The sequence below is a fragment of the Larus michahellis genome, chromosome 6 (genome assembly GCF_964199755.1).
Source record: "Larus michahellis chromosome 6, bLarMic1.1, whole genome shotgun sequence".
Classification (NCBI taxonomy): domain Eukaryota; kingdom Metazoa; phylum Chordata; class Aves; order Charadriiformes; family Laridae; genus Larus; species Larus michahellis.
Window position 1 is genome coordinate 29,748,122 of NC_133901.1, and position 69,670 is coordinate 29,817,791.

General features: G+C 51.3%; 2 protein-coding genes across 4 annotated transcripts; both read left to right on the top strand.

Annotated features, from left to right (window-relative positions):
• Positions 1-5,141: 5,141 nt before the first annotated feature.
• Positions 5,142-23,691, top strand: BCL6 (BCL6 transcription repressor). Of its 3 annotated transcripts, none has more exons than XM_074591543.1 (10): positions 5,142-5,238; positions 14,346-14,384; positions 15,440-15,607; positions 16,697-16,918; positions 17,056-18,039; positions 18,648-18,829; positions 19,933-20,100; positions 21,552-21,682; positions 22,102-22,239; positions 23,245-23,691. In XM_074591543.1, exons 3-10 carry the CDS (start codon positions 15,447-15,449, stop codon positions 23,386-23,388), a joined length of 2,130 nt encoding a protein of 709 aa, XP_074447644.1. In that variant the 5' UTR covers positions 5,142-5,238; positions 14,346-14,384; positions 15,440-15,446; the 3' UTR covers positions 23,389-23,691. The 3 variants fall into 3 exon arrangements, with proteins under 3 accessions (XP_074447644.1, XP_074447645.1, XP_074447646.1); XM_074591544.1 differs by lacking the exon at positions 5,142-5,238 and adding an exon at positions 11,618-11,652; XM_074591545.1 differs by lacking the exon at positions 5,142-5,238 and adding an exon at positions 12,120-12,313.
• A 9,402-nt stretch (positions 23,692-33,093) lies between these two features.
• On the top strand, positions 33,094-34,844 carry SST (somatostatin). The gene is made up of 2 exons (XM_074591547.1): positions 33,094-33,305; positions 34,325-34,844. The coding sequence occupies exons 1-2, from the start codon at positions 33,168-33,170 to the stop codon at positions 34,535-34,537; spliced, it is 351 nt and encodes a 116-aa protein (XP_074447648.1). The 5' UTR covers positions 33,094-33,167; the 3' UTR covers positions 34,538-34,844.
• The last annotated feature ends 34,826 nt before the right edge of the window (positions 34,845-69,670 follow it).

The window sequence follows — 69,670 nt, forward strand, 5'->3', positions numbered from 1 at the left end:
AAAGAAAAAGAAAAAGAAAAAGAAAAAGAAAAAGAAAAAGAAAAAGAAAAAGAAAAAGAAAAAGAAAAAGAAAAAGAAAAAGAAAAAGAAAAAGAAAAAGAAAAAGAAAAAGAAAACAAGAAAAAAGAGCCCCGATGAGCATCGCAGCACTCCACTCCCTGCCACTTCCATACGCCCGGCTGCTGCTCCCTCTCCTCCTCCCAGCTGGAGCCCATGCCTCTTCCCATACCCAGGAAAACATTTTGTTCTGCGTTAAAGGCTAAAGCTAACACATGACCAGTGAGAGGCAGCAGTTTGTTTAGCTCTTGGAGTTTATTTTAATTGCGGCCTTGTTTTGTAATGAGGCCGGCCGCGGCAGGGGGAGCCTTCTGGGATCCGGGGGGCTGTTCCGGGGGAGTTTCCTTATCAATAAAAACAAGTCTCGTCTACTTAAATTAACAAGAACCGGATGGGATGCATGCTCAGCTCCTTTGTTTTCTTGGAAGTTAAACCGTACACATTTGCTTATTAAGGATCTCAGTGGCTGCCTGGGATCACGGGTCCCCTCCTAGTGCTACCCTTAACATCCCCAGCCTCCATCGGGGAAGGAAGGGGAGAGAGACGGGCCCTGCGTTCACGCCGACGGGCAAAAACCAGCCTGGTGAACCTGAGTAGTTTGTTATGATGATGCATGAAAAAAAAAAAAAAAAGGAAAAAAAAAAGAGAAAAAAAAAGAGGAAAAAAAGAACAATCATGTGATTTTTATGCAAATCAGGTGAATTGGACGGTTAAAAAAACCCTAAATGTCAGGTAGATAAGATCACATACACCTAGAGCACTGTCATGATATTCTCTGCATGTTACATTCATACTGGAAACCAAAGCGTGTTACAGAAATCAGACACCCACAAAAAGCTCTGAGATTGCACTGAGAACAGGTTCCTGCAAAGCACCAACCTCTGACAAAAAGAGGAAAAAAAAAAAAAAAAGAAAAGAAACAAAAAGAAAAAGAAAAAAAGAAAAAAAGTAGGTTAGATTAGAAAACAAGATAGTTCAATTCAGGCAGGGAATAGGCTGTCCCCGCGCAGCGTGCAGCCTGGCCTCGGTGCACGCGCATTAATATGCACAAAACTCCTTTTAAGTAAGGTTGGTGCAGTGGCACCCGGCTCTGAAACGGGCAGGATGCTCCCGCAACCCATCCTCGGCTGCCACGGGGAAAGGGGAGAGAGATTTACGGGCTCTCTTCTGTCAGGCTAAACTTTCCTCTCCCAGACGCATTTTTTTTTTTTTTTTTTTTTCTTCCTTTAAAAATCCTGGCAGCTATTTTGTGTGGGGATGGGTAAGCCTCATGGCCTGAAGGAGTTAATTTCAAAAGAAAAAAATTATAGTGGGGCACTGTTTATTTAAGCAGTATTTTGTAAAAGATGAGGCACTTCTTTCCAGAGGTGCGGTTCACCTGGGAAAAATACACACTGGCCTCGGCGCCGCTTAAAGACGCGCTCCGTGTCCCCTGGAGGGGGGATGACCCAAGCCGCGGGGGCTCCCATACCCACCAAGCAGCTCCTCCAGCTTTGAGGGCCTTCAACATCATGCCGCAGCTCTCAGGGGAGGGTTAAATAATTTCGCACCGCTTTGCGCCCCGCACGCCAACACACAGGCAGAGGGGTTGCTTTTCATCTGGGGAGCTCTTCCCAGGGGGGGAAAATGGGGAGGCAGGAGTGGGACACCCCTCGGGGGGCTGCAAGGCACCCATAGCGATGCCCACCCCTGCTCCTGCCTCCAGTCCCGCTCCTCGGAGCTGCTCCAGTGTGCCCAGAAGCACCCCTGCCAATGCCGAGGGGATTGTTTTCCAGCAGCATCGCCCCCGTCTCGGCATCGCCATCGCTTTGCAGGGCGGCACAGGGGGGTTCAAACCCCTGCCCTGGGTGAGGAGCTCTTGAGAGGGGGGTGCATGAGGCTGGCTACACACAGCGGGGCGACCGCAGCTTCCCACCAGCGGAGCCGAGCTGCTGCCCCTCCACATGCCACACAGGCACCTCGTGGGGCCGAGGTCGGTGGGGACCGTCCTGCAGCCAACATGAGGGCTGCTGGTGGCTTCCCACCCTCCCGGCAATCCTCCCCGCCATGAGGCCACCTTCCCCCCAAAAAAGCGGAGCCGCTTGCTGTCGGCCAGTGGAGGCGAGGAGGTCGCCCCGCCGGGGCATCGTCGCCCTGCCCGCCTGGCAGCCACCACCACCCCACCGGCTGCCAAGCTGGTCCCCAGAGCTGGGACCCAGATGGGACAGGCAAGGGAAGAGGGTGACAAGGCCTCACTCGGCACTCAGCCCTGTGGCCGATGCGGAGAAAGGGGTCCCGGGGAAATGACCCCATCCCCAGCACCCTGAAGCCCCCAGAGAAGGCACTGCTGCTGCTTTTGAGGGGCAGAAGGAAGCGGTGGGAGGTGGGGACAGGCAGAAGGAGCCACCGAGGAGCTGCAGCCAGGCCCCGAGTGACAGAGAGGGGGGAAGAGAAGGTACAAAACCAGAGGAGAAAGGCTAAAAACCCTGCGAAGGCACCCAGGCCGCCCAGTTCCCAGCCCGAAGGGGATGCTGGTGGCTGCTCTCTATGTCCCCGTAACGAGGGGGGGGTTAGAATGGAAACTCTGATGCGAGCCCAGCTTGGCAGTGGCCAGCGAGAAATCTCCCCCCCCGCTCCGGTAAAAGTGCTACTTGAACAGAAGCCGGGCTCGACCCTGGGTCTCCACCAAAAAAAAAAAAATCCACCCCAAAAGCCAAGCCCTTGCGGCAGCACTCCGGCTGCTCCCCATCGTCCCGCCGGCGCTGGGCTCTGCCGGGCACACGCTCCGGCTGAAGCGAAAGCGTCACAGGCTGCAGAGAAATGACAAACAGAAAAGATCTGTGTCGTCCCCCCGCCACACACACACACCAACAACCACCCCCTTCCTTTTCTGTAAAAAAATTAAAAAAAAAAAATAAAAAAAGAAAGATATCAAGATGCCAGAGCAGGGTTTATATTATTGGGTCCGTTCCTCCCCTGGCCGCTTGCGGAGCCCCGGGGACCCCCCTCCCTGCCCGGGGCCGGGATCGGAGTCGCACAACTCAAGCTGCTTGCACTCCTTGGGAATTCCATATCGCTTTTTAACTACAGGAAAGCCGCCTCTCCAGCATATCTGTACCATCCCCGGTGTCTCGGGAGCACCATCCCTGCCTTGCCACCGGGCTATTTTTAATGATAAGATGAGTCGGATTAGCAGAAGGGCTTTCTTCCTGATTTTTCCACCCCCCTCTCCTGGCTTTAAAGCATTTTGGTTCGAGTTGAGAAACCAAAAATACGAGCGGCACCCGGGGACTTTGCGTCCCGGGGCTCGGCGGTGGCTAAATCGGTAGCTCTGAGCCATCGCATCAGTTGGACCGAAGGACAGTGACCTGCGGTGCTTCAGTCTCGTCAACACATTTCTATTAATTGGAAGGGCCCCGGGAATGCCATCGCAGCCCCGCAGCGTGCCGTCCCCCTTGCTCCGAGCGACAGCGGCACCTCGCAGCCCACCCCCTCACCCCCCCCCCAAAAAAAAAAAAAAACAAAAACCAAACGACGGGGAAAGAAAAAAATTGAGTTTTGCTGCTCATCCCCCCACACACCGGAGACAAACCCTCGCAGCGGGCCCTCGCGGAATAAATACGCGAGGCTGGGGTGGTGGTGTGTGTGTGGTGGTGGTGGGGGGTTAGAGAGGCAGAAATCTCGACGGATTTACATACAGGGCGATAAATTTCCATAGGGGAAGGCCGGGACCCTCCCTCCGCACACCACCCCCCCCCCCGACCCGTCCCAGAGAGGGACCGCAAAGGCTTTGCCTTATCCCCCCACACACATACACACACACCCCGGCCGCCCAGCAAAGGCCTTCGCCCGGCAAAAGTGCCGAAATAACCAAGACACCCCCCCCCGCCTCCTTCCCCCCTTCAAGAAAAGCCACCGCGGTTTTGCATCCCCCCGGCACCGTCCGACGGTTCCGCACGAGCAGAATATTGACAGACTTACAGGTTATTTTGCAACAATAACAACAACAGCTACAAAGAATTAACCCACCACTCCAGAGTCCTGGAAAGGCAAAGAGAAAAACGCATCGGAAAAATAAATTTAAAAAAAAAAAAAATAATAAAAAAATTAAAAAAAAGGAATCCTATTTTTTCTTTTTTTTTGTTTTTGTTTGGAGAGTCCTGGCAAAGAAATAAAAAAAAAAAAATGGAAATAAAAGTTGAAAATAAAAAGGAACAAGGGAAGGGGAGCGTGTGTGTGGGGGGGGAGGTTGTCTTTAAGGAAAAAGCTTCTTTCCCCCAAAGTAAATCCCGTCGGAGGCCGTGAGCCGAGTGTGGCTGTTTGCAAAAATTGTTAAAAAAAAAAAAAAAAGAAAAGAAAAAAAAGCTGATTGAGGGAAAAATAATAATAATAAAAGTAAAAATCCAGTGCAATGCAGCAGGATCCCGGCTTTGCTCGCTGGCTTGGCTCTCTCTCTTTTTTTTTTTTTTTTTTTTTTTTTTTTAGGGGGGAGGGTTGCTTTTTAAACGCGCAAAGTGACTCCCCTCCCAAAAATCAAAGAGAAAAATAAAGAACTTTTTCTAAAAAAAATTAAAATTTAAAGGCGCAAATTTTTTTTTTGGGGGGGGTTCTTTTTTTTCTTTGCCCCCCCCCCCCCGCTTTAGTTCTCCTCTTCTTCTCCCTCTTTCGCAGAGGGACGGGGAAAAGTGGGAAATGTGCGGGGTGGGGGGTTTTTTTGGGGGGGGGGGGGGACGGACCCCCCTCGTTCAATCCTCCCGCCGCCGCCGCCGTTCCTTCCGCGCAGCGCGCGCTCCTCCGCGGCCGCGCGCCGCCACCCCGCCGCGCCCCCACGTCACAACAGCACCCGCCGCCACGTGACCCGCCGCCCGGGAGCGACCACTGGGGGCGGGGGGGGGTTGAAGAAAGCGGGGGGGGGGCCACTCGGTGGGACCCCCGCCGCCGCCGTCGCCCTCCCGGGTCCCTCGCCCCCCCCCCCCCGCGACGCCCCCCCCGGGGGCGTCGCGGGGGGGGGGGGGGCGAGGGACCCGGGAGGGCGACGGCGGCGGCGACGGAGCGGCGGGGGGAGGTCCGCGTCCCTCCCCGTGCTCGGCGCGATGGTAGAGTCCGCAGCTCAAATTCCGAGAATTGGGCTCTGTTGATTCTTAGAACTGGGGTTCTTAGAAGTGGTGATGCAAGGAGTTTCTAGGAAAGCCCGGAGACCAGGTGATTGCTGCTTCTATTGCCGCGGCCGATTTTACCCTTTAATTCTCTCTCTCTCTCTCTCTCGCTCTCTTTTTTTTTTTTCTCTCCTTTTTTTTTTTTTTTTTTTTTTTTTCTCCCTCCTCTTTCCCTCCCTGCCCCGCTCCGACGCCTGGCGCGGAGCCGCCTCTATATATTTCTACCCATTTCATTTTTTTATTATTTTTTTTTTTTACCCCCTCCCTCTCTTCTTTTCCCCGCGGCAGGTGCCCCGCCAGCCCTTTAATGTATTATTTTTATTACCTCCTAAATTTAAAATATCTTTTTCTGCTTTATTTATTTAACAACATGCCTCCCCACACACACCCCTCTTTCCTTGCCCGCTGTCAGCCGAGAAAAATAGGGGTGCCTGCATGTCTTAACGCTGTAGAAGGGGAGACGGGTGAAGGAGGGGGGGAGGGGGTATCTCTCCCCTCGCCGTCCTCTCCCGGGGATTATCGGTTATCTGGGATTATTGGCTTTCCCGCACGCGTGACAGCCGGGTGGGGACAGGGAGGACGGCGGCGGCGGCTCCGCTCTGCACCTGCAGCCGCCCCGCGGGCGCAGGACAGCGGCGAGCGCGGCCGCCGGGCTTGTGGCGTTTTGCGTGACTCGGGGTCGGTTCCCAATGGCTGGATCCCTCGGTCGGCTTGTGTTGTTTTTCTTTTCCCCCTTTTTTTCTTTTTACAACCCCCCCTTTCTTCTTCTTCTTCTTTTTTTAATTTTATTTTTATTTTTTAATTTATTTTGTCCCCTCCCGCCTGTGCGCGTTAGTGTCGCTGTCGGCGTTTCGCCGCCGCGCAAAGCCGCCGCGGAGCGGGAGCTCGGCGGCAGCGGGCACCGCCGCTCCGGCCTTTGCGCACCGCTTTCCTTGCTTTCCTTCCCCTCTCTCTCTTTCTCTTTTTGTTATTATATTAATACATCATCGTTATTGTTATTCCGGTCGTCCGTGTCCCCCCGCCCCCCACCCCCTTCGTGCAACTGCGAAACGGCTGGTGCGTTTTGCAACCTGTGGCGGGGCTGCGCCGTGATCTGTCAAGCCCCGGGCTAAGAGCGGGCGGTGATGGAGAAGACTTGCGGCATTTCTCTGACCGGGAAAGAGGGGGGGGAGCCCGCGGGGAGGTTCGACCGTCGCCGGTTACCGGCCCCGGAGCACCGCGGAGCGGCGGCGGCCCGAGGCGGCGGGGACGGGACCGGCGTTCGCCTCGACGTTGTGTGCCGGGGCGGCCGCGACGGGCTTTTGCCGGGCTGGAAAATAAAACGCGATGCAAAGCTCGGGAAGGGGGGAAAAAGCGTGTGGAGCAACTCTGATATCACCCTGAAAATAATAATAATAATAATAACGACAACAGCACCACCGGCAGGGAGGAGGTGGGGGGGGTCCTCCGCCGGGAGGAGGGCGGCCGGCGGGGGAAGCGGGATGCAGCTGTGCAAGGGATGGGGGTCCCGGGCGCTGTTGCGGGGGGAGCCCCCACACCCGGTGCCCCCATCGCAGCCCTTCCCCTCTGTTTACTACCGCGGCGGACTTGGCGCGGCGACAGGCGCTCGTAAATCTGCCGCCGGCGGCCGCGGGGCTGGCCCCCGGCCACACGCTATTCCTGGAGCGAGCGGAGCGGCCGGCCGCGGAGAGCCGCGCAACTCCCGCGCAGCGCGCCCGGCCCGCGCCGCTGCGCCCCCCCAGCCTCCCTCCGGCTCCCCCCCAAAAAAACCCACCCAAAAGCGAAGGGGGGGAGAAGGCTTTTTTTTTTTTGGCTAGGTGTGTGTTTTTGTGTGTATGTGTATATATATATATATTTTTTTTTTTTTTACGCACACACCCCCCCCTCAAAAAAAAAAAGGCAAAACAAAACCGAAAAAGCCCAACTTTGTTATGAAAACTTTCGTGGTCGGGCGGCAGCGACCTCTCCCGGCCGCCTCCCCCCCCCCCCCCCCCCGGGCCCTCTGCCTCGCCATCCTCCCCCCCACCCCCCCCTTTAGTTTGCAAAGTCACAGTATGAAATGTTATGAAATCGCCTCTTGGGAAGGAGGGAAACAGAAAGCAAGGCGTTTGTTTAGAAAAATCTGCGGCGGCCTCTCAGATGTGCCTAAAAAGCTGCCTTTGACCCCCCTGTTGCATTTCCAGGGAAGAGGCAAATCTGGGCTTAAAATCATGAGTCAAAACCAACAAAAACAAACCCGGCCCGGGTTAGTTTTTTCCACTGACTTCAGTAGGTGCAGGATTGGTGTGAAGGGAGGCTGGGACCAGAGGGATGAGGCTCAGCGAGAAGCGCTGCGTTGGTCCAACAGCTCCGTTTGGGGCCAAATTCGTACCTGTGCCAGTGGAAGTGTCAGCAGGGCTGGGTATGGGATCAGGCCCTCGTTCGATCTGGGGATGCTTATTGATTCCTCTCCTGAGGTTTTAAAATGCTTTAAAAAATTATTATTTGCCGTATTGTTTGAAAGGTTTAAAGGATAAGTGCTTTAAGAGCAAATATAGGCTTCTTCCTGCAGTCCTTGGGGGGGGGGGGAGATTACAGTTCAAAAATGGCTTTAAAAATATTTTAGGGGAAGCCTCTCTTTATAAATACATGGAGAGGCAGAACCTGAGGTTTGGTTATTTTCTCCTAACGATAGGATCGCAGGTTTAAAAACTTACATTATATATGGCAATTTTTGCCCTCTGAAACAAATCATCAAGCCATTAAAATATTCAAAGGGTGTCTAGCAATTTTCCAGAAGAATGGATTATTACATTGTTCCAGTAAGAAAAGACTTCATCTCTGAGCATTCAATTTTGACTGGCAAAACAGATCAAAGATCTCTTGGGATGCATTTCAATTCCAATTTCCAATCCCCCTCAGTTCTGACTGTCTGAGTCAATATTGGGAGAGGAAGTGGAGGTTAACTGGTTAGTTATTATTGCGAAGGAAGAAGTCGGAATGAGAAGTGATTCTTACAAATCCCACCCCAAAAAAAAAAAAAAAAGAGGAAAAAAAAATCAGTCAAAAGTCTTCATGATACTTTTTAGACATCTCTGTTTGCAGCACTGGGAGGACTTCAGCCTGCTGTCTGATGAGACAAAAATAAACCTAGCAGAAACATTAAGTTTTTCAAAACAAGGCTGGAAAAGCTCGTAAAAATAATGTTGCTCAGACGCGTTTTAAGAGAAACAGAATTACATCGACAAAATTATATGTTTTCCAGGTTTGGTTGGGGTGTTTTATTTTCCAAGGGGAAAAATTGCTCCTGCAGCAAAGCTAACTGGTGCCATCTAGTGTCAGGTCTTCTCCAGGGCTCCTCCCGGCCAGGGCCGGCGCTGCCGGAGCCGGGAGCCTCGGGAGAGTGGGAACATGTTTATTAACCGCTCGTTAAAAAAAAAAAAAAATAATAAAAAAAAAAATATCCTTGCCAGCTCGGAGGAAGGTGGCAGAGGAAACTCTGGATGCCACTGAACTTACTTAAGGAGCCTAATTGGAAACAACCGAGCGCTTATTAAAGTCACTGACATTTCCATATGGAGTTCTCTTCGGGTCTGGTCATGAAATCACATGTGAAAATCTTTTTGAGTTGTGGTGTTAATCTGCCCTTGAATTTCTGCCTAATTTAGGATGTATTGTAAAGCTATGCGCTTCCCCCCACCCCCCCCCTTTTTTTTTTTTTCTTTTTTGGGGATGGTGTTTTTCTTTTTTTTGTTTGGTGGTTGTTTTTGGTTTTGGTTTTTTTTTTTTTTTTTTTGGAGGGATGGAAGATTTCAGCCCCTGACGGCAGCAGCCTAATACTAATTTGGAGAAATGGTGTGGGGTGGTTGTTTTTAGGTTTTTGTTGTTGTTTGGTTTTTTGGGTTTTTTTGTGTTTGATTTTTTTTTTTTAGTGAACAGTAATGTTGTCCTAAAAAAACCCATTACAAATACAGATTGTAAAACTTAGTGAGGCAATCCTGTCTTGTAGGAGCAGGGCTGGGTGTCCTCTTATTTTATTTGAATACTCCATTAAAAAGACAATATTGCTACAAAATCTGTAGGTGAGTAAAATGAACCTCTGAGCAGTAGGTGCATTTCTCAGTGTGCAGCTTATGTACCTTCACGTATTTATGTTGCTGAGGTTGAAGAACTGTTTCATGCCTGTTTTAGTCCATGTGCTGTAATGTTTGCACTCCAAACTCCAGACGAAGAGCTTTTACTGGTTCACTTGGAGCCTGAAATGTTGTTTTCAGGTTTCTGAGAAGTTTGTAAAATCTAAATTTGGTGAAAAGTTGCCTGTGCGCTCGTAACCTCTGGTTCCATTTTATAGTAGCATGGGAGTCTATAAACAGGAGTCCTGTATGCCGAGTGCCTGTATTCTTTTCTTAATCTATTTTTAAACCATTCTTCTGTTTGGCAAAAAGTGACACTTGGTTTCCATGTTTACAGCAGGCATTGGCAAACCTCAGGAGTTCACAGTTTGCAGTTTGGTTAGATGAGTATCCAAAAGTCAGCATCTGACCAGTAAACTCCTTCAGACTGCAAATTTAGACTGCAAACGTAGTCCTCCCCGCAATTTTTTTTTTTTTTTTTTTTTTTAAAATCCATGCTGGGTCTTGCGTGTTCCCATTGCTGCAGGACGCTGGCAGCCAAAAGACACACACCCCTAAATGAGAGCAAGCGTCTCTTTCGTCTTCAGGACTGCTTTAAAACCCCATCAATCTCGGTGGAGCTTCACCTCTAAAACACAGGGAGAGCAAAGGGCAGTGGGAGAGGGGAGAAATTTTGGAGCTATATTGTTTTCCTCCCCCTTTTTCTCCTGGTCAGCGTGCTGCCTTTGGGCTGTATGCCAGGTACTCACAAGGAATGCGGGATCCCTGCTTAGGGAGGGGAGAGCTTGGGACAAGCACACTGTAGGACAGTGGGTCCTAAAGAATATGTCCTGTAGGACCAGGCACCGTCTGAAATGGATCTCCTTAAATCTGTTTGACTAAATAAACATAGTGGTGAGGGGGTGCCTCTCACCTGGCCAAGGGACCCCAAGTCGCATGCATGTCTCATCCCATCCAGGCGGGATGCAGTTCCTTGCTGCCGAGATGAGCTGTGCCACCCTCAGCCCCAGGAGGAGAGAGACAGGGAGAGAAGGGTCGGTGCCGGCTGGAGATTTACCACCCTGGTGCAGGGTGGGGATGATGGGACACCTCCTCTGAGCCCAGCTGTGCCAAGGACTGGACTCAGCTGGTTCTGGCTGCACCCTGCTGTCGGGTCGGCACCTGGGTGCAGGGCTCGGTGTTGGCAGGGCACCGTGTGGATCCCTTGCTCTCTGGAGTAGCTCCCTTGACTTCAGCCGGGATGCGGTTCCTGCCTTCCCTTGAAAAATTAATGTGCCAAATTGCTTGGGGTCGTTGGAAATGCTGAAGAAGGCTTGACTCCTCACTTCCCAAGGGCATGTGCTGCCTCTGCCTCGCAGTCAGAGCTTGGCTCCGTGGAAGGCAGGGGAATCCTCTTTAGTGGAAAACATTGGAGGCAGTTCTAGCATGCTTCCCCCCTCCTCTGCGTTTTCTTCTGCAAAGACCAAAACAATGTGGAGACTTGATCCAGGCCAGCTTTCAAGGGCAATCCTTTTAAACCCTCTTTTGAAGTACAAACTATAAAGTTCCCTGCAGCGCTTGAGAAAATATGCAGTTTTCCTGGTTCCAAATGCTGATAATAAACCCGTCGAGATAATGTATTGCATTTCCTAGAAACATTTGTTTGCTGGCAGGAAATTGGATCAGATTGAAAGTTAGCAGAGACCGCTCGATAGAGCGAGTGCAATCCGCTCACGGAAGGGTACGATGGAAAAAACGACAGGGCTTGCACAGTGATGCTGCTTTTGATCTGTGCTGACACTGTGCGCTAGGACTTCTCTCAGTCTCTTCTTGGGTTATTATTAACCCAGCCACGTTTTGGCTTAGACGCCAACCAGAAGCTACTAAATTAATAAAACTGTGCTGTGACAGCTAAAGGACGCTTAGTGCCCCCTGATTGCATGACACCGGGAAAGCTGAGCCGGGCTCTTGCACACCCCCAGCCAAGAGCATCCTCTTCACTATGGCTTGTAGCACCCATGACTGTTCCCAGAGGGAGGAAGGGGGGAGGGGGGGCACACCACCCCCCTTCCTTGATTGTCCCTCTAGTCCCTGTTCTGGAGAAACTAGGCATCCCTTGGTGTGGTGGGGGGGGCAGCTGGCGGTGTGCTCTGGCAGGCTGGGGGGGGGAGGGGGGGATGTGCTCCCAGGGGGCTGGGACCCTGCAGGCTGCTGGGACAGGGGAAGAAGAGGTGGGGGGGCAGGATGGAGCTTCCCCTGGGCGGGCAGTTTCGGAGCACTGTGTGGGAAGAGGCTGTGGGGAAGGGAGAGTTCACCCAGCCACCCCTCCGGAGTGATGAGAGGGAGTCGGCGCTACAGGCTCTGGAGGGGTAGGAGATGGGGGGGTGTGCGTGAGGGGTGGGGGGGTGTGTGTGTGAGGGGTGGGGGGGTGTGTGTGTGATCAGTGTCCTCCCCTAGACTATGCATTTGGGGGTGGGAGAGGGGCAAAGACGAGGGGGTATCCCCCATGCAAAGAGGGGTAGGGGAGTAAGGAGCCTCCCCTGTGCACAGGGTGGGAGGAGGATGGAGGAAAAGGGCTTGCCTATAAGTGGGAGAGTGGATGGATGGAGGGGTTTCCCTGTGCATGGCAGAAAGATGGATGGGGGGGGGAAGGGTAAAGTCCCTGGTTCTCCCCCCTGCCATGGGTTAGGGGAGCTGTGAGGGTCTCCCCCTTGCATGGGGTGGAGCTGAGAGGGGTTCCCCCACACATGCAGGCGCTCCCTCCCCATGATCACTGAGCCGGGCACAGGGAAGGCAGAGCCAGCCCTGGGCTCCCTTCCAAGAATGGGTTTTCTCGGGGAGGTGCCGGCAGGGAAGGGCCGTTCCCTGAACCGCTGGGGCAGACCCATTGCCTTCCTGGAAGGCAGCAGCAGTGGCAGTCCCATGCGGCCACCCCCGACATGGGCCCTGTGCCTGGCCCAGACCTTCCTCTCCGGGCACAGCGAGCCCCGGCGTGCAGCCCCGAGCGCTGCTGGAGCCCACACCTGCAAGGTACTGGGCAGGAAAACTGGAGCGGGGGGGCTTGGGGTGATGCTCTGGCCCCAGCTGAGCCTGCGGGAGCCTCATGGGCTTTGAGGGGGGCAGGATGGAGAAGGTCATGCTTGGCTGTGGTGGTTTTCTGTGCTCCTCGTCACTGTCCCCCTCTCTGCTGGTCTCTGGCAGGAGCATCCTCCCACGCTGGGGTGCAGAGCTGGTGCTGTGCAGAGGCCGGGAGGGGCAGGGTTAACCTGGCTCCGCAGAGCGAGGGAAAGGAAGGTCCCTTTCCCTTTTGCGTGCCCACATCCTGCAGACGGGAGCCGCTTGGGATGCACCTGCGGCTCCCAGGGCGGTTGCAGCAGCCCTGTGTCGGGGAGGGATAATTTGGGAGGGTGGGGAGGGGGCTGTGCCGGGATCCAGCTCTGGGAGAGGACCTGGGTGTCTCCGTGGCCGGGCAGTGCTGTGGGTAAGGGAATTTGGTGACAGCAGCAGCTTCTCACGTGACGCTCACAGGCACAGAGTTCATCTCGCAGTTTGTAACTTTGTTCGTTTATGGATGGGTCACTTCCCCGTGTCTGTGACACCAGGATGAGTCCCTGGGAGCGCGTCTGCTGGCGCGGCAGAGGCTGGGATGTCAGCCGGCTGCACCAAATGCCTACGTCCGCTCGTGTGGACACACAGATGCATGCTGGGCTCCTTGCAGAGCGCCGTGAGTCCCTTGGCTTGCGATTGTCGGTAGCGAGCGGCTGGCAGCGAGCGTGTACAGAAAGGTCAGAGTCTGCAGTATTTGGGAAATGAGTCACTTTTTGTGTGTGTGTGCGTGTAAAGTTCTAAGCTAGCCAGGCTCAGAGCGGCTCTGCAGATTTGCATTAGATGGCTGGCTCGGGGCTGTAAGACACCCCTCTGGGTTTTGCGTGTGATACCTTGCCTTGAAGCTCACCTCTTCATCCCACCTCGCTGTCTCCAGAGATGTGAGGGGAGGCTGGGATCCAGATCTGTGCAGCTCCCGCATGGGAGAGGGAAGGGGACACTTGTCCTCACAGGGCTGGATGGGCTATCTGCAAGTGCTGGCAGCCTTACTGTGTCCATCTGGGTTTTGGGGGTCAGTCCTCAAAATAGTGCGGTGGAGGTCCTGGGGTTTGTTGGTTCACTTATTTATTGCAATTCTCCTTGCTGGGGCGGCTGCCTGAGAACCTTCCTCCTGTGTTAGTGCCAGGTTAATTGTCTTTCTTGGTCTTAAGTAAATTTGGGAGTGATAGAGTGAGTTCTGGAAGGCAGTTAACTCCTGGGTTTCCTTGCCCCAGCCGCGTTGCCCATGAGGCCAGTGGCTGGAGATAAAGCTTGCGGTTTAGGGGAAGGTTTTTCCAGCAGCCAGAGGAAGGCATTTGTTCTGGGTCCTCATCCGTCTCCGCCACTGACTTCCTCTGTGATCCTGGCCAAGTCACTTCAGTACTTGACGCCCGTATCCTCCCAAGTCTGTTCATCAGTCCCGTCCCAGGGCGTTTTCACTGGTGGCTGGGGCACGTGGGTATTCTGAGAAGGGGAGTAGCTGTTTTGAGGACTGGATTCAGGCTCCTTCCAGGTTTCTGAGCAGAGTGGCAGCAGGTGTTTGTGTGTAAGTCATACCTGTTAACATGGTGCTGGGAGTACAGCATTGGTCTTGGATGTGGCACTGGCCAGGAATTTGATGTTGGCAAGGGAAGAGTTATCTCCGAAAGAAGTGGTGAGAAAATTCTCGCTTGACTTCCCTTCCCCACCTGCCTTTAAGTTCCTGAGTCATGGAAATGAAAATCTCCTTGGCATACGCCCATGGTTTGGGCTAGAGGGTGTGGAAGAAGCTATGATTGGATTCTCAAAGCCTGTGGTTGTGATAAGAACGTACTGTACCGGAAGAAACAAATCTTAACCTTACTGGAGAGTAGAAGGTTTGTTATCTCTAGCTTTTATCCAACTGATACTCAAGCGAAACAGCAGGCTTGTGTCCTGCCACGGCCAATTCATAATTACCAGCTAATATGGCGTTTGTTTTCTTGTGCTTTATTTGTAGGTTTGAAAGAAACTTTTGGACTGTGAATTGAGGCATTGGGTATGTAAATTAAATTTTGTGCTTCCCCTCCTAACCTCCCCCCTCCCCTCCCCTTTACCATGTTGAATGAAATGTTTCATTAGACCCAGCTGGAGTTTGTTTTCAGGAGAGCAGCTGCTCTGTAGAAAATACTGTACGTTCATATGCGGCTGGGGAAGGAGAAGGAGAGTTCGGGCTGTGGGAGAGGGTTGATCATGGAGGAATTTGATGCTGAAGATGCAAGTTCCAGCCCAAACTTCAGGCACAGGGAAATGTGGGCTCTCCTGGGTGCTGGTTCGGAGGACAGCTCTGAGATGGGTCAACAGAGGTTGTGCTGGGGGAAGGCTTCGTGTTCCTCGACTAACCCAAGCCTTGCACGCTGGGAGAGACTGGGTTGTGGTATGGGTAGCAGCCCAGCAGGTTAGATGAGTTCTGTTCCTCACTGCCACCACAAATTCATTGGGAAGCTGTGGAGAGGTCTTCTCCAGAGTGGCCACCACTTGGGAGCAGGAAAGTAGTTTGCTGGTGAGTGAGGGTTGGTGCTCCACTGTGGTCTGGATTTTCCAGGTGTTGAAATCCTTCAGCTTAAGTTGGGACCTTCAAGGCTTGTTTTGATTCCCGTGGCTGGATTTGCAGCCAGCCAGCAGACAGATGAGGGGGATGGCTTCTGAGGAAGATCTGGAGACTGGGAAGCTGTGTTGGGAGCTTCATGGAGATGAACCCGAGTGGTGGTGGGAGGAGTGGGCTGGGGTGGAGCCGCCATGGGTGAGGCAGGGAGAAAGAGGAGCTGGTTAGCTAATCCTCAGGAGGGTCTGGTCGCCTTCGCCTGCCAGCTTGCTGGGTGGGACTGAAACATGCCAGGTCTCGCTGCTGGCCGAGAGACCTCACTGGGCAGCCTGGCAGGCACTTGGCGTGGTGCAGGGCTGTTTGGGGACTGAGGAGCTGGTGCTGTCCCTACCAGCAGCAGCTGGCCATCTGAGCACATCCCAGAGTAGCAGCTGTCTCTTCACTGGGTTTAGGGTACTGGCGTGTCCGCTTCTCCATTCCCATCCTCCTCCCGCTTCTGTTTTGAGCAGACTCAAGATGGCCTCACCAGCAGACAGCTGCATCCAGTTCACCCGCCACGCAAGCGATGTCCTCCTCAATCTCAACCGCCTTAGAAGCCGGGATATCCTGACCGATGTCGTCATCATTGTGAACCGGGAGCAGTTCAGAGCCCACAAAACAGTCCTGATGGCCTGCAGGTGAGAGCAGGGTCCCCTCCCTGCCTCCCTTCCCTGCTCCCTCTGCCTTTGGCCACCAGCAACACTGCTGCAGCCCTGTGGAGACTCGTGGGATTTACAGAGAGGGAAACAGAGGCAGAGAAGCAGAACTGAAAGGGGCTGCCAAGAAATTTGTACCTGTAATAGGATTACAGCTGGGACGTTTCGCCTCAGGCGCGCTGCCCACACCTCTCTCTTCGTTGCGTGCCCACATCTGCCCACACGCAGCCAATGGAGACAAACAGGAGCACAGCAGATGTGAGGCACAGCCTTGAAGTCAAAGCATGAATCCTCTGCAGGGACAGGACAGGAGAGAGGAGGGAGGGCTGGATGCTCGCTGGGGTGAGCGAGTCCTCTGTGACCGCAGTGTCCCCTGCTGCTGCTATTTTTAGAGCTATTCCTCCCTGGCTCACAGGCTGCTGGCTGCACCCACCTTTGTTGTTTTTTTTCCCAAGCCTGGTGGGGTCTGAAATCCCTTTCCAGCTCCTAGGATTGCTGGAATTGCTTCCTAGTGAACGTTAATTAACATCCCACCATTGCCCAGTTGAATTACGGCAGATGCTTTCCAGGGTCTCCTGCTGACAAGGTATAAAGATGTGAAAAAGCCAAAGTTTGACTATTAAGACATCTGAAAAATATTTTGCCGACATTTCCTCCTTCTTTTTTTTTTTTTTTTTTTTTTTCTGCTTAAAGAGTGAGTGTGGATGCCCCAAGAGGCTTCTGAAAGAAATGAGTCACAGTGGGAAGGGGGTGGTGGTAAGAACAACAACCGAAAAAAAAAAAAAAAAAAAAAAAAAAAGGGGGAATTTCTAAATAGAGGCAGTGGGGAGTTGTTGAGCAGGTGAGATCTAAAAGCAGGCTGTTCCAGTTGGGAAAAGTGCAGTGCAGAAGACGCTTACTAAGCTGAGAAACCAGGCTTGATAATAAGGGGGAAGCTCAGGAAATTCTGTAATTGCCTCCTCCTCCCTTCCCGTTCACGAACCCCTCTGTGCTAAGGGATTTCAGACAAATTCTCCTTTCTTTCTCTGAATTGTCATAACACTTGTCTTCTCTGCTGTCTCCTTTCTGCAGCGGCCTCTTCTACAGCATCTTCACTGACCAGCTCAAGTGCAACTTGAATGTCATCAACCTGGACCCCGAAATTAACCCTGAGGGGTTTTGCATCCTCTTGGACTTCATGTATACATCCCGCCTGAACTTGAGAGAGAACAATATCATGGCCGTGATGGCCACAGCACTGTACCTGCAGATGGAGCACGTGGTTGATACCTGCCGAAGGTTTGTCAAGTCTAGGTGAGCACCGTGAGTGAACTTTGGAGAGCCTGGGATGGTGTGTTTGGGTGGGAGGGGGGAAAACTGCCGAAGTATCTGCAAACATATTCTTACGGGCTGAAAATGACTGCATCTCCCTCCTTTTTGCCTGGTTCCAGTGAAGCAGAGATGGTATCTGCTGTGAAGACCCCAAGGGAAGAGTTTTTGGCTGGACGGATGCTGAGCCACCCAGAGGTGATGGCTTATCGGAGCAGAGATGTCTCAGAGAATGGCATGCCTCTCCAGAATGGGTCCCTCTGCAATGGAAGGGCCTTCGCACCTGGCTTGATCAATAGTTTGTCTGGATCCCCCATTTCCTACCATGGATACAGCCCTCTCCCTCTAAATAGCTTCCTTGTGGATGATGAGTTGCGGGAGATGAGGATGCCTCTCTCCGAACTCTCGAGGGCAGGTGCCTTCCCTAAGGAGAGGATCCTGCCATGTGACAGCTCCAGGACAATCCCCACCGAGTACATGAGAACCATCACCGACATCTCGGCCAACATGTGCCACGCTACCATCTATGCTCCAAAAGAAGGTGCTGCTGAAGAAGCCAGGAGCGACATGCACTACAGCGTAGCCTCTGGCCCCAAACCTGTCGTCCCTTCGATCCGGAACAATCCCTATTTCTCTTGCGACAAAGTGGCCAAAGAGGAGGAGCGGACCTCTTCAGAGGACGAGATCAGCCAGCACTTTGAGCCCACCAACACCTCCCTGGACCGCAAGGGACTCATCAGCCCCCAGAGTCCCCAGAAGTCGGACTGTCAGCCCAACTCACCAACCGAGTCCAGCAGCAGCAAGAACGCCCGTATCAGTCAGAGCTCCACCTCCCTCTTCACCAAGAGCCCCACAGACCCCAAAGCCTGCAACTGGAAGAAGTACAAGTTCATTGTCCTCAACTCTCTCAATCAGAGCACTAAGCAAGACAGTGCTGACCAGAATGAGATGGGAACCCTCTCTCCTCGCACCTACATGCCCATGTCCACTTGCCAGCAGTCCATGGAGCCGGAGCATCTCAACGTGCAATCCCCCACCAAGATGAGCGTGAGTGGAGAAGACTCTACTATCCCACAAGCGAGCAGACTCAACAATATTGTTAACAGGTGAGAAGATTTCCCCCCACCCCCCAGGAGAGAGAGGACACCCTGTGGTGTTGGTGATGGTTTGGAAGTGTGTGAAATAGCTGTAGCATTGGACTGGGGAGTCTGGCCATGAGCCAGTGGAAACCTTTGCGTTTAGTGGAGCACTGCCAGTGACATCGGCTGGGTGCCAGCTGTCCCCACCGTAGTGGTGCCAGCCTGGCCTGGTGGTGGAATTGGGAACATTGGGTCAGGAATCTCTGGCTCACTTTGGCAGCTCTGGCCCGTTTCTGGAGCCTAGATTTGCCCAACCTGGTTTTCACCCCACTCCCTGTGCCTCGAGCTGTTGATTGGCTGGTAAGCGTTGGAATGGCTAAACTACCAAGGGACAGTACGCTATCCTCTGGACCCGGATGTTCCTAGAGAGCTTTGAGGTGGTTTGGTGATGGGCATCTGAAGGATTGAAGCTCAGGGGCCTATTGTTGAGCAGGGCTATGCTGTGCATCTCACCATAAAAGTGTCCCCATAAAACATGGTTGTCCCTCATGTCTGAAAAGGTGCAAACAAGGGCCCAGTAGCTCAAGCACAGCACAAGCCTTCTCACGGCTGTGTGCATTGCTGTCCTTCCACAGGTCCCGGGATGGATCCCCTCGGAGCAGCGAAGGGCAGTCCCCGCTGTACATGCATTCGTCGAAGTGCAGCTCCTGTGGCTGCCAGTCCCCACAACACGCTGAGATGTGCCTTCATACCCCTGGCTCAAACTTTGGAGAGGAGATGGGGGAAACCCAGTCTGAATACTCTGACTCCAGCTGCGGTGAGTCTTATATCCCTGGTCCCTTTTTTCCACCGGCAGGCAGGGGGGCTGTGCAGTCTGGGGACCCGTCCAGACGGCGCCCTGTGTCCAAATGGGCGGGACCCGTCCCTGATGCTGGTGGATCCCAAGGTGCTTTACAGTCCCCTCTTAACTGGCTGACCAGCTGTGCGTGCGCATGTGAGGGACACACACACATGGGAATTGCTTCCTTCCTTCCCTTCCCCAGCACCATCCAGATACCTTGTGTGGGGACTTAGTCACCTGCTGCAAACTTGGCAACTAAGGACAGGAAACAAAGTGGACCCCACCCCACCAGAACCATAGGAGAACAAGCTTGGCAGATGTAATGACCCTAATGGGGATTGGGCAAGATGGTGTGTCTCATGCATCCGTCATGATATCCTCATTATCAGGGAGCCCAGTGCGCACATCTGGAGAAATGCAGATAATGAGGCTTGCAATCTTGTTGCAAAACTCCACAAGCCCGGAGATAAGTATCTGTGCACCCATCTGCCTATAGCTCAGGGAGGGGGAATGCAGAATTGTCACCTGTGGTGAGGGCAGAGAGCCACAGCGGGAACCCCGCTGTGGCGGTGCTCAAAGCTACGTACAGCATTTAAGAGTTAGACACCCTCCTGCTGGGGTGACCCGCCTTGTGCTTCAGATAAAGACGGTTTTCCCATGCTCAAGGAAGACATTTGTACATGTAAAGGTTTAAGACCTCCAAAGGTGCTGGAGTTGCTCCAGAGCTGAGCATCCATCCTTCGGAGGATGCCTGATAATTTGCATGCCTTTGTGGACCTCTCTGAAAGATGTCCAGGCGAGATGCTGGCTTCCTGGAAGCAGCTTGTGTTGCCCTGAAGGAGAGATGGCTCATGATGACTTTGCTCTCCTGAGCCATACATGTTGTTGCTGTGTGCACAAGGAGGTCAGGAGGTAATGGCACAGTGCAGGCACCGTTGACCACAAATGTCTGGGCTTGTCTTCTCCTTCTATCACTTGCTCTGGCTTCCCCTCTCCACCACTCCAACCCCATCTTGTGGCCCATCGAGGAGCTGGCCCATGCCTTGCCCATCTCATTGCTCTCCTCTCTGCCCTCCCAGAGAACGGAGCCTTCTTCTGCAACGAGTGCGACTGCCGGTTCTCCGAGGAGGCCTCTCTCAAGAGACACTCTCTGCAAGTCCACAGTGACAAGCCCTACAAGTGTGACCGTTGCCAGGCCTCCTTCCGCTACAAGGGGAACCTCGCCAGCCACAAAACCGTCCACACAGGTACGGTGTCAGCCATGGGGACAACTTACTGGGGAGGCTGTGGGTTGCTGGGCATCTGTTTATGGCTGAATTTGTCCCAGTCGTGGTGTTCCCAGCTCTGTGTCACCTGCTGTCCCTGATGGGAAGAGCAAGGTGCTTTTCTCGATGCTGTGAGGGAGCCCTTGGGCAGAGCATCAAACCTGGGAACAGGGGAGATGCTGCCTGGATTCGCAGCAGGGATGGAGCTTGAGCTTCTTTACTGTAAGTCACTGGGCACTGCCATTTCCAAAGGCAGCTTGCACAATGCATGGCTGGGAGCAGATGTGTGGCCTTCGGGGTACTTTATGGTGGACTTAACAAAAATAAACAAATAAATACAATCAAAAGAACATTTAGGGAGAAGTCTGGGATTTATTTTTTTTTTTCCCCCCTACATCCTAGAAATCCAGATCGTATCTAGCCTGGCAGAAACTCTGCTGATGGGAAAAATCTGTGAACAGATGGACGCTGTGAATCAGCACAATGAAAGCTGAGAAAGGAAGGGGATATTAAGGGTTTAGTCATTTGCTGACAAACCTGGGGATTTATTATTATTTTTTTTCGTGCTTTTATTAATGCTTAACATGTCAACAACCTGTTCAGTGGCTGGGAAGGGAAGTCTGTGTGACGTCTTGCTGCCGCTGCGCTGTATTAGGCAGAAAGTCCGGTAACCCCAGCTGAGCTCCAGGAGGGCTGCGCCGGTGAATGGGACAACACAAGTGCCAGAACAGGGCTTGAGGGCCCGTGGGGTCGAAGCCTGGAAACAAAAGAAAAAGGCAGGAAGGGGTAGATGATGGCTGTTTCCCGCTCCCCTTTGAGCCCATCCTTGAGCATCCTAGAGAAACTAGTTAAAACCTTTTTGCAGCTCCCCCCATCACCATGAGAAAGTTAGCAAAGGCCGGCAGCAGTGATTGTAGCTGAAAAATTACTTGGGAGCCGGGTCTGAGCGTGCCTTGGCCTTCCGCTCTATCAGCTCTTCTCACTCCTCTAAAGAGGTGACGAACGGCCAGGGCAGGATGTGCTGGGGACCACGAGGAGCCCGAAGGTAGCCAGGTGGCCCTGCATGCCTTATCACGGCTGCAGGGAGACGCAGGCGCCAGCCGCTGTCACGGGGCCAGGAGGAGCGATGCTGTTAATCCTCCCTGGCAGAGCTGCCCGACTTTCTCTCTTGCCCTGAAGGCTGTAGCTCCTAACCTGAAAAAAAAAAGGTACCCATGGTGCCTGGGTACCTCCTGAGCTTTGGGGACTTCCCGAGCTGTCCTGACTGATGCTGGTTGTCTGCAGCCATCTCCAAAAGGGACAGGAGTCAGGGCTAGTGCTTCATGCCACGGGGTCTGGCACCTAAAAGGGACTTAACTTTGGGGAGCACTGTGGATCGTGGGGGCTGAGCACGCCGGTACTTAATCCCTCGCCCTTTCTTTTGGGCTCTGCAGGAGAAAAGCCGTACCGCTGCAACATCTGCGGAGCGCAGTTCAACCGGCCGGCCAACCTGAAAACCCACACGCGCATCCACTCCGGAGAGAAACCCTACAAGTGCGAGACCTGCGGGGCCAGATTTGTCCAGGTGAGTGTGGCCTCTGGGACCTGCACTGCCTGGGGAGGTGGGACATGGCCGGACCTCCTGCCCAAGACTGGTAACGCTTCATGGCAGGGAGGAGGCTGATGGGCCACGCTCGCTGCCTTGGGCAGCTCTTCCCGTGATGTTGTGGGATAAATAGGGGCCTCAAGGTTCATGTTGGGCCAGTTTGGTTTAGTAGGAAGCCTGGTTGCTGGTTTTAGCTCCTCTCCTCCATTTGCTGTTAAGGATTGGAGATACCAATCCTCAGACACGTGTGGCCCAGCTAGAACCCCATAGACCAAAAAAAGATGGCTGGGCAGAACTTCGCCCCTGGTGGGATGCCTTCACTCCTGGTGGGATGCCCTCTCTCCCAGTGGGATGCCCTCATCCCTGGGGCCATCCTCACCCAGAGCTGCTCTCTCTAGGTGGCCCACCTCCGTGCTCACGTGCTCATTCACACCGGGGAGAAGCCGTACCCCTGCGAGATCTGCGGCACACGCTTCCGGCACCTGCAGACCCTCAAAAGTCACCTTCGAATCCACACGGGAGAGAAACCCTACCATGTGAGTGACCTTGCTTCATTTTTGGGGGGAGGGCTCTCAGCAGGGGCTGGGGAAGGATGCTGCCAAACTCGGGGGAGCTGAGAAGACACTGAGCTGTTTGCGTGGGCTGGTTGCAGCACCCCGACGCCCTTTGCTAGCCTCACAAGTCCCCGTGCCAAGGTCACGTCTCTGTTCCTTGTGCCCCGTCCCCCTCGCCTGCATTATCTGATGCCGATATGGTATTTTGTCGTGAGTGGCTGCGTTGGAAACGCTGACGTGCTGCCTGGGCTGGGTACATCTTAGCTGCTCTTCTTTTCTTCCACCCCATCTGGAAGAAGGTCACACTTCTCCAAATAGCTGTGGCTTAAATTACAGCTGCCTGCGGTGCGCGGGGATGGAGGAAAGGGGCCGGCAGCCTGGCCTGGGGTCTCCTGTGCCGGTGGCACCCATGCCGAGCGAGCAACCTGCTCGGCCTTGCTGCAGTCCTGGGGGCTCCCAGCTCTTTGACGAGACTTTTCTGGCTCTCCCCATCTGCTGGAGAGGGAATTGCAGCAGGGATTATCACCCGAACATCCCTCTGGAGCCATCCCGCTTAACAGGGGTCAAAAGCAGCTCCCGAAATAGCCCTGTAGCTGGTTTGAGCATCTAGATAAGGAGCTTGGTGCTACATCCATCAGAGCCGAGGTCCCCTTCTAAGGGACCTTGGCCTTTGTGCATCCCATAAACCGAAATTTGCTGCTGAAAGCCTGGGATGGGGTTCCTGACCCCGGGAGAGGTGCCCACGTTGTGGAGACAGAACGACAGGACACAGGGCAAGGTTTAGGGACCCAAAGAAAGGCAGCTCAGGGTGCTGCTTCAGCTTCCCCACTGCTGCTCCCCCTGCATCCTCACTATCCATCACCCACCGGTGTAATGGGTGCAGCATCCTGGGGTCAGGGGATGTGGGACCCCTGCCCTGAAGGGCAGGACATGTCCCCTCACCACCCTCGTGTTTCACACCTTCCGCCTTCGCCTCTCGCCCCACAGTGTGAGAAGTGCAACCTGCATTTCCGCCACAAAAGCCAGCTGCGGCTTCACCTCCGGCAGAAGCACGGGGCCATCACCAACACCAAGGTGCAGTACCGCATCTCGGCGAGCGAGGTGCCTCCGGAGCTCCCCAAAGCCTGCTGAAGGCAGAGGATTTCCCAGGAGGAGGTCGTCTTGGGGAAGGGGGTGGGTGGGAGAGAAGTTGTCCAAAGGATACTTGCCAACACTTTAAAAGAAAAAGGAGAAAAAAAAAAAAGGAGAAAGAAAAAAAAAATATTAATATTTCATCACATGATGGAGTGCCTCTAAACCCATAGTGCAGATAGGTGGAAAAACATTAGAAATTAAAAAAAAAAAATAATTACAAATACACGGGTTTTATTTTTCCCAGTTATGTGAAACAAAAAGACAAATAAAATTATTCAGATCTTACTGTATATAAAACGTAAAAAAAAAAAATAGTCATTTTAAATGTCTGTGCAGTGGAGTGTTGATAAACTCTGGAGTCTAACCTTCACAGCCTTTGCCGTTTGAAGATGAGGAATGTAATGTTGATTTATGGGAACAGATTTTTTCTTTTGTATGCAAAATGTGTGTTCTTTTAAAGAGAAAGTATGCTATTAAAGAGAGGGCTTTAACTTTTTTAACCAAAGGTGAAGGAATCTATGGCAGAGTTGTAAATATATATAGATATAAATATATAAATATATATATAAAATAAATATATATAGACCTTTAAAAAAAGCTATATTAAAAATATATAAAATGCATTAAAGGCTCAGTTGGACTCTGCAGGCAGAAGCCACTCTGAGAATCTTTATTATGATAGAGCACTTAACAAGATATTTTAAAGTATTGCATCTGTACAAGTAAGAAAATATTTTGTCTAAATGCATCAGTGTATTTGTATTTTTTTGCAAGTGAAGGTTTACAATTTACAAAAAAGTGTGTATTAAACCAACAAAGCTGCAGAAGGAATTTAAAATAATAATAAAGTGTAATTTTTTTGTTCTAGTTCTCAGTCTGTATATATGTAAAATGTGGTTTCGCACGGTGCCTTTCTTTTCAATGGAAGTTTTCAATGTATGGACTATATTGAGCTCAGTTTCTTCAAGGTACAGCCTGATGTTGCAAAAGGAGTTTTGGTGGAACTCTCTATCGGGAATGTTTTTTTTGTTTGTTTGTTTTTGGGGTTTTTTTTTGGTCATATTTTACATGCTTGTGTTATAAACAATCTCGGGAGACAGGGTTTGGGCTGTGTCTAAACTGCATTAATGCGTTCTGTAAAATATAGCTGTACAAATAAAAGAATAAAATGAAGAAAAGTGAAGTATGATGGAGTGAGGGGTCTCTTCTTGCTTGTCCTTCTCCTTACGCCCCTTGAAAGCCAGTCGGTGCCCTGGGAAGGGGCTGAGCATCCCGAGCCCCGGCACAAGCTCTGGGCTTCGTGGATGGAAGGCAGGGCTGGCTGAAGCAGCCTTTTCCAGGGTGGAGTGAGGATGGTCCCTGAGGAAGACGCAGGCTGGCTGCTCTGCATCCTCGTGGGGACTGTCCCCCTATGCCACCTCCTTGCTACATTCCGCATTGGCAGGGAGTAGCCAGCAGAAATAGGGCAGAGCCTGGGAGAGACCTTTTGCTGACCAGCCCAGGGCTGGTTCCAGATGGCCAGGGCAGTCACTCATATTTCCTGGAAACCGATGCAATTGCCAGAATTGCTCAGGGAAGAAGGCTGCCCACTCCTCCTCCAGTGCCTGGTGGGGGTGGGGGCTGCTGGTTCATCTGCCCTTGTGCAATGGTTGGGTGGAACAGGGTCTGTAACCCCCTCCAGAAACCCACTGGCCGATAGCATCTCTGGGCTTCCAGCCATTGCACGATGGCTGCGGGCCAGAGCTGAGAAAGCCCAGCTTGAGGGAGTTCCCCTGCTCTCCCCCAGGAGGGAGAGGAGGTGTTTTGGTCCGTTTGGGTAGCTGTGGCAGAGCTTGGGGTGAAGCCGCAGGGTGACCAGCCCCTTGGGAAGCAGGGGTGCCCGGGATGCATGGAAGTGCTTTGTGCTCTGTGCTCTGCAAGCAACTCGGCAGCTCTTTGGTTTTCTGCAACTGGTGAGCCCTCACCAGCAAAGAGCGTCGTCCAAAAAGCTTCTCTGAATTACACAGGCAGGACCGGCTGCAACCAGCGCTGGTGTGGAGCAAAGCCACTGCTCAGCATGGCCTGGGGTGGGGTCTGAGCCACACAGGGCTTGTTTCATTTTTAGTTTAGTTTATTCATGGATAATTTTGGTGCAGAGCTTGGGGGGTGTGTGTGTGTGATTCACAGTGGGGGGACTTGGAAATGCCAGCTGGAAGGGGAGGGTTTGGCTGTTTGCGAGGTCAGGAGGGGCTGCATAAGGAGGAGCTGGAGGGGAAGAGGAGGATGGGCTTTTCGACACACAGCGGTGTGCGGTTCGACAGGACAGTGGTGGACATGAGCACTGCTTTGCAGGACCACCAGCTCCTCTGGCTTCTCTCCCAGCGGACCAGATCTGCTGGCACATGAAGAAACCCCCAGAAAACCGAGGGCTGAGCTGGAGCCAGCCTCTCCCTCCTCCTGCTGTGTGATTTGGCTGGGCAGGGCGGCTGCCCGGCAGCCTGCAGCAGGTGCCCGCCTGCTGCAGGGCAGGCTTTTTGTGGGCTGACGTCCCCTTGGCCGCAAAAATGTCTCTTCACGTGCATCCTCCCGGGGCAGGAGCCTATTTCACACCCGCGCAGGTTGGTCCTACCCCACTGCCTGCTCGGCAGATCTGAGCCCAGCATGAGCCCTCCACAGTTTACTCGTGTTTGGCACAGGGTGGGAGTGAAAATGACAACAAATGGGTCATTGCCTGAGCATTGGGAATAGCAAAACCATGTTTTCCCACCTTGCTCCCTTGGTTGCTTCCCCTCTCCACCTCTCCCCGGTAGATTTTAATGTTTAGTAAAGCTGGTTATCCTCAAGATGGGGTTTTGACACACATACTGTCCTCATTTGACACACATACTTAGGTTTCTCCCCTCTCTGTCGGAAGCTGCCTGTCTTTGAGCTCACTACCTCTCCGATTACTGCAGTTGTCACTTTTAGAAGTGGCTGGGCTGGGCTGTCAGCTCCGCTTGCCCCGGATGAGCAGGCTGCATAGCCGCGACCTCTATTTCCCATTGACTTGCTCAGCTGCATTTGAAAAATAAATACAGTCTTTTCCTGGATCATGGCTGTGTTTCCTCCTCCTGACAGATAATTTTATTTTTTTTTTTTTTAAATGATGTCATGGCTTTTCCAGGCAGTTCAGCCGAAGCGATAGCAATCATTCCCGTACTATCCGCAGGGCAGAGGTCTGCGGGCATCTGGCACGGCCAGCTTTGCTCAGCACAGACGGTGTTTGCGGCGGCGAGGGAGCAGTCACATAAAAGGGCCCTACACGTGTTTTATGGCTGAGGAGCCCACAAACACCGAACTGACGCTGCCTGTGTCAGCGCCGCTGGGTTATTTGCCCTTTGAAAACCCAGCTCCAGATACGGGGTCTGACTCTTGCCGAGACACAGAAGAAAGGACACCACCAAGCCAATAAACTGGCTGCTTTCCATGAAGTTTCCCAGAATGTGTTTGAGCAGCTCTTTTGGTACCCATCTCCCCTTCCTCCCACGTAAAGACCTGCCCGATAGACGGGGATGTGGTTAAGTTTTCCTTTTCTTAAGGTTTCTTCTGCACTGAAAAAAAACCCTTGCCATGCTGCCAGCTCCTTTCCCATTTTACTTTTTAGGACAGCCTTTGGGAAAGCCTGTCAGAGAAACGGGGATTCAAGTTTCCCGGGGCTGAGCAGGGGATGCTGTGAACCCCTGTGCTGACCTTTCTGCACTCACCAACCCGCTCTCTAGCCTTTAGGCCTGGTTTTGGTGCCGAAAAACCTGTGCTGAGTGAAAAATGACACTAAAGTGTGGACGGTTTAAATGCAGGCAGCAAGGCCGTGACTTTCCAAAACGTTTGATGCGTGTATGAGCTCCGCGACATCGCCGAATCTTGCTTTCTCTGTATTCTGCCGGGTCTCCACGAGAGGGCAGGCGAAGACGGAGTTTAAGCAGGGAGTAAATGGAAAAAAAAAAAAAAAAATAAAAAATATATATATATATATATTGCAGCCTGACCTGGGACATCTGCTACTGTCAGGGAAAATCTTTCTATCATGTTTGCAGGCAGAAGGCAGGTCCTTGCCTGCAGTTTGTCCCCAGGGTCTCCCGACATGGATCTGCTGTAGGGAATGACCAGCTGCAGCCCAAAGTGTCTGGGAGCTGCCTGGGAGCCGCCGCCAGCCCGCGGGCAGGATCCTGTGTCGCTGGGATGCACGCTGCCTGTTTGAGGGGTTGGACCCAAGTGCCCATGGCCACCTGGAGCCTCCTGGACTGGCCTCTCTGAGAGGGGGACACTGGTACAGCCAGAGGGAAGGCCGGACCAAGCTCTTGCTGTGGAGATGGTGTTTATAGAGAAGAGTTATAGAAAGAAAGCAGAGCCCTCTGTTATTCCATGTTTTCCTGTGCTCACCCATCTGTATCCATCATCACTTGCCTTATGCTAGTAACTCCTTACATTATGGGCCAGCATCTGTTTGTACAGTCCCTAACACAGGCCCATCCATGGCTCCCAATAGTCACCACAGTAGTACGGGTAAATAGCCTGGTACTGCTCTTAGCTCGCCCTCTTCACCTTTGCTTCTGCACGTGTTTGTGCTGATCTTTCCCTTGCCTGACTTCCAGGGGGCTGCTTGCAGCCCTACGGATGCCATGGCAGCACCCTGGGAGGCTGAGACCGAGGACAAATCTCAGATAGCAGCAACAGAAATCCTAAATACAGCTCAGGCTCTTAGACAGAGATGTCAGAAAAATTAGGCAGCAGGATCCCCCTTCTGTGAACCACCACAGTCTGGCTCCCATCCTTGCTACCTGGAGCAGAAATGCCAGAGGACTGTAATTAATGGAGAGTCTAATTCTTTTGGATTTGTGCCCAAGTTTTACTATAGAAACTGCATTTTACCCAGAAACCTCTCAGGACTGTTACAAATCCATGTACATTCCTGACACTGCCAGGCCTGTCCCAGCGACACACCGTACCAGTCAGTGGAATTTTCTCTCCCTTGTTGAGCTCTTGTTTCTCATTATCATTCAGGAATGACTGACTGTTCATCCTCTGCTCCTCTGTATCTCCCGGGGCAGCATCAGCCCTCCACAAGGAAGCTGCTCCGTTAGGGTTTTGGGAAGCTGCAAGAGCTGTGGTGGCTTCCTCACTGCCCCACAGCATGGGATGCATGTCCAGAGCCAGGATGAGGAATTCCATGGCCCTGTCTCCCAGACCACAGCTCCACCCTACCGGGTTGAGTGCTAGAATATAAGAAAAAGGCGGGGGTGTCCCTGCTGGCAAGGTAGTGATGCGTGGCAAAACTCTCCTGCTCATGAAAGCAGAGCTGAGAAAGTCCAGAGAGCATTTTTGTAGGTGATAGCTGGGGAGGGAAGGTGTCACGAGTGCCGATCTTGCGGCCGTGGTGACAGCAGAGGGCACGCTTTGCTGGCACAGCGCTGAGCGAGCAGCCTGTGCACGCAGTCCCAGGCATTGCTGGGCTGCTCTGGATCTGCGGAGCAAGCTGGGAACGTGAGGGTAAGGAAGCAGTCACAGGAATTCAATACAATTCAATCGTCTGCAAAGCCACATGCCCCGCAGCGCTGCGGCAGAAAGAAAGGAACAGAATCGCCTTCGCCGCAGCCGAGCGGATGATGGATTTATCTGGCTGGCGAATGAGTGGGAAAAAATTCAGAGCACAGTGATCCCATAGAGGAGCTGGGGGAGGCGGAACTGGTAAATCAATCTGCAACTCTTTCGCCGCTCCATGCCTCTGCCAGAGTCATAAGGACGTCTGGAGGTCTGCCCTTACCTCGGAGACAGTCCGAAGACGTATGGAACAGATGGACTCCCTTTCTCCACTCCCTCATTGCTAGTTCCTTCATGGCAGCACAAGAGGGTGTTCTGAATCAAAGTGCATGTTTTCATTTTCATTTAAATTGTATTTTTCCTTTAGATTTTCTTTGAAATTAAACATCAAAACTTTTCAGCTGGAAATCAGAGTGATTGTCCCAAATTCTACCTGAGGTCACCTAGAATTTTGGTCCATTCGACATTTTATCCAGCACCAAGGCTCAGGCCTAGTGGGAAATCAGTCTCTCTCCTTTAAACAGGCTGAGATGTCTCTAGGGGCACTTTCCCAGCAAAGCCCTGGCTGTAGTCCTGCCTCCACCAGCCTCACAACCTCAGCTGAAGCCCAGGAAGAGAAAACCAGCCAAGGTGGGCATCAGAGTCCTCCTGAGGCTGCTCTGGCTTGTGAACCAAGTCATCTCCTGATGGGGTGCAGGACCAGAGAGCAGAAAACGAGCACACCCTTTCTTGCCAGGTGAGTGTCTGAAATTCAGTGGGACAAATCCAAGACATGTCCCTGCAGTAATATTTTTCCTGTTGCTAGAGGACACCGATGTAATTTCTCCAGCCTCCCTCAGGCAGGCCGGAGCAGGGGGACAGACAGTTTCTGCTGCACAGAAACGTGGAATCAGAGCCAACCTGGTCTTTCAAACCTTGTTCCCACATGGCTGGAAGACACACAGTAGCCAGAGTGACCATCGAAACCGGCGATCTGCAATGTGACTGAGGGTCTGTGCTTGCCTGGGACTACACCGTAGGGAGCACACCTCTCCAACTGCAGCGACATTCCTCCTAGCCCCAAGCCCGGTTGGGCTTTATTGCTGTGCAGCAGGTTGCCTTGTGCTGCCATATGGTCAGGGAGGGTCGGCAGGGCAGGGCTGAGGTGGATAGATGTTAAAATGAAAAACAAAGGGTGGGGGAAGACAAGGGCTAGCAAGGAACAGCTCTGGTCTGGAAGTCTTTAGTAGGGCTGGACTCACGCACACTGAGGTGCTGCAGGTAGCCAGGGAAGAGTGGGGTGCCGAGCAGTCTGGGTTTGGGCAGGACATCAAGAATGGCCTCTCAAAACCCCGTAAGAACTCAAGTCTGATATTTTCCCCCATTTTACGCCAGCCTAACAATACCAGCCCTAAACACAAACAAGCCCTGCTGGCCCGCCCAGAGCCCATCCCTCTCAGACTGAGCTCTGCACCTCTGCAAAATCCTGTTCAAACAGTCCTGCTGGCCCCACACAAAGTTGGTAGGAAATAAGAAAGTTGGGAAGGTTGCTCCTGCACTGTGCCAGCTCCTACAACTCCCATCTCCATGTTGGTGTACAGATGGGTCCTAACAGTGCCGAAATGCAGCACAGTTTTCCATCCCATGCAGCAGTCCAAGGCTGTACTCCAGCTCATTGCTATACCCTGGGAAATACAGATGCTGAACTGATCCCTGTGGCACATCAGTGCAGATCCAGAGCTGTGGCACATCAAGGAGCTGGTAGCCATTCCTTCCCACTCGGGCGTGATGGGAGATCCCAGTGTCCCCTTCCCTTTGGGGTGACAAGCTGAATGGCAAATGGGTGCCAGGCCGGACAGTTGCCTGCTGTGTGAAGTGGCAGGGGACATTAGGTAACAGCTGATCTAGTTAAAGATGTCCCTGCTTACTGCAGGGGGGTTGGACTAGATGACCTTTAAAGGTCCCTTCCAACCCAACACATTCTATGATTCTATGATTCCAGTAGCCCCAGGGGAGTCTGAAATAACCCAGTGCTGCCTCCCACTTCCATCTCTGCTCCTCTCCAATACAGCACCCAAGCAGGCCGCTCTGCCCTGGGCTGTGGGAGCTGAGATGAGCTGATGGGGAGTTTGGGGCCCTTTGCAAAGCTGGTCCAGGCTGGCACTGCAAGCGTGGTACAGCTGGGTTGTGCTGTGCCAAGGAGGTCTCCGTTTTTAGCCTTGGGGCTACAAAAACAGTCTATTCCCAGTGCAAGTAAACTGGGAGAGCCCAGCTTGCTGCTACTGGCACAGCTGGGAGAAGTGGGGAAATTCCTGCTGCCGGGAGAAACCATCCCTAGGAAATCTCTCTTGAAGGCAGGCAAGAGGGCCAGGATAGGTTTAATGCCCTGGCATCTGCTGCCTTGGCCATTTGACATGCCCAGGACTGGCTCTGATTCTTTCGCTCCTGGTAGGAGGAGGGAGATGCTGGTCCAGCTGCCAGTACAGGGAAACGGTGGAGAGAGAAGCTGTGGGACTCATGGCCCGTTGGAGCCAACCAGCTCCGTTGGCCCTGGCAGGAGGCTGCGTCCTATGCCCAAAATAAAGGAATGTGTCTGAACAGAGCAGGGGCAGACTCCTCTCTACAAGTTCCCCCAGAGCAATACCAGTGCTAGAAGACAGACAGGGTCCAAGGAGTGCAGAACTTGGCCTTGTTCAGGTCAGACAGATATCTGCAAAAGCAGCACAAGTCAAATCAACACACAGGGTCACCTGGGCTACAAATGAAGGCTTCTTCTCTCATGGGTGTCATTCATTTTACACTATGATTTGAGGAGGACACAGAGGGTGAAGGTTACGCCGGCAGCTGTCTGCACAAAGGAAGGGAGGCACCACCCAGGGAGGGCAGTCTCAGTTCAGCCCAGAGCTCTGTCTGGTCTGGATCCAACGACCAGCACCGATTCCTCTTGTTGGGCTGTAAAGCAGAGCAGGAACAGCTTGGTTCATGCTCCATGCTTCCAGACCAGTCTCATCAAACCCAGCTAGCAGCACTGGGGTTGAAGTGGGGGGAGGCACATCAATTTGACATGAAATGAAACATCCTTTTGGAGATTACTGGAGATCTTTGAGCAGTACTTGGGCCCTTGTCTCCATGAGCCTTTGACTTTCCTCGTCTGTAAGCTGAGACAGGAGAGAGCCCCTGATATGCCTTTTCTGTGTGGTACCAGAACCCACCCCTCCCTTGCACATCCTGCTCTGCTCCTGCCACCTAGGAGACAGCTGAAGAGGCCCATCCTTTGAGATGACAGGGGCTTGCAGTAGCTTTGCCCAGTGTGGGCGACATCCAGCTCACGGGGACAGGCTGGAGGAGTGGGAGACACTGACCACCCCAGCGGGACAGGCGCATCCCCCATGGGGCCCAGCAGGTCCAACGACCCTGGGACAGAGACAGGGGTCCCTGCAGGCTCAGCCAGGGACCGATTTGTCACTGCCCCCGCGAGCTGCAGAGCTATGGCAGAGCTGGGGCACTCTCCCGGGAGGCTGCCGGCTGCCAGCGAAGCTGTCCCGACGGCTGGTGGAGCTGGCCGGGGACGGGGACAGGGTCTGGGCAAGGACCGGTGCCGGCGAGTCCCACAGGGGCCGGGGAGGCAGACAGGACCCCCGGGGGCAGCTCAACATCCCCCACTGCCTGCTGGAGCCGGGGGCAAATCCACTCTTAAGGGGGGACCCTTTCCAGCTCCCTGGACTCTGCAGCCGTTTCTTATCCGACGGGGCGGGAAGCCGCGCTAGGGCGAGAGGCTTTGGCACCGGGAATACTGGGGGGCTTAGCCCTGCAGCATGGGGCTCAGACCGGCGGGGTGGGTGGTGCACAGCCGGGACCCCCCCGGCGCGGCGGTGGGGGGCTTGTGGCTGGGGAGGAGGGAGCAGAGGAGCAGGGTCGGGGGCTCCGCAGGGGTGGTGATTTGGCGAGAGAACGCGCCGGGGGCGGCCGGAGGGGGGTACTCGGGGGGGCACCGTGGATGCTTGGCCGGCCCCGGGCAGAGCGGAGCATCCCCCGTCCCGGCCCCCCCCTCTCCGCCCCGGTGCCGGGCAGGGACCCACCCCCGGCGGCGTGGGGCGAGGGGGGCGCCCCCGCCTTGACGTCAGGAGAAGGGTTTATAAAGGCGGCGGGCGGCGAGGAGATCCCCAACGCCGGAGCCGAGCCGCAGCGGAGCCGTCAGCGCTTCCCCGCCGCCGCCTCTCCGCGCCCGACCCGCCGGCGAGATGCTGTCGTGCCGCCTCCAGTGCGCCCTGGCCCTGCTCTCCATCGCCCTGGCCCTCGGCACCGTCTCGGCCGCCCCCTCGGACCCGCGGCTCCGGCAGTTCCTGCAGAAGTCGCTGGCTGCCGCCGCCGGGAAGCAGGTGAGAGCCCCGCGACGGGGCGGGCACCCCTCGGGCACCCCGCTGGGCACCCCGACGGCCCTGCTGCAGACCCCCGCTTCTCCGCTGCAGACCCCTGCTTCTCCTCCAGACACCCCTCTGATTCCCGGTTGTAGACCCTCGGTTTCCCCAGCAGAGCCCCTGGCACTGCTGTTGCATACCCCCAGCTTGCCTCCCTACACATGCCTCCAGTTCCCCACTAGGCATCCCAGTATCCTCAGTCCAGACCTCCAGTTCCTCACCAGACCTCCCCAGTGTCTCCGTTTCAGACCCTCAGTTGCTTGCTGCAGACCCAAAATCCCTGACAGATCCCTTGGTTCCCTGCCAGGGCTGAGCTGGTGACAGGTTGGGCAACTGGGGCAGGAAGGGGACGCATTCCTGCAGCCCAGCCCAGCTGGGTGCTGGCGGAGGATGAGGAGCAGCCATTGCCAGGGCAGAGGGCAGAGCCCCCTGGTGAAGCTCTCCAGGGTTTCCCTGGGGTACTGAACCAAGGCAGCTTCCTGGGTGCAGCAGGAGGTTGTCCTTATCCATGCAAGGGGACAGCCAGGGCTTGGAGGGACAAGAGAAAAAATAACCCCCAGTGAGAAGGTGACCCGACTCAGCCTCTCAAGTGAGCTCCCCCAAAGACCTTTCCCTTGTCACTTTATCATCATCTCTCAGCATCCTTACTGGGTCCGGCACAGTGTGCTTGGAGCAGTGGGGAAGGGAAGGTGATAAGGTGCTCAGATGAGTTCATTCCCTGCCACAGCCAGGACAGTGGTCTCTTCCCCACACCAGGTAGATGTCAGCACTTTTCTCCTCCGCTTTATTTCATAGGCATAGATCCTGCGTAGTAGCTGTCGGTCTGGGCTCTTTGGAAAGCTGGGGCTCCCCTTCTCCAGAGTCCTGCATGTCTCTAATCTGGGCACAAAAGTGCTTTAGAGGGACAGAGTGGTGAGCCCCCAGAAGCCAAGGACTAATGGTGGGCTCTCTCTCTCTCTTTCTCTCTCTTCTGCCCCAAGGAACTGGCCAAATACTTTTTGGCAGAACTGCTCTCAGAGCCAAGCCAGACAGAAAATGAAGCCCTGGAGTCTGAGGACTTGTCCCGAGGGGCTGAGCAGGACGAAGTGAGACTGGAGCTGGAGCGCTCGGCTAACTCAAACCCCGCTCTGGCACCCCGGGAACGCAAAGCGGGCTGCAAGAACTTCTTCTGGAAAACTTTCACATCCTGTTAGCTTTTGAAACCCACCTCTTCTCCCCATCCATCCCTGCCTTCTTCCTAGCCCCCCGCCCTGAGCAGAACCTTCACCACAAGAGGCGAAGACTGTAAATACACAATCCACGGTTATGGTGAAATTAAACAAACAAGGAAAATTTGAGTTTGATTTCCAGTTGTTTTAATAAAACTTTCTGTTCCAATTGTACACGATTTGCTTGAGTTGTGATTTCTGACTAGTTCTTTAATGACATGCACTCTGCAACTCTTTCAGATGTACTATTTTTAATTCTTTGTTGCAATAAAGTTTATGTTTCAAACAGTGATGCTGAGACTTGGCGGTCAATGAGAAAACCTAGGTCACCTCTCAGGCTGATTGTCTTCAAAATGCCACCCCTCTCAGGGCAGCAGCATCAAGCAGCATCCACACGCATGTGTATATGCACACACACACAATATCTCTTAAAGTGATCTATTTATTTTTGGTTTTGCCGCGGTCTTTCTAAGGGATCTAGAGACACAGTGGTATTTGAGATATCAAATCCCTATAATTGTGGCTGAGTCAAATCCACAGTGCTGGCACTTCAGTCAGTCTAGAGAACTTACACCCATCACCAGAGGCATCACTATAAATCACAGCTTTGTATTCCAAGCGATTGGGATCATAAAAGTGGTTCACAGTACAACTTTCCCCACACGTACCTCATTCCCTCCTCAGCCACAAAGACTAAAAGGTTTTCTTACCTGGCATATTTTACTCCTTGCGACATCCCTGACAAGCACTGCTGCTGGGATTCCTTCGGAAAGTTTTCCTTTGTTCTGCTGTGCAGGGGGAGATTTCTCATCCCTGTAAAGCTGAGATGTTAACTCCATGCCATCAGCCCCTCTTCATCTAATAAACTGATTACAGCAGTTTTTCTACCCACTACATCATCCTTAAAGCCAATATTAAAAGGCTCAGTGGGGTAGGAGATATCATCGGGGAAAAGATGTGCTTCTGTCAATGGAAGAGGAATTCTTTGTGCTTTTTCAGAATCTCTTCCCTTTCTGGCCGTGCTGGTTTGTGGCATGCAATCGTGGGTGAGCTGGAGCCGTAGAGCACACATCCCGCCTGGGGGCCAGGCGTCATTTTCATGAGAAATTAATTGTTCAGGATTAAAGGTAACAAACATTTTGTGGCCATCATATGTGAACGAAAGGTGAAAAATGGGGGATCTGAGAGTGGCTCATGGGCAGAGGGCTGAGGTTGAGGCGGATTCCCCAACTGAGGGTGTGTTAAGTCGCCTCCGGTCTGTGCTGAGTGCAGCTCTCTGTGGGGCATCGCTCTTGACGGCTGGTGGGCCATTGCCTTTTATTCTTGGTCTGCGCCTCCTTCCCCTGCGGGCAGGGGCTTGTTAGATTTGAGTTGGGGGTGGGTGAATCCCTCAGCATTGGGAACTATAGCAGGGCCGATGTGAAACCGCAGCCCTGCCACGCTCGGTCACCACAGGGCTCAGCTGGGCAACAGGCGAGGGGGGACGTGCGCGGGGAGGGAAGCTGCTGGCACCGTCCCCCCTGAGCCCACAGAGGCAGGACTGGGTGATGCCCTCCCTCCCTCGCTGGAAGACGGCAGCTGTGGCTGCTGCTGGTGCCGCAGGACACCCTTTTTCACCCTCTGGGTTTCTGTGGTGCAGCTGTGGAAGGTGCAGGGTTAACTCACGCTAGGAGGGGGCAAAGGCTGGCACTGGTGGGGGAGAAGCCTCCAAAAAGACATGTGAGAAGCACAGGTAATGCAGATCATTTCTCAGCCCTAAAGGCAGGCAGTGTGAGAATAAGATGCTGTTTGAAAGTGTGGAGACAGACTCTTGGAGGAGAGAGCAGCCGTCCTACTCACCTCTGATTCCTTTGCTGCTGCGCATTGTCAAGGGAGCAGATTTTAGGGGATTCAGTAAAGCAAAGACCTCCCCATCCCCAGCTTCTCACTCCTGCCTTGACTGAGGTTCCACTTAGATTTCAAAAAGCGGCTAATTGCTCAGTGCTGAGGCAGCCTCAAGACAGCGGCTACAGGAACAGAAAACAGGGTGGAGGTGCCAAGGGCTTGAATATTCTTGTGCACTGAGTCCATCTTTCATGGGATATAAATAGACCACCGCTCGCCTGAGGTTTTTCCTCTTGGTCACTATGCTCAGCCAGTGCTTCTGAAGGCAGTTTAATCCTGCCAATTGCTGGAGTGAAACCCATCGCAAACAGGGATGCGGATGATGCTCAAGCACAAGCAGGAATTAAAGACAGTGATTCACACGCTACACCAGCCCGTTTCAGCAATACAGCCAGCAGCACGGCACAGCACGGCAGCTTCTGCGAAGCTTAATGAAGATATACTGGTGGAGGCATGGGCGAACGTCCTCAGTTCAGAGGTAGAAAGACGAACCTGCTCCTTCCGTCAACTGAGGAGCTCCTAGAGTTCGGGGAGATGTCTCCCGGGGCATTAAATACAGTATCACCACATATAATTGCACGGCGGCAGCGCCAGCAGTCCCAGGTGCTGGAGCCGTACAAACACAATGCAAGAGACGGTCTTGCCCTGCTGAGCTAAAAAGACTAGAAAGACAAAGAAAGATTTATGGCTTCTCTTTGCTAGGTGGGAATTATGGGGTAAAGAGATTAAATGACTATATTTAGCCCCTGTCCACACAGCCACAAAAGAGTGTCCTGGGCTGGGAAGGCTCTCGCTGGGCAAGGCTGAATCTGGGCTGAGCCCAGAGGTGGAGTGTCCTCCCACGGGCCAGAGCTACCGAAGGGGAGAGCAGTTTTTGTGAGAGGTTTTCCAGATGTGTTCTGCGCAGCTCAGAGCCAAGGCTCCACGGTTCTCAGCCTCAGCACGGGCCTGAGGGAGGTTAGGGGCCATGACGAGCCACACGCGGCTGATTCATCTCCCCTCTTGCACTCGGTGTCACGGGCAGACCCAGAGCAATCCCCTCTCCAGCAGGTACCTTCAACCTGGTGATTCATCTGAGGCAGTGCAGGGAAATGTCCATGAGGAACCACTTAAAACGGCTTGAAACTGCCGCCTGAAGAGTTGCTTTTAATGAAAACCAGAAAAGGTTGTATAAGGCCTGGAAACGCACATCCCCTGATGAGAAGTCAGTGATGAGCTTCTCAGCCATCCCCAACAGCAAACTCTCCGATTAACGATGCCGGAAGGGGTAATTCACTCTAGCAAGCAGGCCAGGATTTTTTTACGTGCAGCCCAAATTGGTAAAAAAGACAAGATTTCCTTGGCCCAGGTGGCTTGTTGGTGACAGATAGCTTGAAGCCATCCTAGCTGTGGTGCAGAGGAAATACTTGTGGGATCCAGATTTCATAGCCTGGGTCCACTCTGGCACCAGCTTACTCCTTTTGGCTCCAGAGAAAAGATCAAGAGCCTGGACCCACGGGCACAACTACCCTTCACCCAGAACAGCCTGTAAGATGCTCTGCGCTGCCTTTGCATTTCCTCTGCCTCTGTGGCTCCTAGCAAGCATTACACCATCGCTCCGATCCCTAGCCACTGGGAGCATCTCAGCTTCCCAGACCTCCGCTCTCACCGCAGGAATCTTCTTCCCTTTCATCCTTCCCAGCTCCCAGCACCTCCAGGGAGCAGCGGAGCAACCCCAGCTCCCGCATGGGTCGGCACCAGGCGCTTGGAAAAAAGCACTTGCTGTTGTAACCGAGTCCTAATTCTCTGAAAGCAAAGCAGCAGGATGTTTATTGACCAGGGTGAGAAAAGCTATACCTAGGCAATAAAAGTTATTATGATAAAGGAACAAACTGTACTCCCTGCTCTCTGAACACCTTCTGACTCCTTGACAGCTTCTCACCAGAATAATGCAATAAAACCCACTTACACTGAGCATCTTCTTCTCCTTTGACTTTTTTTTTTTTTTTTTTTTTTATTAGGGAACTATTTGTTACTCTTTGTTAGCACCCAATTGCATTTCCGAGGATAGGTGTTTGGCCAGATGCTGTATCTCAGAAGACTTTCTGGATCCTGGTCTCAGGAGACTTACCCCATAAACTACTTGTAGAACACGAAAAAAAGGTTACAAAAAAAAATGACCAAGTTCAGTTTTTCTCATAAGTATAGTACAAGTGCCAGTTTGTGTCATGAACTAATACTTCCAACATCATCTGAAAAAGAAACTACCTGTTCATTCAGTTAACAAAATTAATTTAATGAAGGTCCCCAGTATTTCCTATGGAGAGATTCCTTGAGAAAGCATAAAATGATGCATTGAAATTCACGCTTTGCTCATCACCTGGGCTGGCTGCTGGAAGAGAGAGAGAGGGACTTGGTCCCACACACAACCCCAGAGCATCCTCCTGATGCTCTCCGCTGCCTGCCTCCCACTCCGTGCAGCTGGTTCTTGCTGCCGGCAGCCTGTCGCACTTCACGGTACGGAGGGAGGAAACATTCCTTGTCTCCAGCCCTGGCAAAACATTCCCGGGAGGTGAGCTGAGCGATGCCCACGATCCCTCCCTTGCTCGTTCCTCAACCCTTGTTAGGAGATTTCCCCAGGCACAGAGCAGGAGTCAATGAATCCCTCTCAGCGCTGCTGTGCCCCGGAGTAGAGCGCCTGCTCCCTTACACAGCTCTGCCTTCAAGAAAAATTTCTCCTTTTCCTCAGGATTGAGGTTTAAGGAAGAAAAAGGATCCCCCTGGAAACTGGCTGTCACGTTTGCAAGGCTCTTTCGTAAAACTTCACTGCTGCCTCTTTTCTTCCCTATTTTATTTCTTGGGCTCATCAAGGTTTGTAGTTCTTCCCAGAGGCTCAAATACGATATTTCTTTCCCTGCTGCTCTGCTCCCCATGCCAGCCTCTTCCCCCAGGGGTGCGATGTGGGGGGACACTGCTAAGCACAAGCCCAGGAATGGGGTGCACTGCAGCCAGCAGAGAGAGCCAAAGAGCACAGATTGTCCTATTTATGGTCCATATCCATAAGAGCAGAAGCTCAGGAAGGGTGTCCTCCGTGCCACGGGCTGTCCCGAGCTCTGGATACTGCCCACTGCAGAGATGCATGTTGGCAACAGGAGCCCTGGAAAGAGGGACTTTCCCTGGAGCAGCACTTTCGTGGCCCAGAGCCCTGGGAGGATGCAGGCAGTGCTGCTGCGCTGACAAAGATTTTTCCCCAAAACTAAGTGCCTGCTTTTCATTTCTAAAGGGCATTTCCCATGTTAGAATCACCAGTTTTTAACAGGCTAGAAGAAAACTAAATAACATGAAAGTGAACTGTTCTAGCTAGGGTTAAATGTGGTGGTGTTTGTCCTAATGACAACCTGTAAGTAACCTTCCATACAAATCTTTTTCTCCTGGCAATGGTTTTTGTTGTTGTTCGGCATCCAAAAAACCTCCTTATTCACTCAGCTCTTCTGAAACTTCACAGCAACAGCAGGGGCAGAGGGAGAAGAGGAGTGTCCAGTTAAATGTTCCGGGCACCAGATGGTCCGTGGTGGTGGCACTTTGGCATGATGTGTGGCAGTCACTGTTTCCCAGACACCAGAGCTCCAGGTTGCAGGAGACTGGATCTTCCACAGCTTGAGGCAATGGGGGCTGGAGGTGATTTTACATGTACTGATGTCTTCTCCTCTCAGCCGCCAGAAGTATTCCTGGACTTTGGAGGCTCTGACCCCGCTGAGGGACGAGTGGTAGCTGCTTGTGGCAATGGGGCACCACCACACCAGTGTGGGTCCCCACAGGCTGTCCTCCCAGTACAGCCAGGGTTGCACCAACCTCACAATGGCCAATGGCCCCTTGGGATTTTCCATGGGCTCCATGCACCCTGCCAGCAGGGGCCTGAAGCTGCTACCCTGACATCTCCATCCCCTTGGCATGGCCTAGTGGCAGGGACACCCAGTGATGCTCTTTTGCTCCTGGTTTAGGGTCTTTGGAAGGACACCTCACCATCCTTGGAAGGACAGAGGCCAACAGCAAACAGGAAGATTGGTCTCAAGCAACATGCCTCAACGGGCAGATGGTGTGCACCCATGAAGAAACAACTCCAGCATGAACACCGAGTGAGTTATCTGTGCGCTGCCACCCTGGGGCTGCAACCCCCAGGAGCTGGTCTGAGTTTCTGGTTGATGTCTCTGTTGCTGTTGTTCAGAAGAGGAAAAGAGCGGGGCTGGTAGCGCTGGGGCACACGTACTCAGCTGGGGAGCAGTAAAAGCATGTGCATATCTATGGAGGTGTCACTCCAGCTCAGTCTGGGCTCCTCCTGATCCCTTCCCCAGGGGATGCAGGTAAATAGAAAGAAGAGTGAACTGCTGCTCTTTACAAAGCCAAAGAGGAGGTAGGTCTTAAGAGCAGGAGAGGTGCAACCCGGGGAAAGGGAAACAGGCCTCTCGGGTTCCCTGTGTGCTGCAGGGAACAGCTATAGGCCTTGCTTAGCTCCAGAGCTCAAAGTCTTCATGTCTTCATGTCACAGCACAAGTTTTTAGCCTTTAAAAAAATAAGGTGGCTGAGACTGATGCCCTGGGGCAAAACTGAACCCAGAGCATGCAAATCTGGCCAAGGCACAGGGCAGAGAACAAGTTGGGGTGCTGACCCTGCCTAGACAACCTCCACAGGGGTCCTTCTGACACAGGATTTTCCAGCAATCAAAACATTCAGGGCCAGTAATGTATCAGACCGACAGTGCCCTGGTTCCCAGCTGGGACCTGCCTGAAGAGATCAGGGCTTTCAAACAGCATCTCTGCCTTTCTGCACAACGACCACCAGTTGCACACTGAGCCTACCAAAGGCAAAGGTTGCAATAGGAAATTCATTAGGGAAAGCGGTTTGTAGAAGTTTCTGTTTTCTCTTAGGTAAAATCAATAAGACACAGATTTTCAAACCCTCTTCCGCCTGTCAAACTGAAAGAGTTCAAGAGAGCAGAGTTGCTGTGGACGACTGCAGAATGCCAATGCCTCATCCCAGCCCACCTCTTCCACATTTCCCAAGGAGCACAGTGCTATACTCATGTAAAACCACCTTTATTTGTCTTTAACATCTCTATTGCCAGTTAAGTTCCTGAAGGTAGGAGTCCTCAGCTTTGTGTCAGGTATAACAGTAAGCACTTCAAGGATGCTCACTAAATTACAAGACTTATTTACTGATAGACACTTCAGCCAATTACAAAATGCTATTACGCATTCGTACTCGGGCAGAGCAAGCTAGCCGCCTGGTGAACATGACAAACCAATATTTTAATTAAAATAAGAAAAAAGGAACACACAGTCTGATTACTGGCCAACAAGAAAAATGCACCCCAGAGATCTCAAAGTGTAATTACTCTTTCTGAATGGCCAAAATGGCTTGTTTGCTGCAGACACTAGTTCTCTGTAATGCTGCTACGAAGTCATGGCCCTCCCCTCACCTACCCCATTCATCCAGTGCTGTACCTGCCAAGGGGCTGCTCTGGTACCCACGAAATCAGGCTCCGGTACGTCCATATATAGTTTCTGCCTTATATTCTGGCTGGGTAGCTGAATGATTCACAATGAAAACATGTCTGAAGCCTCTACAGTTTCTATTCTTTGACTGCTTCCTGCTCTGTCTTTGGGACGTCCTCTCTTTTTGTGCTAAAGGACATAAGCTTTGAGGAGGAGTGGAGCTGTGGAGCTTACATGCAACACATTTGGGTGCCCTTTACATGGCCTTCCAAAAGTAAATTCATATTCGTCTTGAGCTGTGAGGCCAGGCGACTGGACGTGCTGTTCCAAGAGATTTCCTTCAACGCTGTACTCCCATTTTGCTGGTAGCCAGTGCCCCACGAGCAGCTGCTTTTATAGCTTCCCCTCCACTAGGTCCTCTGTATGGATGCATGACCATCATTCTGGCACAGTTATCAGGCAGTGCTGTCCGTCTGCTGCCCTGTCACGCAGTCCACCCTGAAACTTGCCCAGGGATAGCGTTCCCTTCGCAAAAGCCTCCCTGGCAATGTGCCATCACCAGGCTCTTGTCCTGACCCACGCGCACTGCAAGGGCAAAAGCCATTAAGCAGCAGAGAGCACCAAGATGCTGAGGCCCCACACTATGTTTGTAGCCAGGGGAGACAGGCAGACTCCTCTGCTATAATGCTGAAGGCCTGATCCATTCCTCAAGGGTTCCAGAGACCGTATAAAATCGGGAGTGTTTGGGGTAAAGGGGTAAAGTCGAGTGTTTGGAAGCCTTGCAGTATTTGCCAGGCAGGCTGACTATTCATCGGGATGCATTGCATTATCAGAGGGGCTCAGGGCCCTCGTCAGCAGCCAGAAACCTCCCATAGTGGGTGCAGCACAAAGTCAGAGCAAGTGACAGTCCCCGTCCTGCAGATATTACATGTGATAGGAGATAAGTGCATCGGCAGAGGTGCCCTGGAGTCCTACAGGAGCAAAAGCCGCCTCTCGAATATTCTCAGCGTGTTCTTACGCGTGCACAGCCCCTGAGCAGCAATCAGGAGTGCCCTGAACATCAGGAGGATGAGCTGCAAGGTATCCTTGCTTGCCCCTCCTTGCCCCTGGCAGAGAACAGCATGCAATGGGGTATCATGGTGCTCGTTCTGGACTTTACTCAAGTCTCATTCGGTTGATGTTAAGAAAGAGAGCAAGGTTTAGAAATGTGCTTTGCACTCAGATCTGGACAGTGGAGGCCTGTGCCCTGGAAGAGCTAATTCCAGCACATGTAACCTGCCATGTTACATGGAAACAGGCAGGAAAACCTGCCTGTTTTCCAGCCTGCCAGGAAATCATTTCCCATCTGCCAGGGAAATTTTACACTTTTAGAGAGTCCCCCCACAGAGGAGCAGAGTCCTGCCCATGAAGCACTGGTTAAAGAATTTGTCCTAACACACAGGATTAAACCTCGGGGTCCTGGGATTCTCCTGCCAACACCGTATCCTGAGGTTTGCTGGATGGCAATTCAATTTTCCCCCATCCTACCTCCCAAATAGCCAGTCCTCCATGCTGTTCATCCTCCCCCACAGCCCTGGGGAAGAGCAAAGTGCAGAAGAGCACCTGGGTCGGGAGGCAAAGGCAGACAGCTGCAAAGAGCTCATAAGGGAGATCTGACCTGGTACCTTTTGCTCTTTCCTGGTTCAGTCCTCTTCCATCTGCAGGAATCATGAGCAAACTGCATGCTCAGGAGATAGCCGGGTCAGGGAGATCAATGAATTATAAATAAATACAGTATAAACAAATCAATCAGAGGGATAAAAACATTCGATAGAGCTGCGCTAATTAAAAATATAATAATCCAGATAGCGGACATTTATTTAAAATGGTGCAATTACAGCTTTTAATCATCTGGGTTTAAATTAACAGCAGCAGCAAAGTGGCTGTGCAAACGTGTTCTCTGTAATGAACTGATATTAGAAAGCCAGCTCGGTGATCTCTCCCTCTCACAGGCTAATTCTCCCTCCTCTCGTTGTAAAATAACCTTTTGGTGTCGTTCTCTTGTAGAGTCTTGAAGATGAAGACACAATATTGGAGCTAAATTAAATCCCCTTCACATATTTCTCTTCTTTCAAGCTGTAAAAATTGCTGGTATCAGTCATTCAGTCTCTAGTGCTGACGCAACCACACTTGAGGAGAACATCTGGGGGCCCCAAGTGTCTTTATAGGGAAAATAAAATCCTATATTACAATCAGTCAGCAATTAAAAGGCAGGATGCAGGAGGGCAAATCCTGCAAGATGCTGAGCAGACTTGGTGGGGAAATCAAATGGTAGCCTTGTGATGGTCTGGGCCTCTTTTCTTCTTCACTGGGTCAATTAAAAGGAGGCTAGAAAATCTCTCATTCAGCTCCTGCCCAGGTGTTGGAAGTAGCTCATGTTAATTCGGGTCAGTGCTGATCCAGAGGTCACAGGTTTAGTACGTACTCACCGCCAGCTAGCCTGGCCTGCGGAGCTGTGGGGCCAACCTTGCCTTGGCTTGGCAGGTCCTGCCCAGGCTCAGCGTTCGAACAGACATGGTGAGGATGAAGACAACGCTCAGCTCGATGCAGGCACAGGCAAATCAGAGATGTGAGAGCTCTCTGCACCTGGCGTGGTTCTGACTTAGCAAAGTGATGGGTCTTATTTGCCCTGGGCAACTGTCCTGATCCCCCGCATACGTATCTACAGCTGCCCTGTAAAAGCATCTTTCCTACAGAGCAGCCCAGTGTCTACGAGCCAAGATGCTGACAAGTGCTCAACGCAGTGATGGAAATGAGCAGATTTACAGACACACAGCAAGCAAAACTGTTGGAGGCAAAGCCTTCCAGACACGGGTGTCCTGAGGTGGGTTTGAACCATCAGCCAAGGAGAAGGAATTCTCCGCTGCCTGCAAAAGCTCTCCTGGTCTGCAGCCTCTCCTCCCTGCCAGCCAGCACCCTCAGCTCGGCTCTGCCCCTGCCTTTGCTCTGTCCCCTTGTCACACACTGGGCAGGAAGTATCACAGCGGGGCAGAAACAGTCCCAAAAGTTCCTGAGCTCAAGACTCAGCTTCCAGCAAGGCCCCTGAGACATCTGTCCCACAGCCCATGCTGGTGACACTGCAGTGCTGGTCCTGCTCACAGCGCTAGGATGCTCCACGACTCAGCTGGGTTTGCTTAAAGGCTGCAAAGGAAGGGACAAGAAGAAAAAGAAAAAAAAAAAAAACAAATTGCGGAGAAAAAAATAATTTTGGAAGTGTGGAAAGATTTCTGTGTGGGAAATGAACAGCACACGGGGAGAGCGTACGTGTGACTCTGTGTCTGCGTGTGTGCATGCCTACACACATACTGCTGCCTGCGTAAGTCACGGCTCCTTCCGGAGCTGCTCACCCACTCCTGCTTTTTGGCCTTTGTCACCAAACACAATTACCTACCCCCGTCCATAGTCCCGAGCACACGATTAAAATCAGGAGCCCTTTGGAGAGAGAATTTCATCTCCCTCCTCCCTTTCCTGTTTACCCGAAGGGTGTGCAAACACACAGCGAGTGAGCAAGTGAGAGTCACACAGTCTTCACTGCCGCAACGGGCAATGTAATTACCTGGCCTGCACATTAAGACTAATAAATATTAACTTTACTTGTGTTTTTACTGTCCACCTAAGATGGAAACAATGAGCTTTACCGCTTAATCAAATTAGAGCTATGAAATGATTTCCCTTTTAGAAGGTTCATTTTTGTTTTGCTGGCAATTAACATTGATGATTTGAGTCCCGTCTTTAAAACACTTTGAAACATGGAAAATGGCAGAAGTGCCACAGTGCATTAATGGAGCCATAATACACATCAGGTAATAAAGCATGAAGAGCCTGTTTACTTTGAGTGCACTAATTATTTGAGAGCTTTTTTAAAAAAAACAAACCCAACATGTGAAAACTTTCATTTCATTTGAATTAATTAAAAAAAAAGAAAAAATAAACAAAAAACAAAACAAAACAAAAAAGGCATCAAAACCCCCTTTTTGAAGTGTTGCTTTGAAATTCCCTGCAGCCAGGCCAGGTCCCAAGCAGACACTGAGAAGCAAATTTTTGCTTTTGTTCTTCTCTTGCTTTTCTCTCTTCAGGGTGTGCAGGGCAGGGGAGGACCACTCTCACACTGGACTGGATGCTCATGCAGCTGCTCCTGCTCCATCTTTGAAAACATCTCAAGGAATAAATGACTCCCGCCCCTCGCTGACCTGCAGGGGACAGAGTCACTGTCTTTGCCTGGTTTAAGAGATCCAAAACCCTTTTCAAACCTTGGGCACCACCAAGAAAGTATTCAGCAGTGGTACCTCAGTCTGAGACACAACTCTCCGGTGAGGCAGACTGCAGCTCCCGTGGCTTCCTTGCCTCTGCAGAACTAGCAAGGTTTACAGAATCACAGAATCTTCATGGTTGGAAAGGACCCTTAAGATCATCGAGTCCAACCAAACAACCTGCAATCTCTGCCACTAGAGCATGCCCTGAAGTGCCACATCTAGACATTTCTTAAACACCTCTAGGGATGGTGACTCAACCACCGCCCTGGGCAGGCTGTTCCAGTGCCTGACCGCTCTTTCAGTAAAGTAATTCTTCCTAATGTCTAATGTAAACCTCCCCTGCTGCAACTTCAGACCATTTCCTCTGGTCCTGTCATTATTCACCTGGGAGAAGAGGCCAACCCCCACCTCTCTCCAGCCTCCTTTCAGGTAGTTGTAGAGGACAATGAGGTCTCCCCTCAGCCTCCTCTTCTCCAAGCTAAACATGCCCAGCTCCCTCAGCCTCTCCTCATATGACCTGGTCTCCAGACCCCTCACCAGCCTGGCAGCTCTCCTCTGGACATGCTCCAGCGCTTCAATGTCCCTCTTGTACAGAGGGGCCCAGAACTGAACGCAGTACTCGAGGTGAGGCCTCACCAGTGCCGAGTACAGGGGCACCATCACTTCCCTGCTCCTGCTGGCCACACTGTTCCTGATACAGGCCAGGATGCTGTTGGCATTCTTGGCGAATTGGTTTAATTCCTCTTCTTGGTTTAATTCCTCTTCTTTTCAAATCAGCACCAAAGCAGCAGTACAACTGAGGTAGAATGGGACCTCTGGAGGCCTTTGGTCCTACCCCCTACACAAAGGGGCCAACTTCAAAATTAGGTGATGTTGCTCTAGGCCTTGTCCTGCTGAGCTTTTAATATCTCCAAAGGCAAATATTCCCCCACCACTGCCCTGTCCCAGGGCTGTGATGCTTGTTATGAAGGTGTTTTTTTCACTGAACCTTGTTGGCATTGCCCCTGCTGTAGCCTGTGCCCGTGGCCTCTTGTGCTGTTGCCATGCACCTCAGAGGACAGTAGGGTTCCAGACTCTCGGTTCCCTTGGTGCCAGCTGAAGCTAGGAGTGAGGTCCTCCTTGTCCTCCTCATCTTCAGGCTTAAACAAACCCAGCCCTTCCACCTCGCCTCATACATCCGCTTCCAGCACCTCATTGGCTTCTGATGGGCTTTCCCCAGCTTGCTGTGCTTTGAGCCAGATGACCCACTGGTCCTCCCATCCCGATTCCACTTCCACCATTCAACTACAGCCACAGAAGAGACATGGAAGAAACCAAATGGTGAGAGGAAGCATGGCCAGATCCTTGCAGTCTCCCTTGATGTGACTCAGGAATGCCAACATGTTGGCTAGGGCCAACCTTTCCCATACAGCACTTGTGCTGCTGTTTATATCCAAGCACACTCTTTCCCTGACCGGTTGCCTGCAGCTTAGTGAGTTCTTCTTGACGGTCTGGGAGATCTTAGCCTGCCTCAGTGCAGTTGACACACATTAGCTCGCGCACTCTCACCCTGGTCTGTTCTGGTAGCACTGTACAACCAGTTGGCACGGGATTAGCTCAAGACCTTTGCAACCAGACAAAGAACAAGGTGGTGCAGAATCTGACCCCAGATCTGATGTCCTGTTTTTTTTTTTTTTAAAGTGTGGCTGTTCTCCCTGTTGCAGAACATGGATTGCCTCACCAGTCAAGTGTATTTGCAAGGTTGTACAAGCCAAGATAAATTTGCCCCCAAAGTAATAAGTTTTCAATTACCTTCATTATTCCTTGCTCAACACAAGAACAGCACAGCACCTCTTGAGGGAGCAGCTGAGTATTTCTCTCCAGGGTGCACATTTATTATTTTAAGAATCATTTAATTTTCCATCTGAACAAAAGGGGCGAATGTAGGTCCTGAATGACTCCAGGGCCCTGTTCAATACCTTGCAGCGTTATCCATCATGGCAATTACACATGGTAATTCATCTCTGAGAAACTTCAATACACAGATTTGAGAGCATTTGAGGTACCTGGCATGGCTCACAACTCTGGCAGACCATGGAAAGAAGACATCATGACTGGGAAGCACGCCATTATGCCCAAGAAAGTCAGGCAAAGTCTTTAGTAATGGGACTTTTAGCATACCAGCAACTTGCAGCCTGCCTTTCCAATACCTCTTCCAAACCCTGCCCTCCCAGACTCTGCCCTCCCACAGCACTCACCCATCCCTGCAAGTCCCGTTGCTGGGGCCAATGTGATGTAGTTATTTATGCAGTGACGCTCTTCACAAAGGATTCCCTACTGGGTCAGGCTGAAGGTGCTGCCAGTGTGAGAAATGTGACTAAACACCACCACAACAAATACTGCAGTAGAGAAACCATTTACTCTCTGGGGTCCGCAGGGCAGTACTGTCTCTTCATCAAAGTGACCTGCAATGCTTGAACCGAAACCCATTGAGGGATGAGGAGGAAAGTTTAATGACATTTTATGTAATGTATGGACACACAAAGTATCCATACCTAAAGGAAATACCAAGAGCTCTCATCTTATAGCTGAGGTCTTTCCCTGCCTCCGCCTGCTCTCTGACACCTTTATTTGCCTTCCAGCATCCATTTAGAAAAGGTCATCTGGGCTAGAGATGCTACCATGGGCTGTGAGTTTGTCTTCGGCACAGATCTAGCCAGGATTAGGTCTCCAGGATATTCTCCAGAACCTCCTTATGTGGCTGCTTATTGGTGGTGTGAATACAGTCCTGGTCTGTAAAGCAATTCAGGGACCAAGGTGGGCCCTGCAGGAGTGCTCACAGCCACAGGGTGCCCATTCAGGAGCTCTCCCTACTGGCTGGGAGTGGGTCAACTCCTGTCAGCTCCTCAGAACCACAAGAAACAAGCCTCAGATGAAGCAACAGCGCTGTTGCCAGGCTCAGAATATAATGAGAACCTTAGCTTGCTTCAAAGTGCTTCAGTAACACGTACGTGCCTCATGCTGAGAGGCCACTTTGCATGACCACATCCTTAAGCAAGCGCAAGTGCTTGTGCCCAAGGACAGGCACCCCGGAGAGATTCCCCTCTGTGTTGCTAAAGTGTGTCAGCGCTCGGCAGCGATGAAAGCAGACTGTACCCTGGGCACACAAGTGACGTCCTTCACTCTGTGCTTACACCTCTAAGGAATATCCCCCCCTCCAGCCCCCTGAGCCCATCACACAGGCAGACCGGCTGTGGGTCACCTGCCACCAGACACAAGAGCTGGATATTTCATTGGAAAGGCAATGTTTAGCAGAAGAGAGCAGTGTTTTTCTTATCCTGTTCCCAGCACACTCCTCTGCCCAGGCAGGTCACTGGGGTGAGCATCCTTGCAGACCCCAAGGAAGGGATGGCTTGAGCCCTTATAAAAGAAAAAGATTAAAGTCAGTCCCTGGGATGTTATTTCTCTGAGTCTTAGGAAGATTAAAGGCAGCAGAAAGTCTGGTTGCATCTTCGCCTTTGATTGGGGAAAGCCAAGCAACAGAGAAGCAAGGAATTTTGTAAATTCTTAGGACTAGAAATACTAATCTCAGCATTTCTTTCAACTTTCTGGACTACACAGTTCAGAAAACTCCACTCAGAAATCCCATGAGCACTCCTGATTGAATGGACCATATGTTTTTAGGGAGGTTTCCCATCAGTGTTCAGGCTGTTGGACACCTGCAAACCTGAAAAGTTCTGGTGCTGCTGCAACTTCAAGACTAACTCAGAACAGCCTGTATGGAGACCTCGATCCCCTCCAACTAGGGTACTTTGGTAGGCATAGAAGATCCTGCAGGCTGCATTGGTCCTTGCTCAGGGACCAGCAGATCCTCTCCCTGAGCCTGATGCCTTTGCTGCAGCAGTCCCCGAGACTGGCATTGATCCAGTGGCATACGCAGGGGTCCAACACTCAGGGCAAGCCCCAAACACAGGAGCAGAGCTCCCTTTACCTCCATTTGTTCCTCATTGCCATGACTGTTGTAAAGCCGCTCTCTGGCATTTTCCTGGGTACAAGGACATGTCCAGGTATGAACCTGTGCCTGGCTCTCGTGGTTTTTGCAAGGAGGAGCAGGCAGCAAGGTGAGTTGAAAGGGTAGAAATGATAAGCAGAGCTGCATAATGCATCGGTGAGTTCTCCACAGAGCTCATGGGAGGCCAACCCGAAAGTTTGGCTAATTGGAAAATCATCTCCGTTGGCTGGGGAGGTAAAGGGCTGCTCCTGAATTATCACTGCTCAGAGAACCATTACAGGGGAGCAGAGAAAAGATACCTCAAGCGTTTGCATTCCCTGCTATTTTCCTCTCTTTTCTCTATTCAACTGGTAAACAACTTATTTCTTTACAATTCTCCAAATTATCACAAGCCTGGAAATGCCTAGCTGTTGTCCCATTTAGCAAACAGTCCCTCACAGTGCCAAAAATCATACGGGTCAGCTCAGTTAACAAAGAAGCACAGCAACACTCGGGTGCTATCGTTATTCCCAGTATCATCCGCCCTCAGATGGTCCAAGGAACACAGCTTTTCCACAGCCCATCCCCAAGTTGCACTGCTTTTGCTGAAAGTGCGTGCAACTGTGGGAACCACCTCCTGTGCCTGGACGAACAGGAGCAATCCCCCTGCCTCCCTGCTGCTGCTCGCTGCCTGGCGTGACACTACATTTCACAGAATCACAGAATGGTTTGGGTTGGAAAGGACCTTAAAGATCATCTAGTTCCAACCCCCCCTGCCCTGGGCAGGGACACCTCCCACTAGACCAGGCTGCTCAAAGCCCCATCCAGCCTGGCCTTGAGTGATTTCTGTCTAGAAGGGCAAGAATGGGTCTGAAATTGGGCTTAATCTGTAATGGGTAAGCTTTCTGCCTAAAATGAGGTCTCACATCCTCCAAAAGATCTAGGTGCCAAGTAACCGATGCCCACTGAGTCTCTTGCATGCCCTGTTCCTCCGACTTCTGAAGGTTTAGCTCTGTGCACCAACACATTTGGCTGGGGTGTTTTAAGCCAACAGCTTGTTGTCCGACACAAACCAGGATGCCATATTCAGGCGAACATTTCCCAAACTCTAGTGATGTTTGCAAGAGGACACACTTTCTCCTCTAAGCATCTCGGTGTGCTCCTGATGCACAAAATACATAGAGGACTCAGTGAGGCAATGTCAGGACATGGGTCCCTTTGCCAGTCCCTTTAGAGTGGCCAGAAGTGCCTCTTTGCTGCTCCGCTTAAACCTTTGCGAGAGGCTAAATCAGCATGTGGGCAAATACAAAACATGTGGCGTGTGTAGCTCCTTCATCTCTGCCTCCGTCTCCCGCTTGAAAAACAAAGCAATTAACCCTAATTGTGTAGACGGACTGTCAGCTAAGGATATGACAGCAGGGTGAGTTGCAGAGGAAGGAACTTCGCAGATTTTTCAAGCAGCGTAGGGTGGGCTTTTTCCAGGAAGACCAGAGTGTATCAGCACTGCCAGACACACGGAACAAGGAGAACCGCTGTGTTTTGGTAGCACCGACAGACCAAGGAGCTGCGTAGGGATGCTGATTTCACCGGGTCTTGCACAAACAAAGTCGCGGTATAACGAATTTTCTTCCAGCGTAATGTTTAGAGGATGTCTTTTGTTTCCTTTTGCTGGGGATTGCAGAATAGCTGCTATCAAACATCTGACACCGTGCAGGGGACCCAGAAATAACAAGAAAATAACATGGCTAATTAGCCTCATGGATGACTTTAACCAGCTCCCTCTGGAATACCCTCATTGAACAGGGTTAGATTCCTTCCCTTCCCCCCATAACTGATCCTCACGTTTAATTACACTGGAAACCTGGCTGTGCCCAGCTCGGATGGAGTATTTTACTGCTTACATGGTCTTTGCAGATGAGAGACGCTGCTGCCATTGCACAAGTGGAGAAGCAGCTTTGAGGGGTTTTATATCACCTTTGGGAGGCTGCAGCTCCAGCCACCTCGAGCAGTGAGACAAAGGCAGAGGCAGAAATCTGTGAGTAGAAGCAGCAATTCCCATGCCTTGTATAGGAGGAACAACACTGTCATTGTCTTGATCCTTTCACCTAATTGGAGAGGCTAAAAATGGTAAATTGTCAGGTGGGAGAGAGGAGATAGGATCCGTCCCAGCAGAGGCCGGACTGATCTCACAAGGGTAGTGAGCGTCCTGCATAGCTTACTCAAAGGACGATGTCAGGCAGTGTTTGGAGAAAACAGGGTGGACATCGCTTCCGGACAAGGGTGTTCAAGGCAATGAAATTGATACCGTCAACAGCTCAGGTGAAACTGCAGTATACAAAATCTTCTATCCCGTGAGCTGATCAACACATTTTCAAAGAACACAAAATTGTGTCCCTCCAGACGGGGAGTGATCACCCCACGGATAAGAGAAGATACTCGACTGGAAACTCAGCGTTTAATCCAGATGGTTTTTTTATACCACTGATGGCTGGTATAAAAAAAAGCCATCTTTAAAATGGGAACATTATGCTTGTTTCCCCAAAATACTGTGTCTATTTAGATTATAAATTCTTTAATATCAAGGACCTGAAATCACCTCCTCTTCCGTGCTGTTACCGTTTGTCACCCCACTATTTAATGTGCTGTGTCCACCCTGGTTATCCAGGGATGTGTCTGCCCTGAGACAAGCCTAGCAGAGGGCTCAGTGGTGTCCTAGAGCTCTTTAAGGTACAGTTGGGCTTGGTTTCCTTGTTAGACTAGCCAGAATTATGTTTGAATCACATAGTCATACAAAATTTTCATCTTCTCAAAAGTCATTTTCTTCTGACAGGCTGAATCCCTCCCCTGCGTCTCCTTTAACACTAATACGGAGCTTTTCAGACAAAGATTTCAAACTAATTGTGCACAGCGGCAGGTTAATATGATCAAAGGAGCTAATAGGCTTTCGTATGTATTTACACGATATGAGGCTCCCAAATTCAAAGACTGGATCAAGAGATTTGTGATAAATTGCGTGAGAATTATTTGTCTGACTGTTGTGCAACCGAGAACTTGTCTCCGCTCTGTTGTAAAAGTCAATGGAGTGTTTGCCCAGCCTGGGAAATTGAAGCTTTCTCAATAACACCATACAGCTTTCACCACCTTCTATAAACACAGGAAAACCTCATTAGCCGGCATTAAGCTAACCAAGATGCTCCTACAAAGGAGAAGGGAGCAGATCTCCCTGGTTGTGAGCCAGGCTTTGCAATGTTGGGAAGATGCTCGCGAGCAGAGACTTTCTGATGAGCAAAGGACACCAAGGAAGACACAACAGACGGAATGGGCAGAGGCTGGGAAGCAAACTACATATCAAGGAGTGGGCTTTTTTTTCAGGAAGACTGAGCAAACTTCACCTAGCAAAAACAATGCCATTTTCATCGTTGGCTGTTTAAAATGGATCAGACCAAGACAGGGGAAAATGTACTACTGGAGGGATGCTGCTCTAATCAGGGTCCAGGCAAAGCCTAACAGGTCTATTCCATCCCTTCCAACCTAGGCAATTCTATGATTCTATTTACCTTGTGGAAAAGTGGAACAATTTAAGCAGGGGGCAATGAGATGAGCCCATAACAGATAAGTAAAGCTCTTTTTGTAGAAGAGGTATGTCCAAACCTCCAGTCCAAATCAAGCAGGTGAGGGTTGTGTACCCAGGTTTCCCGTGTTCCTCATGTTACTCTGTCAGTAGAAGAGCTGGGTGGGAACCCCTTATTTTTTATTTTTTTTTTACTTAAATTCCACAAATCCTTCTCTTTTTTTTCCAGTTCTGAAGTAGAAAACCCCAAAGTTTTAAACTTTCCCAAAATTAGTAGCTTGTAAAAACTGTTTTAATTGAAATGTTTAATTTTAGTGAATTCAAGCTTCAGTTTGCTTTGACCTTTAAAGCTATATGAGATATATATATGTATCTTATAAACCGTGGGTTTGTTTTTGAATCAAAACAGATGAAAAATGGAAACTATCCAATGCCAGCCTATGAATGCAGGATAATTTAAGCCTCTTTTTCCTAGACAATATTGTGCTGAAATTTATAAGTTTTGAAAAAGACTGTCATTTAAATTAAAATAGCCTTTTTTTCATCTGAAACTGTACAGCTTTTCTGACCATCTCTCCTAGGGGTACAGCTGACCATCATCTCCCTTCTCCTGGCATGACTCTGTTGAATGCAGTGGAGGCCACGTCTGCAGCTGGGATGCGACAGGCTGGGAAAGGGAGCAGTGCCATGTAGAAATACTGGTGCAGCAAAGGGGGACGATGGGGTAGAGGAGGGGGGAGAGTGTTGGAGTGCTGGCAGAGTGGCTTTGTAATCTCCCCTCACGTCCCCCATGTCTCATTTTTTGACCTGCCATTATGGGGGAGAAGACAAAAGAGGACACGGGGAGAACAATACTTAGACTGTTGTTGCTATTGTGACCTTCTGGATCTGCAAAGATTCGCAAAGCTCCGCAAGATCTCCCTAGGAAAGATGCTGCTTAGAAAGTGCTTTGCATGGCCTTTTTATTTCACTCTCAGGTTTGTGGCTTGGCTCCAGAATATTACTGTCTCAAAAGAGAAAAATGGTCTGAAATTTGTCATCTGCTTAGAAAACAGAGAGAGGAAGAGAAGTGGAGGAAGATCTCCTTTCTGATACCCTTCCTGTGTGGACCAAAGGGCTCCACAGTTCAGCCCCAGCACTTCCACCATCCTGCGTGGGCAGATGGCATTAGGCAATGAACTCCTCTCTTTCCAACATAATTATCATTTCTGCATATAAACACACAACCTTTGGACATGAAAGGCCATTTCCTGGAGACTGGGAGGGCATCAAACTTTTTTTCCCTTTTTTGGGGAAAGAGAGAGAAGGGACATGTCCTGGGAGGTAGAGAAGAGACCAAAGCCGGTGGGATGGGAGCCTTGGTGTCAAGCAGTGTCTAAAATATCCCCTTTGCATCATACTGGCTCTTAATTGTCACCAACCACGGAGGAACTGATTGAGCCCAGCAAGGGTCCGGCAAAATAGATAATTTCTTGCAGGCATCTAAAATTCATGAACGCGGCGGTAGTCCCGTCGCACCATTGCTATGTTGTTCCACGGCCCTGAGTCTCCCTTGAAGGGCGAAAATATCAGGGGTAATTTTTTTTTCCTGAGAGCGGAATACATTTGGGTTGTTAACGCACGGCTCGCACTTCAGGCAGATCCTTACCGAAGGGCCGAGAGCTCGTCTCGAACCGCGTGTTGTAAATTAACTCTTAATATGATGAATGCATTAAAGGGCTGTTAGGCCTGAAGGATGTGCTCGGAAACCCGAAGTTCTGATTAAGGGCTTGATTCATAAAAGCTTTACGCACCATTTACGCAGGTTTTCTTTATCGGAAATGTTACTTGGAAAGAGCTCTTGAGTGGCTTCTTCCCAGAGCAATGGGGTTAGAAGCCTGGACACGCAGGCTCACACGTGTGCTTGTAAACATATGTGCTCGCAGAGGCAAGCAAATGAGGTAGACACATGCAGAGACCCGCACGCACTCGTTACACACTGCTGTCATAGAATCATAGAGTTGTTAGGGTTGGAAGGGACCTTAAAGATCATCTAGTTCCAACCGCCCTGCCATGGGCAGGGACACCTCCCACTAGATCAGGTTGCTCAGAGCCCCATCCAGCCTGGCCTTAAAAACTTCCAGGGATGGGGCTTCCACCACCTCTCTGGGCAACCTGTTCCAGTGTCTCACCACCCTCATGGTGAAGAACTTCTTCCTAACGTCCAGTCTGAATTGTCCCATCTCTAGTTTTAATCCATTCCCTCTAGTCCTACCATTACCTGACATCCAAAAAAGTCCCTCCCCAGCTTTCTTGTAGGCCCCCTTAAGATACTGGTAGGCCACTATAAGGTCTCCTTGGAGCCTTCTTTGGTGTGGACTGAGCCCTGCAGAGCAGGCAATGGTCCTCCTCCAGACCCAGACCCACGCACTGCTCTGCCTGTAAACCTTGTTCCTGCCCAGGGCTGCTTCTGTGCGTGGCTACTGCAGTCTGCAAATGGGCCAGGGATTCCCAAGCCATAGGGCTGCCTTCTCTGCTGGAACTTTGCGGCCCAGGAGCCCCCCTGATGCTCAGCGGTTGGGGCAGTGTCTCCAGCTCAGAGAGGGAAACCTGAGTGGCACCAGCAAGGTGATGCTGAGCCAGGGCAAGGGCTGGAGGAGAAAGCCCAGAGAAATGATGGAAAACATTTCCAAGAGGAAAAGCTCTGGGAAATGACCCATGCTGGCTGGGACAGGGAGGTGTGGGTGGGATGAGCAAATGAATCCCTTTTCTTATGCCCCATCTGTGCAATCTGGGGGGCTTCACCTGTGCAAAAAGGTTCAGGGATCTCATGGTACAGGAACTGGACTGGAGCATCCCAGGCTGGTTTTTATCTCAGGGAAAGAGGGGTGGAAGCCAGCTGCGCTGAACGGGAGGGGTGGCACCTGGGCTGCTGGACACAAACAGTATGTGTCCCCAGGCGGCTTTGACCAGGGCTGTGTCTCTGCAACGAGAAGTGATGGAGCAGCCTGCCAGCTCTGCTACCTGGGCTCCTGCTCGGGGGAAAATATGTCCCTTGAGGAAGCAAGTTGTTTAATTTCCACATTGGCTGCATGAAAGGAGATATATGCCATTTTCTGTATCGCACACATCTATAGAGAGGAGCAGTCAGAAAATTGCTGGAGGAGAGAAAATAATTCATATTAAACATGGCGTTCCAGGGGGATCCAGATGAATCAGGTTTTAAGTGACACCCCACGCTGATCATGACAAACATCCCACTTTCAAAGCAGCCCCAGGAATTTTACAGCCTTTACTTGAACGGCTTACGCTGAGAAACAGGGAGAGTTTGGCGAGCACTGAGCAGTGGGGTGGTGCTGTGCTCCGCGCTGTCTCTGCCCCGTGCCAGAGGTTGAAGGACAGCCACAATAACACCGGCTCTTGCACGAACAGCCGCACCGACGCTGTCGGCCTCCACAATCTCCAGGCAGCCTGTTTTCGGAAACGCGCCACCTCTGTGCAAAAACCTGCCACCTTGTATCTGGTTTAAATTGGCATCCTGCTAGTTTCAGTCAGTGTGCTGTGGGATGTGGTGAACAAGCCTGCACTCACCTTACCTAAAACCTTCACGATTTCACCCCTCTCAAGCCTTCTCCTCTCCCTGCCAAGAGTCCCAGCTTTTTTATTCTCTCCTCATAAGGCAGCTCTCCCATCCCCTGCATCACCCCAGTCTTCCCTGCAGCCTCTCTAACCCCCTTCATCCCACACCAGTGCAGAAACCAGGGCTGCCCACGGCGTTCAAGTGCATCCCCAAACCCACAGCAGGGCTTGGATCCCACCACCCACCTCTCGTGCCAGCTTCTTTGAACCCAGGGCATGGCAGGCATCGTCATCAGGGCATCATATCGCAAGGGGATGTAGCGATAGGACGCAGGGCAATGGTTTAAACTAGAGCAGGGTAGGTTTAGATTAGACATTAGGAAGAAGTTCTTTACAATGAGGGTGGTGAGACACTGGCACAGGTTGCCCAGAGAGGTGGTGGAGGCCCCATCCCTGGAGACATTCAAGGCCAGGCTTGATGAGGCTCTGAGCAACCTGATCTAGTTGAAGATGTCCCTGCTTACTGCAGGGCTTTGGGACTAGATGGCCTTTAAAGGTCCCTTCCAACCCAACACATTCTGTTATTCTATGATTCTATGATCAGTTCAGGCAATAGCAATAGACCTAGTCTACTCCTTCACGTCTCTGGAATCACTTTATATTTTATATCCCCAACTCCCCCAGTGCAGCACAACTACAATGTGCTCCCCTGTGCTGAAATGGAGGATGCTGCAGAATCTGTCCTCTGCGTTTCACCTGACATGGCTGGGTGTGCACAAAGCCAGAAGCTCTCCTCATCAGAGTTTAGCAATGGCATTTATCCTGGTTTTAATTATAACGTGCTTCTGTGAGTCTGCTATTAGCGGGATAGAATAATGGCCCGTTCAATCCAAGCAGTCTGCTTGATCCCAGAGATGTTTAATCAGGCAACAACTGTACCTGAAATCATCACATTAGCTATGTGGCAACATCCCTCCTCTCATGATGCTGCAATAATGAGCCCCTGTTCAACAAGAATGAGCTTTATTTGAAGGGCATAAGGAAAATGACTGATTCTTCTGGGTTTAATCTCAGCATTTATTGTTTTCAGCATCTGCTTTGACCTCACAGACGGTGCCTGCTCCAGAGCCCCCGCACGGGGATGGGGCAGTTGCAGGTGGCTCCTGTGTTGCATCCACTGCAGTCATGTCTGGTGCCCAGTACCTCCAAGTGAAAATGGAGAAAAGAGGAGAAAAAAGTTCAGAGGACAGCAAATCAAAAAAAAGATGGGATTGCTCATTTCTTGCATGCACGGGTGTCTCATTTCCAGATGTTCTTGTGGAAGAACATTTCCAAATGTTCTTGCCCCATCCCTGGAGGTGTTCAAGGCCAGGCTGGATGAGGCTTTGAGCAGCCTGGTCTAGTGGGAGGTGTCCCTGCCCATGGCAGGGGCGTTGGAACTAGATGATCTTTAAGGTCCCTTCCAACGCAAACCATTCTACGATTCTAAGAGTTGCTCAGCAGGCAAATTTCGGGAAACAAGGCGCTGAGAGCGGAGCATTGGCTGCATTCAGGCAGTAATTCCATGTGTCAGGAGCAATACCGCATGGCCCTGCTGTACCTTAGCACCCTATTGGGTCTGGCCAAGGCAGCTCAGAGTCTCTGAGCACCCAAGGAAGCAGGAACGAGCCAGCAGAGAGCTTTGCCTGGATAACAAGTGATCCCTACATCGTTTGCCCTGTGCCGCCAGGGCTCCAGGTACCCTGCCTCTGCCCTCCTCTGCGAGTGCAGCTCACACTCAGGCTGGAAAAATAAGAACCTGAGCAGTGGCAAAATCAAAACGACAAATGAGTTTCCCAGCTGTGTTTGAAACAAAAGGAAACCAGTTCAGTCTGGCAAATTTTAAGTGAACCTCAGAATTTGAAAGGAGGAGACTGGTGTTCGCTTTCTGAATGCGCAAGGTGAGCAGGGCAAGCTGGAGGGCTTCTCCTGAGAGCTTGTTTACAAAGCCACGTTTTTTTCTTCTTTTTTTTTTCTTTTTCCTTTTTTTCTTTTTTTTTTTTCTTTTTTTTCTTTTTTTCCTTTTTTTTTTCTTTTTTTTTCTGCCAGCATAAAGCTGCAGTTTAATCACTGTTTGCTGAGGAACAGCGACAGGAAGCTCTGCTCCCAAGAGCAACAACCAGAGACATTCAATTTTGAAGCTGCCAGTCAACAAAAGGGCATGAAGTTATTAGCTCTGAAGACTCCATTACCTGCCAGTTTGGACCCTAGATACCATCTTTCATAGATTTTTCTGGGGATTCCGATTTTGAGTAGGGTCGGAGGCCATATTACTGCTAGGTCATTTCCAAAAGTTCTCCAGAGGTACAGTGAACACAACGTAATGTTCAGAGTTAGTGTATTTTGTTAAAAACCAGCATAATACTAAAATAACTATGCCCAAGGATGTTTCCATCTAGATACGTGAGTGCTCTTAATGCAGGTAGATGAAAGGCACAATGATGGGAAATTTCGTGGACAGATGAAACCGGTTTACTTCCCCTGTCCCCTGTGGTCCCCAGCCCCCCACTGCCAGGGCATCCCCCTCCTCACCTGGGGGATCCTCTCTCAATTCCCAGAGCGGGTCAGTGACAAAAGTGCCCCACTGCAGAGCATGAGCCCACAGGGGCAGGACAGGCAATGCCTCATAGAAACGGCCGGAACAGCCTTTTGAGAACCAAGAAGAAAATAAATAAGGGTTTACTGCTTAATCCCTGCTCCAGCCAGGACTATTTCAGATTTGGCAGTTTAAGCTGCAGGAGGATTTATCTATCAAAGAACAACTTTGAACACCTTAAAGAAACGCCGGCCACTAAATGGCGGTGTCAGGAAGAGGGAAGTCCGCAGATATCGCGTTGAGGAGGGAGAGAGGGATCAGTCCCTGTCTGTCTGTCTGTCTGCCTACAAAAGTAAGTAGATTAAATGAGGAAAGTGAGCAAAATCCCCTAGTGTGGCAAAGAAGGTTTAAACTGAGTAGCTTCAGTACACAGCCCGATCTCGGTGGTTAATAGACTGGGGAGCCTTTTCAGTACATTCCTCTTGTAGTATTTCCCATCATTTTTATCTTGAGTAATCAGAGGCTCCCCGGTCCCCAGCCCTCCCCTTCATAGCACCGCGTTAATAGGAGTTTCTGAGCTGCAGCGGCTGCTCAAAGCACAGCCTCCCAACCGAAGTCAGGGCTATAATTTTACAATTTGCCTGTGGGTAATGGAGTAAATAGAATGGAGTTCATATAGTCAGGATTTAAAAGGAAAAAGATCTGTATTTACAGGCAGAAAGGAACGTGCTCACAGATATCCTCCACTGCGAGGCCCTTCGTACCGAAGCCGGATGATATTAAGCAGCTGGATGCAAAGATGCAAAATCTGCTGTTTTTAGCAAGCGGTGGTGGCATCTGGACAAGATCAGAGAGGAGGGTAAGGATCACAGGGAATTGCAGAAGCGCCAAGGCGGGTTCGCCCACGCTGGAAGGCTCGCTGCCTCTCAGGACTTCAAACAGGATAAATTCACAGGGGGTCCTCCCTCAGCTTTGCATGCAGCTGGGGAGGAGGAACAACATCTCCAGGGAGCAAGTTGGAGATGGCACCAAGCCTGAAGTCCTCCTTGTGCTCTGACGGACCCCCTTTCTCTTTCCAGTGCCCGTGGAGAAGGCTGGGGTCCAGGCGGTTAGCATACATGGGCAAGGACAGGGCAGAACCTGGGTGCAAAACAGCTTCAAACAAACCACCACGAAGCTGGATGGTGGTGCCTGCTCCACCACAGGGTACTGCCTGCTCCCCTCTGGCCCCTGTGCTCTGGGCAGAGCCCCACAAAAGCTTCTTTTAGGACCTGGGAGAAGCCTCTGACAGCATTACCAAGCATTACATACCATCAGAAAGCCATAATCTAGCCTCGCTGACACATTAGGCCAAGTTGCTACCCAATTTATCTCTACTAATCCGTTCCTTTATAGATCTGTTAAGATAGAACTCTCCAAAATGAAGAGAGAGCTGCCAGAAAGCTTTTGAATTGACAGTGGGTTGCTCGACTGTTTTAGCACGCTATCATCCTAAATTGCCTGCTGCTCAGCGCTCGCGCCGGCTGCCCTAATGGCACTTCTGTACCACGCAGAACTGGAGGCTGCATCTTCCTGCGTTTATGAGGAACTAGGACATTATGTGAAGGGGGAATAAAACATCTCCGAGATTAGTTGTTAGTGCCGGGGTTGTTTTATCGGCTGGTCCATGGGAGAAAGTTTGGAAGAGCAGCAGGGTTGCCCCCAGGGGCTGAGCAGCCAGACAAGCGGTCATCGTCGAAGGCCAAGATCAAGCCCTTGATCGTGAATTCACGGAACAGATAAAACACCACTGGCAGCAGAAGGAGTCTCAGTTAATGTGTTTTGGCCATGGTTTGGAAGGACCTGCCCCAGCACAGCTTTTAACTGCCATTCAGAGGCTGAGTTTTGAGGATAATCTGCTTTTATGTTTTCCAGTGCAGGGAAGCAGATGTTCCCCACCCCTGCATGGGGTCTGTCCCATAGCCCTGTGATGGTCACAGCTTCCTACAAACCACCCCGAGTACTGCCTTTAGCAGGGAGCAAACGAACATTCCTGAGTCCTGGAGATGTAGCATCCTTCAGGAACCTCCTTCAAACCAGCCTTTTTTGAGATGTTATTAGAAGGAGACAAGTTGGAGACCAGCTTCTGAAAGCCTGTTTGCAGCCAGCGATATAAACAAAGCAATTGAGTCAGAGAATTGCTGCCTTGGGGAAGGGGTTTTCTGTGTAACTGGTAGAAATGAACTAGGAAAACTCTTGTTTTGAAATACATCACTGCTGAAGAAGGTGGTGAGGAAGGGAAAACCACCGAAGCCCTTCACGCACTGTGTTAGGGAGCAACAGGGCTTCACTCAGGCTGGGGAGAGGGAGTGTGGGTCTGCTTGGAGCATGGTCGAAGTGACCCTCCACCCTTCTGCAGAGCAACAGCCTCTCACTCTTCCATACCTGTCTGTCCCAAACAGACCTAGGTGCAGTTTTGGGGAAAGCAAGCAATTTCCAGCATGTTCTTTCTGCAGTGTGGGCTGCACAGGGTGCAAGGGAGCTGCCAGATGCTGCAGACATTGGAGACAAACCTCCGCAGAGAGAGCACGAGAAGGGAGGAAACCACCCTGGACCCAAGATGCTCGGTGGACAGCTCAAAACCGATGTCCTCTGAAAGCCGATCACTATGGCAGGATGAGCGCTTTTTGCTCTGCAGACATGTCTCCTCCAGGGTCTCGTTCAGTCTGCATGGTTGCGACACACCTCCCTGCTGAGCTTGGCCAGGCCATGGAGAAGGTTAAATCTACGGCTCTGGGTGGCAGACTGGTACTCCCATTTCGCTGCACAAAGGGTATCATGTCACAGCTGTAGGAGGGAAGGAGTGATTTTTCAAGTCAACATGGTTTGGAAGAAAACAGCTCAAGTCTCGGTCTGTATTGCACCCCGTCGTCTGATCTGCTAGGCTGCAAAGGTGTCCCACATCCTGGTTGTGGGCTGCCAACTGTTTGTGTTTCCTACAGCCCTCAGCCTTTCTCAAATTATTATCTTAGTTGAGCCAGAACGTATTATACCATGAAGACATGTGGGAAGGCTGTGGTAGATACAAGGAGTGAACCGATGCCTTCCTGTATCTCCTGCAAGATCACTCCATCTGTTGGAAGGAACAACCTTGCTCACAACTCTGCGACTTACCCAAATCAATAATTCTCATGCCTCTGGTGCCTGGTCAAAACACGGGGCCTGGGGACAGCAGCAGAGAGAACTCCAACTTGCAAAATGTTTCATTAAACCGATACGGCAGAAGGATCTTGTCTCTTGCTGCCAGAATCACTCGGCATCCGCTCATGGGAGACGCACAAGGCCCGGCCCCGTGTGCCACCGCACAGAACCGATGCATTATGTTATTTCAGAGGTTGTTGTAGTGGAGAGGAAACAAGAGTGTCACATTAGCAGCAAAGGCGGGTCAGCAGTGTAATAATTGAGTACAAGATCTATCCAGTAGGGGGGTAATAGAATAACAAGCAATCAACCGTAATACAGGAAGAATAAATTAAGCGGCGTGTGTCTGCTTTCATCCAGGCACAATTAATGTCATTAGTCCTGAGAGATGATCTGGCTTTCTGGGGATAACTCGCAAGACAGGTAACTCTGCCTGCGCCCGGGAAGGGGCTCCAGCCCCCACCCAGCTGCTGGCATTTGCAGATTGCTGCATGGGCATTGCTGCATCCCCTCGGGATGGGCAGCACGGCTGCGCCTTCCCTCTGAAAATCCGACTCTGCATGACCAGAACAACCCAGCAGAGTTTTGGTTGAGTCACTCGTTGCGGCAGCTCCTGACGGGGGGAGGGTTACGTGTCCTTCAGGACATGCACAGCTGTGAATGACCATCACCTGGTAAAAGACCATCGTCGAGACCGGCAAAGCTATGGCCAAAAGGCCCTGGGTCTGATACCAAAACCCAGAAGCTCTAGGTCTGATACCAAAACCTGAAAGCTCTGGGTTTGATACCAAAACCCAAGGTGTCTGGAGGTCTGAGTTTTACCCCCAACTCGAAAGCTCATATATTGTTCACACAGTGAAACAACCTGTTTACAGTCTCTTCGCTCTCAGCCAAACAGTCAAATTGCCTCTTGCCTGCAAGTGATATTTGTCACCTTATAAATTAATCACTTTCAGGCTGTTCCTCAGCTAAAGCTGTTAAGATCCGGAGAGCCTGGGACAGTTTAATCTAGAGTAAACAACTCTGCAGGAGCTCTTCTTATTTCTGCCTCCGTTTTCTTTTTTTCCTCTATCATGAAAAAAAATAAATGGTTGTATTAATACTTTCCTGATGTTTCGTCTCAGGAGCAAAACTTCAAAGTGATTTCACGGTCTAGCTCACTCCTGAAAAGAAATAAATCACGAAGTCAAAGAGGCTGGTGGCGGAGCCGTGGTGGGGATTGTTAAAAAAGCTGTTTTCAGCCTTTTCCATTTTCCAGGGAGCTCTCCCAAAGACTGCCCAAGGGAGTTATTTTTTCTGTGTTACTTCAGGGAAGACACAGCCGAATAGCCCAGGCTTGTTCCTACCTCACTGATTAATGCGATGAAGGGGGGAAAAAGGCTGCAACCCAGTGCACACAGCACAGGGGACCTCGTGGGCACAAGGGACAGTGGGGCTGGGACATTGCTGACTATGGACCATGGTGGAGCTTGTGACAGTGGCACAAGCATCATCCTAGCATCATCCCTCCACCCCCTAAAATAAAGAAAGGCGATCTGTTTTTTTCAAATTACTTCTGCCTCTCACAAAGCAAAATGCCCTGAGCCTGGTGGCTGAATAATATTTGCACCACGCGACTTGGAAAAAAGGAGATTTGGCTCCATCAGGCTGCGATTCAGAGAGTGGGATGCAGGAAGCAGCCGGTGGATGTGGGAGCGGGACGGGGCTCCCCATCCCCTCCCTGGTCACAGGCGATCCCATAAGCAGGATGCTCCAGAGAGGACCAAAGGTTGCTTTTCGTTGTGAGCCAGAACCACCTAAGGGGTGGGCTAAGGGAAAGCTTTATGATAACAGCTCAACTAATGCGTGAGCAATAGCAGGGCTGAGGCAGAAGCTGTACTGATTAGCGTATTGTCAGCGCTGAGGCCTCCCACACAGACAGCTCTGTCTGCCTTCCCTTCCTTCGCATACTCAAGGATGCTACATTCATTAGTGTGTTTCTGTGCTCGGTGCCCTCCATCCCTCACCCAGTGTCCTCTGCCTGTTTATTCAAGCTTAATGCCGAGGCAAATAACCCACCTACGAGGCACTTTTTCACACTCCCAGCGAGAAGGTCTGTGCTCCGGGTTAAAAGCAGCAGCCCCCATCACCGCTTCCTCCTCAGGAGGGCTGGGGATGGCACAGTCAGAGCTGGTGCGTGTCCTACGCCCGCGGCTGGGTGACTTCAAATGCCTCAAAGAAATATCACCACCACCTCCAGGCAATGCTAGGATGCCTGCAGGGAAACTTTCCTCCCATCTTTTGGATGGTTGCCTTTGAAAAGGGTGAGTCTGGGCCTCTCCCCTGCTAGAGTTTGTACTGAAAAAGGGCTTTGAGTTGAAAGCAGGCAGTTTTGGCCCATTGCTGAATGTTTTTAAAGGGATCATGCAACAGACTTCCCCTCTCTGCCCTGCATGGCCTGGGGAGTCCTATGTGCTACATAAATGCAGTGGTGTCTGTTTGAAAGAGTACCCAAAGAGTACCGTAGAGAAAGAGGATGCTCTCCCATCCGTGTTATCCTCCTAAGAAACTGAGGAAGATCAAGTCCCTGAGCCTCTAAATTTTCTGGCTAAATCTGTGGGAATTTATCATTCCTCTAGCCATGGTGTCCTCTTTCCTTAGGTCCCACTGAAAGCCCAAGGCAGAGAAGAGCACCGAAGCCCAACCCTGGGCACTGCCAGCACTGAAACCGGTGTGCAGGGATATCCCGCGGCTCTGCCGTGTCCCAGGCTGTCACCACCATCCCCTGCACCTCCAATTTCTGCCTCTTTCGAGATGTTTGTATGCAGGAGGTAGAGCTTCTCCTCTTGAAACCCACCTCTTGGGATGAGCAGCAGCATGTATTTGCCCCCATCCTGCGGGAGGGTGGCGATTTGAGAGAGCCAGGGCTGTGGAACCTTTCCAGTGCAAATGGACATTGCGATGGGGAGTGATTGCTGCTTCCCATGCCAAACTCCTCTGAAAGAGCTTTCCTAAGGGCTGTCGCCGCAGACAGGGACAGTCTGGTGGTGTGTCAGATAATGGGGATGCTGTGATTGCAGACTGGCCTGGCTTGTCCCAGGAAAGGGAGGCACAGGATGGAAGTGGTCTCTGAAGAGAGGCAGAGCTGTAAAGCTCCCTGTCCTCCGACACCTCCTTTTATTCAATTCCACCCTCCTCTTACTCAAGGATCATCCAGAAAGTGCAAAATTATCTGTCTCCCTATAGTCACTGCCCCCCCGCAGACATCTCCTGCCTGGGACCAGTGGGAACGCAGCTGCAGACATGTCATTTCATGGAAAATCCTGAAAAACAACCGCCCTTGGTGTTCTGAGATGGATTTGGGTCAGTCCCAGGGAGATTTTTACTAAGGGAGCTTCAGAGTCCCCTGCACCAGTCCTCATTAATGGAGGCTCCACCAAGCCCCCGGTGCAGCAGCCTGCTCCAGGGGGGGGAACCTCAAGCAAACCCAAGGGTTTTGGTGCAAGCAGGGCAGCATCATGAAGCCAAGCAAAAAAAAGCAGCAGCAAAGGTGGGGGACAAAGGAAAGAGGCCAGGCAGAGAGAGCAAATATTCCTGGGGCTGCTGCAGCCCAACTCCTGGAGAGAGTTGCAGGGAGAGACCAGGAGCCAGGGAACGGTGGATTCAGGAAACAACACACTCCGAGGATGCCCCAGCTTTGTTTCAGCATCCCAGGCTCCTCGAGAAGAGCTGCGATAGCATCCCAACAGTTAAACAGCAGCCAGGCTCATTTCCTCGCTCTGATGTGCCTTTACGTAAGGGAGCCCGGGATGCACAGCGTGTGCTGGGGATCTGGAGGTGGCAGCCCCTCGGAAATGAAGCGTGCTCTCCTCTGATTGCCCCCTTCAGCAAGGAAATTGTCCTTTCAGTTGCAATTAAAAAAAAAAAAAAAAAAGAAACAAAACAAAACGAAAACGGAAAAGATCCATATGCGTCTGTGCATAGATATAGAAAGCAATTGCAGCCCCCACAGAGTGAAAGGAATAAATAAAGGAGTGGGAGAATGATTCAGTAGCAAAGGCTGGTTATATGCGTGCCCATTAGCAAAACTTAGAGAGGAACGGGACTAATGACATTGGAATAATAAAGTCATTAGAGTGAACAGCCAGAGCTGGTGCTTATACCTGTAAGTGCTGCTGAGTCTTTGAGTAGATTAAGTTCATCTTGGTGACCACGGCTGCCTCTTCTAAAGTAATTATTGACAGATCCATGAGCTGTTTGCTTTGCGTTTAGTGATCAATTAGAATGCAAACACTCTCGCCTTCCTAGCCAGGCCTGTGGGGTATTTCTGTAGTTAATTATTTAAATGCTTAGGTGACAGCATAACGGATTTCAGGAATTTTGTTGTATTTAAAGCCTGGCTGTGCCCTGTGATGTGGAAACAATCTGACTCTCATTTTAAAATTTCCATCCCAGCAAGAATTTTCTCAGTTAGAGAGGGGAAGTATCTGCAGATGCGTCATTAAGAGCATGCAATAAAATGGAGCATTAATGCAGTGCTCTGAGCTGGGAACGCATTGGATGGGGAGGGCTGGCTGGGGGGGAGGGAGAAAGGGGGTGCCAGGAAAGCCAGGAACCTTTTGACTTAATGCAGCAATCAGTAGGGATGTTGGGAACACGCCCACGGGAAAAGACCTGGATGTGGTAGTTATAAGAAAAGTACCCTGAGCAGGGTCAAATTCAAGCATTAAGGTTAAATGTACAAAAATGTAACTCTGTCTTTTCCTCCTTGTGATGGTCATTCCTCTGATGGTCACCAGGGCTTTGAGCATGGCCAGTGTCTGTCCCTGAGAGTGTGGCAGGCACTGGGGGACAGCAGGAGCTGTGACATCCCATTGCTACCCCAGCATCAAACACGGTGGTGGTGATGACGGCAGCCAGGAACAGTGGCGCCTTGAACAGTGGCTCACAGGTGGCTTGGCCAAGCCCTGACCCCTGAGGGATAACTGGTGTGACTGGCTGCAGGCAGCTGTTTGTCCCTTGGGAGAAAAGGTGCTGCCCTCCCAGGGAATGATGTCTCATGACACCACCTTGGGTGGAGCTGCTACTGTCAGCGGAGGAACCGAACCCAAAATGCCTCTCATGGAGACACCTCAGAGAGGAGTTGATATGAGCCAGATGATGTTGAGTCCCCATCTGCAGCCCCTCGTGTTGGCCATTCTGCAGTCTCCCTGCCCAGGTGGAGCTGGTACCCAGGCAGAGACACCTGTGGGTCTGTCCTCCCCATCCCTCCTGGAGAGGACATCCAGAAAGTCCTGTTTGGACTTTGGCCAGAGCACATTGGCTCTGGCCCTTGCTAACGAACTCTGCATCCCCCATCCTTCTCCTCTGTGCAGAGGGGAGAACCTGCTAGCAGACCACTGCTGTGACCTAACCCTGCACACCATTACAAACGCCCACACCCAGATGTTTTTGTGGCTGGCAGGAGTTCCTCTGTGCCAAATGGTGTGGTGTCATGGGCCCTCTTTGGCGTGTGGGCCACCAACCCAGTGTCACCTTGGATAAGCCCTAGTCCCTTCACCCCTCTGAGCTGCAGGTCAGCCGGCTCCTGCTGCGAGCCATGCTGTGCCCGTCACCCAGATGAAGGGACCTGACAGGGGAAGGACCACCTCTGACCCACATCCAAGCCAGAGCAAGATGGGGCCATCCGTCCCAGCACCACAGCCCTTGTTGGCCACAGCCCTTGTTGGCCACAGCCCTGCATGAGACTCCCGGGCAGCCACAAAGCTCCTCTCCCCCGCAGTCAGGATGGATTAACAGGGCAAACCACATCCGAGCAAAAACCGCTGTATCCCATTATCCATCTCCTAAACCATCCTGTCCTCCAGTACAGCATTCTTCGCGGAGCAAAACACCATTGATTTCAGCGCCAGTTTTCCAGTCCCGCTATTTATTTAGCATGAAAAGGCTAGTTTGCACGCTGCTATCCTCTCTGCTTATCAGTCAAGGGATGTTTACACTGTGAAAGGCATCTGTTAAGACAACAGCATCTTTCTCCCTAGTAATTTATTGTCCTCAAAAAAAAGAGCGGGGCAGTTTAATATCTTGTTAACGAGTCTGTCAAACAGACGGTGATGGCTGGGGAAAAATACAAAATAAAAAATGGAGCTGATACCGAAATCAATGGGAGTTTAACTACTTTATAAAATGGCGCTTTTCCCATTGGGTGTCGATTAAGCTGTCAGACTTAATAGGCCTGTCCCAGGCAAAAAAAATATATCTTCAATAAATAAATGGCCTAGATAAATACATTAATAACTGGTATGTACTGAAGGCTCCTCTGCTGATATTTGTTATCTTTTTTTTCTCCTCTCTCAAGTTTACATAACTGTCTGAGAGCTAAAAAGCATTTAATTCTCTTCTAGCATATGGCTATTAAGTAGGATTTACTGTAGAAAGTGCTTTCTGACATGTGGCTAATAAAGTCTGTGTATGTCTCGGCTCTTTAATAGGCTCTTGAACTGCAGCAGCATTTCCACGCTGCTGAGGACTCAGCAACACAGCCTGCTCTCTCCTGCCTCTGCTATCCACCAGTTCCACACTAATTGGGCAAATCCAGGGAGCCCCTAATTACTTTTTCCTCCCCAGTCACAAGTTCC

Bases quoted from the DNA above. Each gene is read 5' to 3' on its own strand.
- SST (XM_074591547.1), top strand. From the start codon at position 33,168: ATGCTGTCGTGCCGCCTCCAGTGCGCCCTGGCCCTGCTCTCCATCGCC. The intron at 33,306-34,324 runs GTGAGAGCCCCG...TTCTGCCCCAAG, and splicing joins CTGCCGCCGCCGGGAAGCAG to GAACTGGCCAAATACTTTTT.
- BCL6 (XM_074591543.1), top strand. From the start codon at position 15,447: ATGGCCTCACCAGCAGACAGCTGCATCCAGTTCACCCGCCACGCAAGC. The intron at 15,608-16,696 runs GTGAGAGCAGGG...TCCTTTCTGCAG, and splicing joins ACAGTCCTGATGGCCTGCAG to CGGCCTCTTCTACAGCATCT. The intron at 18,040-18,647 runs GTGAGAAGATTT...GTCCTTCCACAG, and splicing joins CTCAACAATATTGTTAACAG to GTCCCGGGATGGATCCCCTC.